The sequence below is a fragment of the Salvelinus sp. IW2-2015 genome, linkage group LG20 (assembly GCF_002910315.2).
Source record: "Salvelinus sp. IW2-2015 linkage group LG20, ASM291031v2, whole genome shotgun sequence".
Taxonomy (NCBI): domain Eukaryota; kingdom Metazoa; phylum Chordata; class Actinopteri; order Salmoniformes; family Salmonidae; genus Salvelinus; species Salvelinus sp. IW2-2015.
The window spans coordinates 33,576,556-33,648,495 of NC_036860.1; the positions used below are offsets into that span (position 1 = coordinate 33,576,556).

At 43.3% G+C, this 71,940-nt stretch overlaps 2 protein-coding genes across 9 annotated transcripts in view; one reads left to right on the forward strand and one right to left on the reverse strand.

Annotated features, from left to right (window-relative positions):
- The first annotated feature begins 1,290 nt into the window (after positions 1–1,290).
- On the forward strand, positions 1,291–31,138 carry LOC111981115 (roundabout homolog 4). 2 transcript variants are annotated; one of them, XM_024012264.3, is made up of 19 exons: positions 1,291–1,728; positions 7,064–7,393; positions 15,311–15,468; positions 16,217–16,337; positions 16,652–16,790; positions 17,042–17,169; positions 18,879–18,994; positions 19,230–19,461; positions 19,681–19,802; positions 20,294–20,465; positions 22,290–22,490; positions 22,892–22,934; positions 23,944–24,059; positions 24,676–24,996; positions 25,103–25,204; positions 25,516–25,657; positions 26,280–26,516; positions 26,832–27,187; positions 29,588–31,138. In XM_024012264.3, the coding sequence occupies exons 1-19, from the start codon at positions 1,533–1,535 to the stop codon at positions 29,875–29,877; spliced, it is 3,522 nt and encodes a 1,173-aa protein (XP_023868032.1). In that variant the 5' UTR covers positions 1,291–1,532; the 3' UTR covers positions 29,878–31,138. The 2 variants fall into 2 exon arrangements, with proteins under 2 accessions (XP_023868032.1, XP_023868033.1); XM_024012265.2 differs by lacking the exon at positions 1,291–1,728 and adding an exon at positions 4,316–4,734.
- Positions 31,139–46,270: 15,132 nt separating this feature from the next.
- Positions 46,271–71,940, reverse strand: part of LOC111982075 (roundabout homolog 3-like) — a 324,508-nt gene continuing 298,838 nt past the window's right edge. For 3 of the 7 annotated variants that reach the window (XM_024013616.2, XM_024013619.2, XM_024013620.1), the window contains 19 exons: positions 71,651–71,853; positions 67,276–67,357; positions 66,442–66,610; positions 61,883–62,049; positions 61,496–61,617; positions 61,059–61,275; positions 60,272–60,396; positions 59,672–59,849; positions 59,009–59,233; positions 58,267–58,306; positions 57,992–58,131; positions 57,127–57,411; positions 55,617–55,767; positions 53,605–53,829; positions 53,076–53,272; positions 52,362–52,478; positions 50,079–50,264; positions 49,526–49,682; positions 46,271–47,047 (listed from right to left, as the gene is read on the reverse strand). In XM_024013616.2, coding sequence (XP_023869384.1) covers positions 47,041–47,047; positions 49,526–49,682; positions 50,079–50,264; positions 52,362–52,478; positions 53,076–53,272; positions 53,605–53,829; positions 55,617–55,767; positions 57,127–57,411; positions 57,992–58,131; positions 58,267–58,306; positions 59,009–59,233; positions 59,672–59,849; positions 60,272–60,396; positions 61,059–61,275; positions 61,496–61,617; positions 61,883–62,049; positions 66,442–66,610; positions 67,276–67,357; positions 71,651–71,853 — 2,993 coding nt within the window. In that variant the 3' untranslated portion in view covers positions 46,271–47,040. Of the gene's footprint in view, positions 47,048–49,515; positions 49,683–50,078; positions 50,265–52,361; positions 52,479–53,075; positions 53,273–53,604; positions 53,830–55,616; positions 55,768–57,126; positions 57,412–57,991; positions 58,132–58,266; positions 58,307–59,008; positions 59,234–59,671; positions 59,850–60,271; positions 60,397–61,058; positions 61,276–61,495; positions 61,618–61,882; positions 62,050–66,441; positions 66,611–67,275; positions 67,358–71,650; positions 71,854–71,940 lie in introns of all 7 variants that reach the window. The other 4 variants (XM_070449356.1, XM_024013617.2, XM_024013621.2 and 1 more) reach the window with 2 other exon arrangements.

The following is a 71,940-nucleotide window of genomic DNA, read 5'->3' on the forward strand; positions in this document are numbered from 1 at the left end:
TGCTGAATAGATGCATACAGCAGAAGTTTTCCCTCTGCTGTATGCATCTCCCTYCCCCATAGTGACTTTTAGTACATCAACGTCAAGTCTGTCATTGTCCATTAGCGGTTGCTGAGCACAAAGAGAAAGTTGTCAAGAGGTTGTTGGGATAAAACCCATGATCAGGTCTGATGTGTTAGCCCAGCATGGTACCTCTATTACCTCTGTTCCCCCAAGTCCTCTAGTCTCCAACCAGCTGGACTGGATAGTGATTGTTGAAACATCGGACCAGAACGTTTCGACAAGGTCGTTGTAAAAAACTTTTGTCAGATTGTGATCGCTGATCTAAGATGATGTACGAGGGCTCCTACTGTGCGAGCAGGCGGCTACAAATTTGCCTTGCTAGTTGCACTAGTGGGGGGTGGGCAATGGGTATTTGAGTTGCCTCGTTAAAGGAAGACCGCGAGTGAAAAAAATAACCCTTTGTGGCCCTTTTTTTTCCCTTTCCCTTCTTATCAAAGGGAACTGSCGTTCTTCTGGCCAGATAATTGATACGTGAGCTCCGAAAATTGAAATTGTCACCAGTGAAAATGAATTATCTACACCTCAACAAATGAGAATGCACCGGCCTTGATGTCTAGCTTTGTTCCATCTTGCATTTGGCTTTTCATGGCATATTGTAATATTCCTTGTTGTAAAAGCATGAATATCCTCCAACAAAGGCTTACCCTTTCTTGCATTGATGCATTTAGAGTTTTCGGAGAGGGTCAGAAACACTCCCTGTCCAATCCTTGGTCTAAAGCGCTATGGGCAGAAAAGGGGGGCACACAGTAACAGATACCGCCTGCCTACTTTAGTCAGTCTCCCTTGAAAAAATTATCTCAGAACACAAACCAATGGATGGGGAGGCGTGATGCATATCCAATCCCTTTGATGTTGCAGAGTGGAGAAAGTGGTATTGTGCTGGACTTGATCAGTCAGCTGGTAGACACTTGATTAATGGAACTGACCTAGCTTTGGTAAAACAGGCTTCTCTGTATCCTCCCCCTGCCCCAAACTCTCTTCCCTTTCTCCTCCCCCTCCAGGCCTTGTTTTCTGTCCCCCTGCTCCGTGCAGAACGAATGACACATATGCTGTTGGAGGAGACAGGACCCCTTGGTCCCCTTCTCTGCGCTCCTCTCCCAGTATGGGGCCTGAACTTGTTTTTCAATCATTGTTTTCCCCCCCAACATATTTTACCCCCCCCCCAAAGAAAAAAGAGGCACAGAGAAAGAGAAGTGAGAGAGCAAGGAGAGAGGCAAAAAAAGAAAGAGGGAGGGAGAGAGGGAGAGAAGGAAGGAGAGCACAAAAGCCAGGGTGCAAGGAATATAAAGAAAAAACATTCTTTATAACAATCTCCAAATAATTTAACGCAGGGAGGTCTAAGAGTTGTCTGGGGAGAGACTAGCTGAGATGTGCCTGTTGGGGCTCTACCAGGGGCAGAGATTGTGCGCTAGGCACGGAGCTTTGGCGTAGAGCTGTCATCCAGATAGGGAAGACGCAGAGGCTAGAAGATGCAGGTTGGAATGTGTCTGCTCTGGGCGACCTGGATCTATACCTGGGCGGAAGGGTCACTTCAATGCCAATGCACATGTCTACCTGAGCCGGGATTGGCCGAGGGGTCAAAGACACAGGTCAAGGAGCATGTCCGTCATCGATTGGAGCACCAGCAGCATCGGCCTCATAGGGACAGGCCACACCGGAGAAAAGGTAAGCACCACCCTTCCTTCCCCCCTGACCTTGCTCAAATGTCTTTTGAGGGAAACCTGTACCATAGTAAAGAAGGATTGATGAGCTCAATAGTGTTGTGGAGTGCTAATGCTATTAGCCCAGTCGGTTCTCCATGTTCCACTATATCCATCTTTGGTGCAGTTCATTGCAGTATAGAAGTTGTGGAGTTAGGCTATATCATGAATTAATAATGCTTTCCTGCAATTAGGCGTCTTATTGATAATGCATTACTGATTAGGTAATGTATATCTGATCGACTGTCGGTGTATCAAAAAATAGTACAGAATGACATCACCAAGTTGGCAATCAAAGTCTAAAGAATGTTGGTCCCATACATATTTTGTATCCAATTAACTACTTATGAAAAGTGAAATACATAAATGATCAGTTCTATATGAATTATGCAAGCTTGTCATTTGCATATGAAGTGCATGATTTCTTTGTAGAGTGAGACYGCTATGCCTGCCCCAAGCTGTTATGAGAAACATTGCACTCATTATGTGTCCCAGTGTGTGGACCAATGCGTGACATCTTGAAGATGGAAAACACAAAAGAAAATGTATTGGACGATTGATAGAAAACCAGTATAAGTAGACTTGGGTCAGATTCATCCGAGTGTACTCTTGTTCCTGTATTGGCATCAAAATTGTTGAAGACCTCATTAACTGCAGCCAATAGGTTTGTTCCATGGCATTCTTCTTTCAACTTGTCTTTAGGAACAATTGTGGCTCAAACAGTTGACTTAGAACTTCTTCATGTTTATAAAATACCTACTGGGTAAATTCTTTAAAGCCATCCTTCAGCACATATTTAACCCAACATCATTTCCATGCCATGTGTTTAGAGCAAGCCATCCTTCTTCAATCTCTAAACCTTTTGAAAATGTCTGGAAGCTGGCCGGGGCCATCTAACCCGAGTTGTTGGATCAATATAAGCTTCCGTCACCTCGACTGGGCCTTTTWAGACCGAAACAATTGCCGGTTCACTAAACAACACTTTATTTATGTGTTTGTTTGGAGGGAATGGACTACCATTGGTAGTTCTCCCTTTCTCTTCTCAACATCTCCCTCCGGGAGCCCTGTTTTTACAGGATTTGGGGTAATTGGGATAAGTAACTATTAGCTCCTAAAGTKGTTTTTCTTTTCTCCTCACGGCTATGCTCTAGCCGTGCCTCCTTGTTTCTGCTGTAATGGATCACTAGGTGATGACATCTGAGTGTCTTTGTAGCAGGGTGTAAAAGAGAGATGTATCCATTTTGGTTCAYTTAAAATGTCTCAATTAAAACTCTAAACGCTAAAAGAAAACATCAGAATGCATCTGTTATTCTTAAGGCCTACGCTGCATGCATCTGTAGGCTAGAGCAAGTCAAACCTCTCCATAAGTCATTTAAATCAGTTGAAAAAGGCTGATAGCAGATGTTATTGTGATTGCTTCTATCTACAAAACAATTCTTAGCATTTCTCATTTTTTGCTCTGCAACTTCTTATTTTTAGATTAAATTCTACCATGATTAACCATGAGATATGATTGCAAGAACTGTAGAATGTCACCAGTTCATGAAATATAAGATTAAGTCATTTCCATGTATTGTTTAGAAGCATGGGAGCCTCCTCATTTCCTGTCTTTCCATGCAGTGTTGACAGAGCTGCTGCTACAAATTGTTTTCAACAAAAAAAGACGACCATTCCACATTTCTGGCTGTATTACACCGAGTGTACAAAACATTAGAAACACCTTCATAATAWTCAGGTGCACCCACTCTTGCTCTCAGAACCTCATGGACTCTACAAGGTGTCGAAAGCGTTCCAAAGGAATGCTGGCCCATGTTGATGCCAATGCTTCCCACAGTTGTGTCAGGTTGGCTGGATGTCCTTTGGGTGGTGGACCATTCTTGATACACATGGAAACTGTTGAGTGTGAAAACCCAGAAACGTTGCAGTTCTTGATACACTCAAACCAGTGTGTCTGGCATCTACCACCATACCCTGTTCAAAGGCACTTCAATATTTTGTCTTGCCCATTCACCCTCTGAAGGCACACATACACAATCCATGTCTCAAGGCTTAAAAATCCTTCTTTAACCTGTCTCCTCCCCTTCATCTACACTGATTTGAAGTAGYTTTAACAGGCGACATCAATAACGGATCATAGCTTTCATCTGGATTCACCTGGTCAGTCTATGCCATGGAAAGAGCAGGTGTTCCTAATGTTTTGTACACTCAGTGCATAATCATTCAAAGGACGCAGGCAACCAAATATAAAGGCAACCAATATACAGTAGCTTATGAGGATCAATATTGCTGTAGGCTACCCGAAGTGAWAACCTCAAATTGGCACTTCAAATGAGGGAACATTGAAATAGATGTAAACAGGCTTCAACGTACCCCAAATGCAAATGATCTTATTATTCTATGAAAAAGTGTTGCATTTGAGGAAACGATGTTCAAATTAACCCACAATAGCCTATATCCTGTGTAGACTGTGTGGCAGCGCTTTTATTCCTCTGCAACTATCCCAATGATGTGTTGGTGATTAGAACGGTGGCTTAAGCCCCTCATGCGACGAAAGACACATTTTCAGCCAGGGAGTTAAAACGGGGGAGTGTCGCATTTTTTAGGCGGCGACCTGTTGCCACTTTGCCTGCCTCTTCTGTTCACATGGCAGTCACTTGGGACTGTTGCTAATTGCATTGGTGCTCTCTTGGATTTAGATAAGGTGGTCATCAATGTGTGATGGAATGGCAAACGAAACACCAATGGAATTATCTGGAAAATCTTAATCAATCTGGAGAAGAAACCTCCTCAAATGGAACTTTGATTTGTGCGTAAAACAGGAAACGCGCCTCCTCAAGTGAAGTAATATGCACCAGATAGGTGAACGATGCAATAACGATTTGTTTACATACTTCGGAGACCTAACATAAAATGACGGAACAGATGTTTATAAGAATGTTGGTAGTTTTCGCCGCTCTTGGAAACCTTGCAGGTGAGGCTGTTATTTGTATATGATACATGTAATGTACRGTAGGCCTATGGTAAACATATCAGCTAATGCATTTATAGTTTATTTAATTATTACTATTGCTAGCAATTTGAGTAAATAAAGTTAATTATAAAAGTTTCCCCTGCCTATATTTCCACCCTTTTTTTTCCAATGGCTCTGTTATTATGGCCTGGTTTGTGAGGCCTATTTGAATGAATTGAGCTCATTCTCAAAATAAGTTTCTAGTGGTATCAGGCACCATTTGTTTATTGATAGGCTAAGCTTTTTAACACCAGGCTTTAGCCATATGTGATACATAGCAAATAGAGTTCTCTCCTGTTGGTGATTTTTGTTTGTTTCCCCTGCTTGCTTCAAATCATCTTCCTACTTTTCAATGGCACTTTGTTGTTCAGTAAATAATTAACAGTTGATGTAGCCTACAGCACCTGCCGAGTCAGCCCATCTGTTTGACACAGTACTAGACTATTGTTATTCCAATCTTTATGGAAGTGACCATTTAGAAAATAATATTAGTCTACTCTATAGGTTTTGTAAATAATATGCATATTATGCAAATATTTAATTGAAACTGCTTTACATTTTTCAAAATCATTTTATGACTTAAGTGTGGGCTCTCCCTCAGGAAATAGCTTTGTCTGAAACAATATAAACTTTGCAAGCCACTGACAAAAATGTCTTACCTCACAATCAGGGGTAGACCTATGGCTAGCCTAGTGTTGCAAATGACATTTGCAAGATTAGCTGATTGTAACACATCTGAAATCCTATCAAAATAATCTTGACAGTCTTTGAAAGCATGTCATCTCGTACATGATGAAAGCATCCATCAGATAGCTGTTCCAGTTGCAATGTTCATTATCAAAATCAACACAACCAAATATAGCCTACCACAGCTCAATGGCCAGAGTCCAATTTTTATCCAATAGTACATAGCGCCAGTGTAAGCCTTAGCATCAATAGTGTTTTGACATTGCCACTCAATAAAGGCATTGTCGCCGGGGCAATAATAGCAGGGGTCCACTGCCACGCACTCAGTGCACAGGTGACAGATTTCCCTTTGAGCCCTCTTGATTGTGTTTGCGTGAAGGAATGTTGTTCTATTGTTTAGTGTGTGGGGGGGGGGGGGGGGCAAACGGCCTTGCGACTGGTTTAGCTTCCTGTCCCATACAGGAAGTACCACAGAATCCCCCCACTTCCTCCAACTTGGAGTCATCCAATACCACGGGCCGAACAATGGAATTCCAATGCTGCTGGCCTAAGAATAGGCATTGTTTGTTGGTAGCCGGTGTCTATGCTTGTTTGTGGTGGATGCTTTTACTTGAGTGTGTGAGCTGACCCTGAACTAGGGGCCACTCTCTGGGTGTGGTGTCTCTACTGTAAAAGCCCACTATTACTGACTCTTAAGTATACCCTTGTTCCACTTTGAAAAGAGGACCACACACTTCAGACTACTTCAGTCAGAGTTTGTTTGAGACCACTTTGGGACAAACATGTTTTCCGCACTACCTCTCCATCTGTCATTAGCCTTTGAGTCATACTGTACTACATTGTTGCTCTCCAACACAGTAAAACTTGTTTTTGAAGGTGGGAGTTGCTTATGGRGTGAAAAGCATTGGCGAGACTCCCAAAGGAGATGCTTGTTGACGTATGTAGCCTAAAACACTGACCCAAGATTAGATTGTACACGGCCTCCCGTTACGTGAGTTAGGAATGGAAGGTCATCCATGACTTGTGTTTGTTTGTGATATTACTAGAATGGGTGTATGAATCAGTACATCCCTTGGGACCTGATAGWAGGAAAGGAATATTAATGTAAAGTTAGTTTTTTGACTGTCCATGAGACTTGAAATAGTCTATCCACCTCTCATTCCATGGCTTACGGCCAGACCAGCCTGAATATGCTCGATCTCGGAAGTTAAGCAGGGTCAGAACTGGTTACTATTTGGTTGGAAGACCGCTTGGGAATATCAGATGCTGTAAGCTTTTTGCTCACTAGAGTATTCTCTTATAAACACAGTAATAATATCAGGGCCATTTTAAAATGGAATGGCTATTCTAGTTCCTCAAAGTTTTTGAGTTACATGAACTTGAAATAGTTTATCCAACTCTTGTTCCATGGCTTACGGCCATACCAGCCTGAATACACCCGATCTCGTCCTCTTCACCCCATTCATTGCTAAATGAATAGTATGCATAGTAATAGTAATAAACTATTGCCAGAGCTTCTGTGAATTAACAGATGCAATAGCCTATTTTGACAGAACCTTAGTTTCTCCATCGTTCCTCCATCCACTGTTTTTGTTCCCTGCAGGTTCCAGGCTGAGGGCGGAGGTAGTGGAGGTAACCCCGCTGATCGTCCACCACCCCTCAGACGTGGTGGTCAAGGTAGGCAGCCCTGCCACCCTCTCCTGCCGTGCCGAAGGCACACCCGAGCCCTCCATCGAGTGGCTCCACAATGGCCAGCCCCTGGAGATGGACAAGCTGGACAGCCAATCGCGGCCCATCGTTCTGTCAGGGGGCAGCCTGTTCTTCCTCAGGGTGGTCCCTGGGAGGCGGAGTCAGACACAGGGTGTGTACGCGTGCGTGGCAAAGAACAGCGCAGGCAAGGCCACCAGCCGCAATGCCTCTCTCTATATCGCAGGTAAGACTGTGGGGAAGTCTTTCAAACTAGATGGACATGCATTTATCTTGTCATACAATGCCTTCAGAAAGTATTCACACCCCTTGCCTTTTCCACATTTTGGTGTGTTACAGCCTGAATTTCAAATGGATTAAATTTAGATTTTGTGTCACTGGCCTACACACAATACCCCATAATGTCAAAGTGGAATTATGTTTTTAGAAATGTTTACAAATTAATAAAACATGAAAAGCTGAAATATCTTGAGTCAATAAGTATTCAACCCCTTTGTTATGGCAAGCCTAAATAAGTTATGGCAAGCCTAAACAATTTGCTTAACAAGTCACATAATAAGTTGCATGGACTCACTCTGTGTGCAATAATAGTGTTTAACATGATTTTTGAACGACTACCTCATCTCTGTATCCCACAGCAGTACATTTCAAACACAGGTTTTCCAGTACCTCGCAAAGAAGGGGGCACCTATTGGTAGATGTGTAAAATAAATAGCAGACATTGAATATCCCTTAGCTTAGAGCAAGGTGAAGTTATTAATTACACTTTGGATGGTGTATCAATACARCCAGTCACTACAAAGATACAGGCATCCTTCCTAACTCAGTTCCCTGGATTTCACCATGAGGGATTTCACCATGAGCCAACGGGGACTTTAATACAGTTACAGAGTTGAATGTCTGTGATAGAAGAAAACTGAGGATGGATCAACAACATTGTAGTTACTCCAGAAATGCTACCCTAAATGAAAGAGTGAAAAGAAGCCTGTACAAAATACAAATATTCCAAACATGCATTCTGTTTGCAATAAGGCACTAGTAAAACTGCAAAAGACATGGCAAATAAATTAACGCTGTTCTGAATTCAAAGCGTTATGTGTTATGTTTGGGGCAAATCCAACACAACACATCACTGAGTACCACTCTTCATATTTTCAAGCAGGTGGTGGTGGCTGCATCATGTTATGGGTAAGCTTGTCATCAGCAAGGACTAGGGAGTTTTTTAGGATAAAAAGAAACAGAATAGAGCTAAGCACAGGCAAAATCCTAGAGTAAAACCTGGTTGTCTGCTTTCCAACAGACACTGGGAGACAAATTCACCTTTCAGCAGGACAATAACCTAAAACACAAGGCCAAATATACACTGGAGTTACTTACCAAGGCAACATTGGATGTTCCTGAGTGGCCTGGTTACATTTTTTTACTTAAATTGGCTTGAAAATCTATGGCAAGACTTGAAAATGGCTGTCTAGCAATGATCAGCAACCAATTTGACAGAGCTTGAAGAATTTAAAAAAGAACAAAGTGCAAATATTGTACAATCCAGGGGCCTCATTTATCAATCATGTGTAGGCACATCTGTGCATAAACCATGCGTGGGATCATTTCCACGCAAAGTGTGAGATTTATCAATATGCACGTTTGCTTGAGAGTGTTAGTAACTTTACGCACAGCCATGACCATGCATAATGCTCAATGCCAAGTGTAAGGGAACTTCCTGTCAAGCGTAGAATGGGGAAAATATATGTTGAACATTAAAACAAATCGAGGGTAATAATAGTTGTATTTCCATTGTGAATTCATTAAACATATCTTGACAGTCATATAACTTGACTACATTAGTGAATTTGTTCCAATAATAATCCTTATAAAATACAGTCATTTGTTAAATTAGAGTTACGTGTGAAAGTGAAACCATTGTTGAAATACTATAAAAGACTGAGATAATGGGAAATGTCACGAGGCTGATCTCGCTCTATTTGAAGATTTGGCACGCTGCATTTCGTAGAAAGCGTGTTTATAGAGACAGGTGGGATTGTTTTTGGCAGAAAGTACATATTGGTTTTGGGAAATTATCTGATGAACCAATTTGCGAGGATTTAAGACCTACTTTAAAAAGACAAACGCATGCCATTCCAGTGCAAATCCAAGTGCTATCCACCCTCGGGTCTTTGGCAAAATGCATTTTTCAGCGGGAGCTTGCCGATCAGTGTCTCACAACCAGTAGCGGATTTCGGTATAGGCGACATGGGCACCGCCCAGGTCACGGGGCGCACTCCCCAAAAAATGTGTAATGGTGACATTTGTGCGATCGGTTTTCCATCGCTCATTTGCACATCACGTCAATGATATCATGTCACCGTGTGGGACTGTGGGTCAATTAACCTTGTCGGAGTGGGCGCCCTGATTCTAGTTTGTGAGCTAGGCAGGCTACTGCCTGGGAAGGTCTCCCACTCAGAAGTACGAGATGGGGAGGTTGACCTCAGGTCTACCCACTGGAAGCCCGAGGTAGGGGACCAGGGGACTCCATCAAATAGTGCACCTCTAACTTTGTACAGTACTAATGRAATTAGTAAAATCAGTCACACCACGAAATGCTACCAAATAAATCACAATTAATTCATAATACTGTGAATATATAGTTTCACAGACATATTGTTGAATTTTGTTCTGGTTTGTGCCTAATCGTTAAGAATAATATAAAACCAGTCCAAATGTATCCAAATTTGTGGACTGCTCTCAGAATTTGTCTTGCTCTTCCAGTGACCGTAGCTCAAGCAGAGAGGCGCTTTTCAAAGCTAAAGTTCATCAAATTCTACCAGAGGTCCACCATGTCACAGGAATGCCTTAGTAGCCTTGCTGTCATCAGTATTAACCATGCAATTGCTGAGCAGATTTCTTATGATGATGTAATTGATGACTTTGCATCAAGGCAAGAAAGATCAGGGTTTAGATGGCAGTTGAGCAATTTCGTTTGTGTTTCTTGTTTGAAGTGCAGTAGTGTAATAATCAGGTTATTCTATTTGTGTGATATAGGATTTGTGCAATTTAGTTTTATTTGTGTTGTTTTTGTTAGCAATAGGGTAATAGTGTAATAATTTGATAATCTTTTTTACTTGTATTTATATACTACAATTCGTTTTTATTTGTCTTTGTTACTTCTTTTTGATATTTTTGAATCTTATTTTTGCGTATATTTTTATATTTATATCATTTTTAATGTTATGATTATTTATTTGTGCTGTTCCAAATGTCTGAATAAAAATTAGTTAGTGCAGAACGGTGCTTTATTTTGTTGGCGGGGGGGGGCGTTCGCTCAGGGAGCCATACAAGCTAGAACCGCCACTGCTCACAACCCTCGATGAGGTAATGTTTTGGATACAATCATCAGCAAAACAAACTGTAACATACAATTTTCATACACCATCGCACTACGGGTTGAAGTCAAGATTTTTTTTTTTGTTGCCAACAATGGATTCACAAATATGAATGGAGGAGTAGAACGCACCCACATCACCATAAAAGCACCATCCTAAAACGATTTCAACTATGTCAACAGAAAAGGCTTCCACTCTTAATGTGCAGGCGATAGGTTATGTGGTGCGCAAAAGATGCTGCTAAATGTGGTGGCCAGGTGGTACGCACAACTCGTTCATTCTGCAGAACAGCAATGTTGGCCTATACGCCTACAGGAAGGAGCTGTTGAGGATGGATGGCTTATTGATGAGTGTTGCCTGCTCATTTGAAGTATATTTGCCATTGCTAATGTAACTAATTGGCTCAATGGTCCTCTCTTTGTAGCTATTTTTACTGGTCAAGCCACAACTGAGCAAGCCAAATATAATATTTTGATTGTACTCAATCTCTGACACTAACACCTGTATTTCATTCTTGGATCATTATTTTTTTCTAAGCTTTTTTTGTTTGCGGCGTTGTATGTCATGGTACGCCATTTTATTTCCCCCACATGCTTTAAAGGAATAATTTGGACCATATATGGTTAATTAGGGACATTTCGAAATGCAAATAGCCAAGGTCGTGTACTGAGGCTGAGAACAATTTGTATTTAGCAATGGTGATCTCCTACCGGTGTGCACTCATAGGATTATTTGATAACTCAAACATTTTCTATGCGTATTAACATTCTAAATTCCTTTCGTAAGTTGTATTTTAGAATAGTTCCTCCCAATATTGTCAAATGAGGCCCGAGGTGTGCAAAGTTCTTAGATTTACCCAGAAAGACTGATCGTAATCACTGCCAAAGGTGATTCTGACATCTCAGGGGTGTGAATACTTATGTAAATGAGCTATTTCTYTATTTTGTTTTTAATAAATTGGCATAAAATGTGTCAAGGGGTACGAATACTTTCTGAAGGCACTGTAAATGCCAAGATACCATGCAAAACTAATTGCACACTAGGATGAAGAGAGGTACCATCACACTGTTATAGATCATGTGAGTGAAGAGACTAAGAGACAGTGTGCGGTAACTAATAAACCACTCAAGATATTGATTAGCTGAATCAGGTGTGCTTATACTGAGATGGAACCAAAACCACACAAGGCTGCTTTCCAGGACCAAGACTATGGAACCCTATGCCAGATGGATGTGAAACTGTGGTCTTAGAATACATTCTATTGTCTTTGTTGTATGGCTCTCTCCTACATCCTGTCCCATTCACTTCCTCTCTACCTCCATGCTGATCTTTAACATTATATCAAGCTGATATATGATCCTTGAGGTCAACGGGAAGCCCCCAGTATCCACAGATCCACAGAATCCTGCTCCAGAGGAAGAGAGAGCGAGATTGTCTTTGTGATTACAGAGAATAAGTAAGGGGGTCCAATGTCAATGAATACCCCCTCTCCAGGACAAACACTGCTAAATGACCCCTGACCCCCAGCCTCTGTTTGCACCCAAAACAGGGTCACCCGGAGACCACTGGATTCCTGAGCTGGATGGTATAATTAGTGGCTGATTGACTTGTTGGGGGAACTTCCTTGGAGCAGTACATTTGGTGGTGGAGCCATTGGGACAATAGACAGTGGTACTTAATTTAGATTCAGTTGGCAGATCGACAGTACTTTAGAGAACAGTAGCAGGAGGATTGTGGTATATCTAGAATTTAACCTTTATTTATCTGTGTTAGTTTCATTAAGATAATCGTGTAATCGTGACCTTTGTCAGTATAGTTGAACTGGTTAGGAAAAGTAGCCTAAACAGCAARAAACCATGCATCACTTTTAATTCAAAAGTTGGGCTAAGTTCATTTCCGGCTAATTATTAAGTTGAAGAATACACGTATCTGCATTTTAGAGAACTCCAGCTTAAGATCATTCCTTAATATTTTGCTGAACAAAAGATTGGAGATATTCTACTTGTACTTTATGGCACTAGACCATTGTGTGTCCAAAAATGTTTTGTCTCATGATTCCATTTGGTGTTGCAATGTAATGGTATCAGTGAGGATTTAAACAGGCATCCTAAGRATGTTGTAATTTATACATTCAAGGTGAAAGGCCATTGTTTCTGTTCTTTTGGATATAATGGGAGGAAGCTCCTTAGACCTTCAACCTAAATGGTTCACAGTTACTCTTAATGATTGAGTAAACATGACTTGTTCCTGTCAAGAGGTCAGGCTTGTCTGTCATGTACTTGTGGTTATGTCACTGTAGACCGGTCAAGTTTGCTCTATGAATTGTTTGAGACCTCTGAGGAACGTACAGTACCAGTCAAAAGTTTGGACACACCTACTCATTCAAGGATTTTTCTTTATTTTTACTATTTTCTACATTGTAGAATAATAGTGAAGACATCAAAACTATGAAATAACACATATGGAATCATGTAGTAACCAAAAAAGTGTTAAACAAATCAAAATATATTTTATATTTGAGATTCTTCAAAGTAGCCAGGCTTTGCCCTGGACAGCTTTGCACACTCTTGGCATTCTCTCAACCAGCTTCATGAGATAGTCACCTGGAATGCATTTCAATTAACAGGTGTGCCGTGTTAAAAGTTGATTTGTTGAATTTCTTTCCTCTTAATGCGTTTGAGTCAATCAGTTGTGTTGTGACAAGGTAGAGATGGAATACAGAAGATATCCCTGTTTGGTAAAAGACCAAGTCCATATTATGGCAAGAACAGCTCAAATAAGCAAAGAGYGAAAATAGTCCATCATTAATTTAAGACATGAAGGTCAGTCAATCCAGAAAATTTCATTAACTTTTGAAGAGTCTTCAAATGTAGTCACAAAAACCATCAAGCGCTATGATGAAACTGGCATCAAGCGCTATGAGGACCGCCACAGGAAAGGAAGACCCAGAGTTTACTGCTGCAGAGGATAAGTTCATTAACATGAGCAATGGACATTAGACAGGTAGAAATATGTCCTTTGGTCTGGCGTCTTTGTGAGATTCAGAGTAGGTGAACGTATGATCTCCGAATGTGTGGTTCCCACCGTGAAGTATGGAGGAGGAGGTGTGACGGTGGGGGGTGCTCTGCTGGTGACACTGTTGGTGACTTATTTAGAATTCAAGGCACACTTAACCAGCTTGGCTAACACAGCATTCTGCAGCGATACGCCATCTCATCTGGTTTGTGCTTAGTAGCGCTATCATTTGTTTTTAATAGGACAATGACCCAACACCTCCAGGCTGTGTAAGGGCTATTTGACCAAGAAGGAGAGTGATGGAGTGCTGCATCAGATGACCTGGCCTCCACAATCACAGTTACTAACCCTAACCCTTCTAAAACTAAAAGCATTGTAATTGGAACAAATCACTCACTAAACCCTAAACCTCAACTAAATCTTGTAATAAATAATGTGGAAATTGGGCAAGTTGACATGACTAAACTGCTTGGAATAACACTAGATTATAATATTKATGTCAATCTCTCCTGGCTGAAAGTGGAGGAGAGATTGACTTCATCACTACTTTTATTTATGAGAGGTATTGACATGTTGAATSCACCGAGCTGTCTGTAAACTACTGGCACACAGCTCGGACACCCATGCATACCACACAAGACATGCCACAAGAGGTCTCTTCACAGTCCCCAAGTCCAGAACAGACTATGGGAGGTGCACAGTACTACATAGAGCCATGACTACATGGAACTCTATTCCACATCAAGTAACTGACGGAAGCAGTAAAATTTGATTTAAAACACAGATTAAAAAAACACCTCATGGAACAGCGGGGACTGTGAAGCAACACAAACATTGGCACAGACACATGCATAAACACACACAGATTTAGTACTGTAGATATACGGTAGTGGTGGAGTAGGGGCCTGAGGGCACACAGTGTGTTGTGAAATCTGTGAATGTATTGTAATGTTTTAAAATTGTATAAACTGCCTTAATTTTGCTGGACCCCAGGAAGAGTAGCTGCTGCTTTGGCAGCAGCTAATGGGGATSCATAATAAATACAAATACAAAAATCACCCAACSTCTACCCAGTTGAGATGGTTTGGGATAAGTTGGACCACAGAGTGAAGGAAAAGCAGCCAACAAGTGCTCAACATATGTGGGAACTCCTTTAAGATTGTTGGAAAAGCATTCCAGGTGAAGCTGGTTGAGAGAATGCCAAGAGTGTGCAAAGCTGCCAAGGCAAAGGGTGGCTTCTTTGAAGAATCTAAAATATATTTGGATTTGTTTAACACTTTTTTTGGTTACTATATGATTCCATATGTTATTTCATAGTTTTGATGTCTTCACTATTATTCTACAATGTAGAAAATAGTAAAAATAAAGAAAAARRRTTGAATGAGTAGGGGTGTCCAAACTTTTGACTGGTACTGTATGTGGTTGTTGGCACTATGTATTCCGTATACAGAATATCTGGATATTTGGAGCTGTGTGATGTATGGTAATGGTTTTGTTTAAAAAAATCATTAGATGAGGTTATTGTAAGCCTTGCTTGTTTTTGGTGGTCAAAACTCTCATTTGCGGGAAGACAATTCAAGCAGGCAGGGATGTGTATTGTGCTCCGCACGTTTCCCTGGAAATGTTTATGAACTACAGGCTTGTAGACTAACTTTGACGTTTTCGTACAATGTACTGTTATGGCAGTGTGCACCAGCTAGTCTCAGACTCACTGGTTATGAATGGACCTCCTCTGTCGTGTCTTCTTCCAGCTCTCCGTGAAGACTTCCGGGTGCAGCCCATTGATGTGGAGGTAGCTGTGGAGGAGGTGGCGGTGATGAACTGCAGCCCGCCGGTGGGACACCCCGAGCCCAACGTTACCTGGAAGAAAGACGGGGTCCCCATCAACAACACTGACCCGCATTACACTGTGAGACCTCCTTAACAATAGCTACATTCTTTTTAGGGGTTTGGAAATTGGAAATTAACATTGGGACAGTTGTCAGTCTGCATTTCATTACAGAAAATGTATTTTCAAAACATGTAGCTTTTTCCATATTTTAATGAATTTTTCTAACTTTAGTTAATTCCCGAGGTGGCAGGAGCTGAAATTTATTCCACACCAACCTGGGGMGTTCATCATACTGTTTTGTTTGATTACTTATTTCTCCAATCCTGATGTGGTATCATCCTTTTACCAATAGAGGGCATTGTTGTACAAAAGTTTGATTAAAACCACAGGCTGCTTCATTCATTTTCCTTCTTCGTTAATAAAAGAGGACCTATCATCTTGGACCAAAAATGATGATAATTTATCCTCTGCAATGGCAAATTCATTGGCCTTCTGGTTAGAGGGTCAGCCCTGAGATTTGACTGTTGAGAGTTCAATCCCTGGCTGAGTCATACCAAAGACAAAAAAATGGGACCCAATGCATCTCTGTTTGGCACTCAGCATTAAGGAGATAGATTGGGGGTAAGGCCCTGTGATAGACTAGCATCCTGTCCAGGGGGTGTACTTGTACATCAAGCTGTTCACTCTACAGAAACAGGAGATAGGCTCCTGCTCCTATGAGCCATTTCGGCTCACACAAGCCAAGGCTCGTACAAGGTTATTTATCCTCTGCAAGAAACCTTTTTTTTTTTTTACTATATGTGATTGCTATCCATGTGACCTATAGGCGCTGAATGGGAAGTTGATCATTGCCCCAGCCCAGAAGAATGACTCTGGCGTGTACATTTGTGTGGCTTCCAACACTGTGGGAGTAAGAGAGAGCAGGGCCGCCCGCCTTTCTGTCCTAGGTAAGATAAACCCTGACCCCATATATAGTACATCAGCATTTTAGCAAGAACCTTTTTGCACTACTGAGCCAAGCTGTACAGCGCTGGCCTGATTATGCATCCACCATAGTGGCTGGAAATGACAATGTGAAAAGAACTGAGTCAGCACAGTACAGTTTGGCTCTGCACAACATTGTGGAAAAGGTATGTCATTCTGCTAAGAATGTTTGCTATTGATAAAAGGGATAGCATGGAATTGAATGCAATAAAATGCATAGAGGTGTGATATGACTAACCATACTTTTCATATTTGTCCGTGCTTTCTCAATCCCCAGCCAAGCCAGTGTTGGTGCTAAAGCCTCAGGATATGTCGGTGGGGATGGGGGAGTCTGCCCAGTTCTACTGCGAGGCTAAAGGAGATCCCATGCCTGCTGTGGAGTGGAGCCGCGAGCAGGGCCCTCTGCCCAATGGCAGGTCTGATTCTTGCATTCAACTACAAAAGCTTTGTCCATTAACTGTACATTAGACTAAAAACTGTCATTGACATGAGGTGTATATGTAACATTAAAAAACAATCTCTCAGCTACTCCACAGCACAGTCAGTACATATGTCATGACAGGCCATACTTAGTATACCGTTCAATAATATGTCATTCTTTGATTTCTAATAATTGCATGCAGTTGCTAGAGTGAATGTTGTACTGATTTCTGTGTCATGTCTGTAGGTATCTAGTGAATCCTGACCAGAGCCTCCAAATCCACTATGTGACGTCACAGGATTCTGGGAGGTACACCTGCACAGCTGTCAACGACGTGGGGGTGGTCACCGCCAGCGCACAGCTAGTGGTGGAGGGTAAGAGCGCTTAGCTTGGGCCTTCAACGCTACGTTCATGTGTTGTGTATCGGTTGAATATGTAATGTACAGTGTTTATGTTGTGTACAGCAGGACTGTGTGTCTAAGCCAGTTTCGCCTCGGTGAAATCAAAGTTTATCCTATCGTACCCTATTTCCTTACAGCCAAATGTAATCAACTCAGCAAGAAAAGAAACTGTCCTTTTTCAGGACCCTGTCTTTCAAAGATAATTCGTAACAATCCAAATAACTTTGCAGATCTTCATTGTAAATGGTTTTAACACTGTTTCCCATGCTTGTTCAATGAAACATAAACAATTAATGAACATGCACTTGTAGAACGGTCGTTAAGACACTAACAGCTTACAGACGGTAGGCAATTAAGGTCACAGTTATGAAAACRTAGGACACTAAAGAGGCCCTTCTACTGCCCAGGGTCCCTGCTTATCTGTGTGAACGTGCCTTAGGCATGCTGTAAGGAGGCATGAGCACTTCAGATGTGGCCAGGGCAATGAATTGCAATGTCCGTACTGTGAGACGCCTAAGGCAGCACTACAGGGAGACAGGACGGACAGCTGATCGTCCTCGCAGTGGCAGACCATGTGTAACAACACCTGCACAGGATCGGTACATCTGAACATCACACCTGTGGGACAGGTACAGGATGACAACAACAACTGCACGAGTTACACCAGGAATGCACAATCCCTCCATCAGTGCTCAGACTGTCCACAATAGGCTGAGAGAGGCTGGACTGAGGGCTTGTATGCCTGTTGTAAGGCAGGTCCTCACCAAATATCACCGGCAACAACATCGCCTGTGGGCACAAACCCACCGTCGCTGGACCAGACAGGACTGGCAAAAAGTGCTCTTCACTGATGAGTTGCGGTTTTGGGAAGACATCCACCTCCCTCATGTGGTACCCTTCCTGCAGGCTCATCCTGACATGACCCTCCAGCATGACGATGCCACCAGCCATACTGCTCGTTCTGTGCGTGATTTCCTGCAAGACAGGAATGTCAGTGTTCTGCCATGGCCAGCAAAGAGCCCTGATCTRAATCCCATTGAGCACGTCTAGGACCTGTTGGATCGGAGGGTGAGTGCTAGGGCCATTCCCCCGCAGAAATGTCCGGGAACTTGCAGGTGCCTTGGTGGAAGAGTGGGGTAACATCTCACAGCAAGAACTAGCAAATCTGGTGCAGTCCATGAGGAGGAGATGCYCTACAGTACTTATTGCAGCTGGTGGCCACACCAGATACTGACTTTTGATTTTGACCCCCCTTTGTTCAGGAACCTTATTCCATTTCTGTTAGTCATGTGTCTGTGGAACTTGTTCAGTTTATGTCTCAGTTGTTGAATCTTGTTATGTTCATACAAATATTTACACACATTATTTACAATATTTACACTGAAAAGAAATGCAGTTGACAGTGAGAGGACATTTCTTTTTTTGCTGAGTCTATATCTATTTCTCCTCAGGGAACACAGCAAACTGGAATGCACAACAAAGACCATATTAGGCACAGACTTTTTTATGATGTCCTTGAATTGGCGGCGGAATTGAGTGTGGATCTAAAGTAAACCGTTTTTAGGATCACTATGGAAATGTATATGGAGTTTAGTTTGTGTCAATTTCAGTGCCAGTAGGGAACTTCCATTTATGAACAGAAAATATTATTTTCTCTGAAGATTCTTCTCCCTCCTTCACAGAAGCCGCAAGTACCAGACAGAGGGACCTTCACAGAGAGTTGTCGGCCCTGCGCGTGGCTCTGGAGAATGTGACGGTGCTGACTCCAAACTCCAACATGTCCCAAGTGCAGTGGAAGGTACGGAGATCAGACGTCACATGAAGGCGCATGTATTATTATGAAAACTGTTAGGTATTAACCTTTTGCTGAACTAAGATTGAGGTCTGTCATTTTTCACGTTTGTTCAGAACATTATTTTCGTGTCACAGAGAACGTTCAAATAATGCGGATTTAAGGTTGTCTTTTTTGGGGTTTCTACTCCAGAAAGGCAAATCTTTTAACTGTGGCTTTCCTTTTGTTTTGTTCCTTACAGCTCCAGTCTTTCCCAACCCAGCCACACTACCTGGATGGTTTCGAGGTCCTCTATCGCTCTCTCCTGCCCGCCAGTTCGGACTGGGCGGCTAAGAGGGTTGTTCTACCAAACTTCCAAACACTGGTCGGCCCGCTCAAGAGGGGCTACAAGTATGAGTTCAAAGTGCGTCCCTACGGCAGCAGCCTGTACGGCCGGGAGAGCAACACCAGGCACCTAGGTGTACCTGAGACAGGTAAGGGTTCAAAACGGTTAGAGTTGGCTGTTATCAACTCTAAAGAAACATTTATGAAAATATAGGTGTTTCTTTGGATACTGTAGCTCAGGAGTAGTCCAACAATACAGTGCTATTTTGTACTATGAAGATTAAAAACGATGTTTTGAATCAAGATGGGTTGTGTGTCTGTGGTTTTTACACGTGTTGTTATTTTCATGACACTCCATCCTCCCACAGTGCCTAGTGCCCCACCTCAGGCCATCTCCATAACGATGACCCCTGACCATAATGACACGGTCCATGTGACCTGGAAGCCTCCCCCCCATGAATCTCACAACGGCATCATCAAGGGATACCAGGTAAGAACAAGATGACTTAAAACCCCTTTTACCTTCTTGTATCTATGCTTGAAGAAGTTGCTCAAGCACACTGGCATTCTTGTATYCTCCACAATGTGTTTTATGAAACGTTTGTGAGAATGCAAGAAATTCCAGTGTGAGTTTTCTTTCCTCTATGTTCAGTACCTGACATAATACATTCACACATTCTAATGAGACATCGTATTGACAGGGTGTCCTATGCAACCCTGGCCTGCAGGCTTTTGTTCAAGTGCGAAATACCTGATTCAACTAATCAGTCTTGATAGAAGTGGTTGAACTTCTGGGAGAAGACCATGATAAGTTTAATCAAAGGTGTGTTGATCTGGTACAAAAGCCAGCTCTCCGGGACCAGAGTTGCCTATTACTCCTGCTGAAGAATCAATCACCTGAAAGCACACACACACACAAACTGTAATGCTTCCCTGGTTCCCTCTTTGATCTCTGGGTGTGTGTCCGTGTGTCCTGTCCAGGTGTGGTGTGTGCAGTCGGAAGAGCAGCAGTACCTGAACTGGACAGTGGACGGTGGGACCTACAGTCTGGAAATAACCCCTCTCTACCCAGGGAAGCAGTACTGGGTCCGGGTGGCAACGGTCAACGGAGCTGGCGTCGGGGTACAGAGTGACCCCCATAGAGTGGTCATAGGTCAGTGACAACATGCAGCGGTTATCTATGGTCAACCGAACGCCAAAAGGTTATGAAACCAAGCCAAGAGGTTGAAGTAATTGTTCGTAGAACTCCGAGACAGGATTGTGTCGGGGCACAGATCTGGGGAAGGGTACCAGAAAATGCCTGCAGCATTGAAGGTCCCCAAGAACACAGTGGCCATCATTCTTAAATGGAAGAAGTTTGGAACCAACAAGACTCTTCCTAGAGCTGGCCTTTAGGCTAAACTGAGCAATCGGGGGAGGAGGGCCTTGGTCAGGGAGGTGACCAAGAACCCAATGGTCACTCTGACAGAGTTCCAGAGTTCCTCTGTGGAGGTGGTTGTCCTTCTGGGATGGTTCTCCCATCTCTGCAGCACTCCACTAATCAGGCCTTTATGGTAGAGTGGCCAGACGGAAGCCACTCCTCAGTAAAAGGCACATGACAGCCCACTTGGAGTTTGAAAAGGCACCTACAGGACTCTCATACCATGAGAAACAAGATTCTCTGGTCTGATGAAACCAAGATTGAACTCTTTGCCCTGAATGCCAAGCGTCACGTCTGAAGGAATCCTGGCAACATCCCTACGGTGAAGCATGGTGGTGGCAGCATCATGCTGTGTGGATGCATTTCAGCAGCAAGGACTGGGGGACTAGTCAGGATCGAGTGAAAGATGAACGGAGCAAAGTACAGAGAGATCCTTGATGAAAACCTGCTCCAGAGCACTCAGGATGTCAGACTGGGGCAAAAGTTRACCTTCCAACAGYACAACGACCCTAAGCACACAGCCAAYACAACMCWGGAGTGGCTTRGAGACAAGTCTCTGAATGTCRTTGAGTGGCCCAGCCAGAGRCKGMACTTGAACCRGATCMAACATCTCTGGAGAGACCTAAAAATAGCTGTGCAGCGACGATCCTCATCCAACCTGACAGAGCTTGAAGGGATCTGAAGAAAAGAATGGGAGACACTCCCCAAATACAGTTGTGCCAAGCTTGTAGCGTCATACCCAAGAAGACTCAAGGCTGTAATTGTTGTAAAGGTGCTTCAACAAAGTACTGAGTAAAGGGTCTGAATACTTATGTAAATGTGATATTTCAGTGTTTTATTTGTTGTTGTTTTTTAGGGAAAAATTTGGACACAGTACCTGTCAAAAGTTTGGACACACCTACTCATTCAAGGGTTTTTCTTTATTTTTACTAGTTTCTACATTGTAGAATAATAGTGAAGACATCAAAACTATGAAATAACACACATGGAATCATGTAGTAACCCCCCCAAAATTATACAAATCAAAATATATGTTCCATTTAAGATTCTTCAAAGTAGCCACCCTTTGCCTTGATGACAGCTTTGCACACTCTTGGCATTCTTTCAACCAGCTTCATGAGGTAGTCACCTGGAATGCATTTCAATTAACAGGTGTGCCTTGTTAAAAGTTAATTTGTGGAATTTCTTTCCTTCTTATTGCTTTTGAGCCAATATTGATTTTGAGACAGTTTTGTTGTGACATGGTAAGGGTGGTATACAGAAGATATCCCTATTTGGTAAAAGACCAAGTCCATATTATGGCAAGAACAGCTCAATTAAGCAAAGAGAGATGACAGTCCATCATTAAGAACTTTGAACGTTTTTTTCATGTTTGAAACACATTCCAGGTGAAGCTGGTTAACAGAATGCCAAGATTGTGCAAAGCTGTCATCAAGGCAAAGGGTCGCTACTTTGAAGAACCTAAAATATTATATAAACCCCCACACAACAGAGCCTGAACTCTCTCTCTCTCATTTTTCTCTTCATTTTTGACTTTCCCGTCCCTCCCTATTCCAGACTCCCAGAGGTCCGGGGCCCCCCAGTTGGACAGCCCCAGTAGGGACCTCACTCAGGTCCTGGCCGTGCTGAGGGGCCCAGTGTTCATTGGGAGTGTTGGCGCCCTCCTGTGGTGCATCCTGGTGATAACGGCCGTCTGCCTGTACCGCCGCCACACCCGGCCTGGCGACCACCTGGGACGAGGCCACATCAAGGCTAAAGGTCTGTATGGGCAGAAATTGGGGGATAGCTTATATGTTGTATCATTAGTATTAGCTTGGCATAGGATATTTGGAGCATGGATATGTCATGGTACGCTAGTCCACTGTGCCATTATGGTTACATAATTAGCGTTAGCAACTATTCAGGTTTTTTATTTAGCTAAAACAAGATGTTCTGGTTATTTGATGTGTAACTGAAGGTTTCACCCCTCACAGGGTTGTATTATAGTGGGCCTGCATTCCATAGGTTGATTTGGACTCATCATTCAAGGTCAAATGCTTATGATAAAATATATCAAGGACGGAATTAACATTACCATCTCCAGTATTCCTGTATAAGGTGTGTACCCTCATTGGGAAATCAACGAGACTATAAAATTACTATGACTCTGGATTTTGCAGGTTTGTACAGGTTGGCCAGTGAGGACCTCATCATAAAACACAGGTAGGTGGAAGACAAACAGTGTGGCTCATTGACAATGTCACTACCTTTTGTTTCGTTAAACACAAAGTGGACAAAACATTAGGAACACTCTTTCCCTGACAGACTGACCAGGTGAATCCAGGTGAAAGCTATATCCCTTATTGATGTCACTTGTTAAATTCACTTCTATCAGTGAAGATGAATGGGAGGAGACAGGTTAAAGAAGGATTTTTAAGCCTTGAAACAATTGAGACGGATTGTGTATGTGTGCCATTCAGAGGGTGAATGGGCAAGACAAAATATTTAAGTGCCTTTGAACGGGGTATGGTAGTAGGTGCCAGGCGCACCGTTTCCCGTGTATCAAGAATGTTCCACCACCCAGAGGACATCCAGACAACTTGACAACTGTAGGAAGCATTGGAGTCAACATGGGCCAGCATGCCTGGGGAATACGTTTGACAGCTTGTAGAGCCCATGCCTCAACAAATTAAATTACATTTATTCATAAAGGCCTTCTTACATCAGCTGATGTCACAAAGTGCTGTACAGAAATCCAGCCTAAAACGCCAAAGAGCGAGCAATGCAGGTGTAGAAACACGGTGGCTAGGAAAAACTCCCTAGAAAGGCCGGAGCCTAGGAAGAAACCTAGAGAGGAACCAACCAGGCTATGAGGGGTGGCCAGTCCTCTTCTGGCTGTGCCAGGTGGAGATTATAACAGAACATGGCCAAGATGTTCAAATGTTCATAGCAGGGTCAGATGATAATAATAATCACAGTGGTTGTAGAGGGTGTAACAGGTCAACACCTCAGGTTTAAATGTCAGTTGGCTTTTCATAGCCGATCAATTGAGGCTGTTCTGAGGGCAAAAGGGGGAAGGTATTCCTAATGTTTTGTACACTCCGTGTATGCTCATGTGTAATATGATCTGATCCACTATATGTGCCTCCTAGTTTTGCCATTTTAACCATACCCATTACATGGGATTGATTGATTTATTGGCTGACTGATTGATTGATCTGTGTCTCTGCAGAATGGCGGCCCCAGACTCTCCGTGGATCTCGGGTGTGTGGAGACCGACCCTGAGTGACGAGAAGTACCAGGGACTGTGGGCTCAGAGCCAGGAGAACCCCGGCTTCAGAAGGACTAGTGAGTTCTGCTTTAAAGCTGGTCTAGAATCAGTTCTACCATGTTTTTGTCATGTTGTGTTGCTACCATGCTGTTTTGTCATGTGTTGCTGCCGTGCTATGTTGTTGTCTTAGGTCTCTCTTTATGTAGTGTTGTGGTGTCGCTCTTGTCGAGATGTGTGTTTTGTCTTATATTTTTATTTTATTCTTAATCCCAGCCCCTGTCCCCTTGGAGGCCTTTTGGTAGGCCGTCATTGTAAATAAGACATTGTTCTTAACTGACTTGCCTAGTTAAATAAAGGTAAAAAAATAAACAAAAAGAAGTTCCTCCTACCGCATTTCTTACTGTTACCAGTATGCGCTGGATAACAAAGACTGGTCCTGGACCAGTTGATTATGCAACTAACTCTGCTATTCATCATGGAAGCTCAGAACCTCTGCTACGTAAGCAATACACTTGATCCATTCTGCCTCAGAATTTCTCCAATCTTAGATCGATAGGTATAATTTATTTGACAACTTAAAAATACAATTCCAGCCACACAAGTGGATGCATAGCATTTCAAATTCACACAAGTGGATGCACAACATTTAACATCATCATGGGGGACAAATAATGGTCCGCTTCTTATTCCCAGCGTTGCCCATCACAGCCAAGAAGGACCCCAGCTCTCTGGACGTGGCTGTCCCCATTGTGCCCGACAGCTGTGGTGTCTACGGGACGTTCTACGTGGACCTGACGGGTAATGGCCTCAAGACCTTCAACAGCCCTGCCCGATGCCCCAAGCGGCCCCACTGCCACACCACCACCTCCTCGCATCACGGCGCAGTGACGGAGCGCATCTCCCAGCCTGCCACAGTTGTCCAGGATGGCCAGGCATTGCCATGGAAACAGGCCTTGCCCTCGCAGCCCAAGATGGGCGTGCTCAAGGAGTCGTGGGAAAATAATTACAAGCAAGGTGATTGTCAATGTGGTGTCTTCCTTGCATGGTTTTGATGTCCTTGCTATTGGTGAACGTTGATCTGTAGTTACTTTTGAGTCACAGACTTTGTCTCCTTTCGCAGATCTCCATGCGGTGAACAGCGCCCCCTTGCTGTCGTCGAGGAGCCAGGCGCTGGCTATGAGGGGAATGCCTTACAAACAGAGGCTCAGCCACCTCCCACCAGGTACTGTACTACTGTACAGTCATCTTATACCACTCATACTCTAAAGGATTTAATGCTCAGGAACAATTAAACAGTGTATTTACTGCCCCCCAGGGTGTTTACCTTTTTGTTCTACCCCAAGCACACCTAATTGATCTTATCAATGGCTTCGTATTTAGTTATCTTAAATCAGGTGTGTTAGTGTTGGGCTAGAACAAATATGTGCACCCCTGGGGGTTCCCCCAGGAATGGATGGTACAGTCAGATCCCCTGTCCTTGACAGTATTGTTTTGTTGTGTTAACCTTGGTGCCTGTGTGTATTTGTCCTCCAGGTGGGCGCTCAGAGTGCTTCAAGCCCCTGGCGTCGCCCCGCTTCCTGCACTACTCTGCCTCACTGCACCTGGAGGACATGCTGCCACCCCCGCTGCCCATGGGCGACACCACTGACACACACAGCCTCACCTCAGAGGAAGGGTGAGGAACTTCCTGTTGACTACTTCCTGACACCAATTTATCCATAACTTCTCCCATTCCCCACTCTCTAATGAGCCACTGCGCTCTGCTTCCCTCCATTTCCTTGGCCATTATAGTAAAACCCTATGGCCTGAAGTGGTTTCCTGTCTACTGCTGGAGAAAATGATTGTACTTCCTCCCTGCTCTTAGCCACGACGACAGGGCCTTGACACGGCTCAGAGAACGGCAACCAACACCCAGCAATCAAATGCCAATTTACTTGCCCATGAATGAAACGTAACCACAGTTTAAATAAAGGAAACTGCTCAATTCTAGTTACAGTATGACTATCCTCTTGCAAGGAATAGCACTTTTGTTAGAAACAAAATTGGAATATCTTGTAACTATAGTACATTTAGGCAACTAAGCGTGACGAACGTACAGACAGACAGATCCACAGTCCCCTCCTCGATTTCATTGTGGGGGACATTAGCTGCTGTAATATCAAGCTAATATTTTGGCTGTGATATAGCCATTTTGTTAATTATTTAATGATATACCTATTGATTCTTGAAGAATATCACTTATGAATGTATTTTTAATTATTGGAAATTACCATCTGACGATTATTCATCACACCTAGGTCCAGCAGGTCCACTAAGCTGACTGTAGATGCCGGGTCTCTTCAGTCTGTGTGTGCTGCGTCTGGTCACCACGGCCCCCCCACCAACACTAACACCAACACCACTGGCTGCCCCTCCTATAGCCGCCTGTCCACTGCCTCCTATTGCATGTCATTGGATGAGGAGCAGGACGCAACGATGACCTCACAGGAAGTCGCCCAGTACCTGGAACTCAGCCCCAGGGCCGAGAAGCACAGGTAGGGTTGCCATGGAAACCTAAGGGTGGCGACTAAGGGAGGGCGAGAGGCTTACTGTCAGAGTCATTGATTGAAAGGCTTTCATGCTATCTATTCCACTACGTCGATTGATAAGGGCTTTTAAACTTAGACAACCAAACATATTGTCAGTAATATTTCATCTGACTTTTCTCCAAAGCCAGTAGCCAGTCTCTTTATCAGTAAAATGTTTGATATTACAAGAATAATTCTGTTATGTTACAACACCTGTAAAGCAATACTGTAGTAAGTTTTTACTTTATTCACCTCTTACCTTACCTCACTTCCTGTTTCCAGCACCACGTTGGAGAATCCTCCCGCCTCCTCCCTGTCTCGCACCTTTTCCCCCACTCCCACCCTGGGCTATATCTATGGGCCCCTCTCCTCCGACCAACTGGAGGACGGGATGACTGACGAACAGGAGCCAATGGGCCCCCGACGGGCCCGGTTTCAGAGCACGCCCTCGTCGCTCTGCAGCGAATGGGAGGGTTCGCTGTGGAACGGCTGGGGCTCGGTGTCAGAGGGAAACATGGCGAACAGCACCCGCAACAGCTTCATCAGCTCGTCGGATGGCTCATTCATGAACGACGCCAACTTTGCCCGCGTGCTCGCCACTGTGGCCGCCGAGTCCATGAGTGAAGCCTCCTTCTCAGGCAAGACTGCTGGATAAACATGATTAAAGCGTTAATGATAGTTAATGCATGTTTTAATATGGTTGCCCGAATGTAGCCAATCATCATACTTTAGACAGGTTGTTCATATATGTTATTCCTTGAGATTGAGTTGTCTTTCCACCAACTGGCACTAGATGGTGCACTATTACAAGACAATCCTAAAATGGTGCCTTGGAGTCAGATTTACATCAGACATTCAATCTGATTCCACTAGCCTCTATAGGTTGGTCATCATATACTTGTGTATGAAGATTTCTGGATGGATGCGTCAGGCTACATCAGGGTTAGGTATTATTCATTAATTTAACGTTGTCCATAGTATTTAACAAATAACAAACATTTTACAACTCATAAATGGAATTAGTGTATTCCAGTAGCTGGTGGAGAAATGGAATTGACCACACATTCAGGTGTCACCAGTTTTCATTTGTGTAGCTTATCGGCATGCTCTGTATCCATTGGGGATGTAGCCTTACCTAGATTTAAGCAGTGGTCTTGTATTCGAGGATGCATAGATGGGCTACATGTGGGAATTAGCAGTGCTTGTGTGGCCCCTGAAGCTGACCTATGGGACAGATAGATGTGATTGAGTTGAGAGTGTATCTCACAGACACACACAATGTAAAGAGAAAGTGTGTGTTTGTGTGTGTGTGTTGGGCAGGGGGTTAGCTCAGGATTCGGGGGATGGCAATAGGTGATTACTTAAGACCTCTCAGCAAATTAAAGGGGCTAGCAAGCCAGCATTCTCAGACTGTTACTTAATCAATAACTCTGTCCTTTTTCCAAATGTGCAGATGTCCGATTCAACTTTACTCGATTTGCCCAATTGTTCTTAAAATATATATATWTTTTTTAAATCGGTCTCATGAAAACGTCCGTTGTGTCCGAAAGGTCTGGGGTACAAACTTTTGACACCACTAAGGAAAGACTCACAAACACGATGGTGTTCTCCGTTTTGCTCTACGACCCCCACAAGTGTCCCAGGACTCATCTGACGGTTACCTGGTACCAGATTAAACAATTAATGGAAATATGGAAGTAGTTTTGTGCCAAAATATGTCAAAACAATATATATTTTCTGAGATTTCTTATCTCCTAGATATAGGACACGCACTTCAAACCTTATTCCTTATGATTTATTTGGTCTGTTTATTTGGTCAGATTTTTTATTTTCAGTATTTGGTCTGTTGACCAATCAGATCAGCGCTGAAAAATGCCAATTAGTGGAAAAAGTTTTGGAATTGGACTGCCTGTGTAAACGCAGCCATATTTCTTTATTCTTCCCCTCTAAATCAGGGACTCATTTAGACCTGGAACACCAGGGCTGTGTTTACACAGGCAGCCCAATTCTGATATTTTTTCCATTTATTGTTCTTTTGACCAATCACATCAGACCTTTTTCAGAGCTGATCTGATTGGTCAAATGACCAATTAGTGATTAAAAAAAAAATCTGAATTGGACTGTCCCAGGTAGAACAGAAAACCAGCAGGCTCCGGACCTCATAGGGCAGGGGTATCCACATATTACCCTATATAGTGCACTACTTTTGACCAGGGCACATACGGCTCCGGTTAAAAGTAGTGTTTTTGTAGGTCAGGGTTCCCCAACTGGCGGCCTATGGGTGGTTTTATTTGGCCCCCCAAGTTTTCTGAGAAAAWWWTTTATAAAATATATTTTTTTCATTTTTGGACAAAAGACTGTAAAAACACCAGGAAATCAGCTCCAAAATTATTTTAATTTTGTAAATCTGTTCCCAAGAATTCCCATGCATAATAGGGAGAAAAATGATCATATACAAATGTAAGCAAGGTTTGAAATTGTTTTAGTCAAATATTATATCTGTTTGGGCTTCTTGTGCTCAATTTGCAGTCTACTAATTATTTGTAAATATATTCTGGGCCCCCCGACCATCCGCATAAGAAAAATTCGGCCCGCGGCTGAATCTGTTGTTGGGAATAGGGTACCATTCACGTCAATGTCATTTTCCTCTTTAAAAGTCATTTTCCTCTTTAATTACTGGCCAAGGGAACACTTCCAATGAAGAAGTTGGCAGGGTGATCGTGCATCTGTTTTTCTTTTACTGTTGATATGGTACAAAGAGACTATCTGACACTGTAAAAATGTGTCCCTTCTGTTACATCTCTTTTATCATGACGTCAGTTGTCGTATCATATCTCTCTTTGTATCACGGTGTCAATTGTGTCATATCTCTCTTTGTATCATGGTGTCAATTGTCATATCTCTCTTTGTATCATCATGTCATATCTCATGTATTTTGTAATATATAGTATCTCTATCGTGATGTCCGATGGTGTGACATGGTGTCATGTATCAGTGTGTGTTTTAACTCTAGTTGTGTTCTACTGTCTCCTCTCCAGACTTCTCTCCCCCGGCGTCGCCCCTCAGTGCCCTGTTCCCTCCAGCTCGAGGGGAAGAAGAGGAGTGTTTCGGGGAGCTGGACCCCATGCCCGTTTGGGACTGGAGCACAGCCTGGGTGGAGGAGATGGAGGCGCAGTACCGTGCACAGTACCCCTCTCAGGCAGCAGCAACCCCCGCTTGCAACACCTGGGGGCGTTGCCGTGACGATCTTCACTATGACAACCGCCGAGCCACAGGAGGGAGTAGGGGCGAAGGACGAGGGGGGGTGAGGACGACCCCACACCGATGATCTGTTTGATGATGATTTTTGGTCAAATCCATTTCAATGCCAAGACTTGAATTGAATTGACTCTTGATTTGTTAAGCATGAGAAAAAACGATTACATTTCGACTTGGGTTTCATTCATTATTTTTTAAGTGGTCTTTTTTTCTCTGTGAGTGCTTTGCAAGTCATCAGTAGAAGTGTAACTGGGGTTGAAATGACCATTCAACGTCTCCCGTCCAGACCACTATTGGTTACCTGAGCTAGGTTTCCCACAATACCTCAGGGCAGTCTCTCCCATGAAAATAGAATTCCTAGAATGGACATCTATGGTGTGTCCTCTGTTTTGTGTTCTCATATGACCTGGGTTGGGCTTTCCAAGAGATGAACCGCAGTGCCAAAACAACTCTAAAAAGTTTCAGTCAAAATTCTGTCATGTCATAGGTTGTTCCAAAACAAATATTTAGAGAGTTATGCTTTTAGCAGCACTGTTACTGTACTACAGCACTATTTTTGTCTTCCAGAATCTTCCAAGCGCTATGATCCTACTAGCCTGGTTAAAACAGACTGAATGCACACTGGTGAGCGCAGCATTCAGTCTGGTTTCATATTAATTACAGCATATTGAAAACTTCAGGAGCGAATTTGTACAGACCATTTACTTGCAATAGAATGTAAATATCTACGACCGATTTAATTTAATGAACCATGAACACTGTGACTTTCCAACCCATTCTCTGCTTCTTTTCATCATACTTTGTTCACACAAGAACGTTTTATTCCGTTTTTTATTATTATTAAATGTGCTTTTGTCTCTATACATTTTTTTTTAATGAGTGCTAACCATTTGTTGTTTGACTAGAATTTGGAAGATGTAGTTATGTTTGTTTAATTTCTCTTCCTTTTAACATGAAACTTAACATCGAGGGCTGAATCATCAACACAACAGATGTGTGTGCAGGACTACACGTTTTCGCAAATCTCCCCTTGACATCAATACATGACTTGTGTAAATATCCTATGTGTCTGAAGTTAGGATTTGGCCCTATGTACCTGCTGAAATGTGCACGTTGAGCAATAAGTAGAATATGTTTTTCACATACTGTAAAGGTCTTCCTTTTATAAGAATAGCTTCAATAGGACTGGACCAGTATGTCTCACCCGAGATGAGGAATAATTCTTCCTTTTATATACATTTTCATGCATTACTTAATATCATTTGAAGCTTAACTAACCCAATATCTTCTACTGTGGCCTTTGATAATGATAATAAAACATATAAGTCTRAGTCTGGTAAGTTCTTAGTTATGAATGCTTATTCTAGGAAGTCTTTCTAAAGTAGCAGTGGACATTAGCCTAGGTACAGTACCTTTCCTGAGAGTTTCATCCTTGCCAAACTTTCCCGTTGTTTGGTAAGACTACCAGCATTTTTCTAAAGCAAAAACAGACCGGCAACCAAGCTAAATTATTGATACTTTGAGACTACTAATCTCATTCTGTGGCTCAGGATGATCTCCTGCAATTATTTTTAAACCAACTGGTATCTAACTCCAACTACATCCCGTTCAATCCAAATGTGACACTAAACCTTTTTAATGAAATGTGTAATCCAGTGGCACTTTCAACAATTCATGTACTTGTAGAGGATGAACAACAGGYCAACCTGTTAGTCTTATATAAATCATAGAAAATCAAACAAAAGGAAAACAATCTCTTGATGTGTCAAGCATTTTGCCCACTCTGGTCTCGTATCACTGTATTGCCTCTCCTCATATTTGGTCAACTGTGTGTGTGTGTGCGTGTGCGTGTGCGTGCGTGCGGATATGTGTCTGTAAATGTTAGTTTGGTCAATGGCTTCCTTGGCCAGAGGTTACTCCATTAGTTTGTATTGAGTTGTTACATCGTGTTATTCGCCACTACCATGAACAAACAGACAGAAATGACATTACACAACAGTGTCCTCATCTTGCCTCGTTTGTGTAGGCTACACATCCAGATGGTTTAGCCCTTATCTCACAGTGTTCACTACCCCACGGCCATATGCTCAACATGAAAAGCCAACACCAGCTCCCACTCCACACACACAAAAGCATGAAAACACTTAATTCATGCACGGTATATATATATATATATATATATACATATACACACACACACACTACATCCCCCTACACACACAAATAGTACTAGAGGGATCTGTTTCACTGCGTTAGACCCGTGCCATGGTGGCAGTTTTTTATAGCCTGTTGGTAATCCACTGACCCACATTGGCCTGGAGAGAGAGCACAGAAACTATATGCCAATATCTGCCAAGTAGACCTGGGTTCAAATACTATTTTAAATCTTTCAAATACTTTATTTGCTTTAGCCTGCCTGGAGTGACAAATGTGAGGTTTACACTTGGGAGTATTCTGTTGCTTCCCTTGCGGCTCAACCAAACACCGCCTGAAATGATTTCAAATACTATTTGAACCCAGGTCTGCTTTGACGCTTGTTTTATTAATTRCCCCCCCCGCTTTAATCCCGTTTTTTTATTTTAAATGTTTMTTMTTTTTTTACGTCATAGCTGCCATTTCACCAGGGGGATTATGCATTTTGGTCGCGGCTATCGCTAGAGAGTAGAACATGCTTTTAATTAGAGAGAAGGAATTCAATGCTTCCTCCTGTATTTGGACTGGGTTGGCCATTTAGATATGCCTGGATTTTTTGACAATAATATTCAGAGGCTCTGCTTTTGCAGAATTTATGGCAAGCCATTTTCTTACATTCCACCTCTCTGGACAGGTAATGCTGCCTAGCTGAATAGATTAACTGAATAGCATTTTTGTGGGATTCCTTGACTTCAAAGTATACCCAGAACCATCTGGGCAGAGGTAAAATTGCAATTAAAAATTGCACACTGAACAGTGACAATTATTTCATTAATTGGACATCAATGTGGCACACATGGGCAATCCATATCCACTCTGCCATGTATGTCAATACGATGTAAGTTACCAGCTTACCCCCTTCATCACACACACTTCCACATTCACGCGCAGACACAGTGAGGGTTCGAGCGGATCATTCAAAGTGTGTCGCATTATTGGGTTAAYAATTGTCTGACTTGCACCTACATGTCCACCAGTGGAGGCTGCTGAGGACAGGACGGCTCATAACAATGGCTGGAACGGAGCATGGAAACCAGCGTTGAGACCATGTGTTTGATACCATTCCACCTATTCCGCTCCAGCCATTACCACAAGCCTGTCCTCCCCAATTAAGGTGCCACCAACCTCCTGCGGTGTCCACTGCATGAACTTCACAAAAATCATGTGATCTAAGGTCATGAAGTTTTGACTGCAGTCAATTGAATGTTTCTGCAGTTGCTCTTCACCGCCATTCATATCGACAGGGCTGTAGGGGAGCGGGTCTAGAGCTTCAAGTTCCTCGACGTCCACATCGCTAAGGATGTATCATGGTCCAAACACACCAACACAATTGTGAAGAGGATACGACAACGAATCTTCCTARTGAGTAGGCTGAAAAGATTTTGCATGGGCCCTCAGATCCTCAAAAGTTCTACAGCTACACSATGTGGAGCGTCTTGACATCACCGCCTGGTATGGCAACTGCTTGGCATCTGACCATAAGCCGCTACAGAGGCTAGTGCGTATGGCCCAGTACATTACTGGGCCTGAGCTCCGTGCCATCCAGGACATCTATATCAGGCGGTGTCAGAAGAAGTCTCCAACCACCCAAGTCCATAGACTGTTCTCTCTGCTACTGCACAGCAAGCAGTGACGGAGCGCACAAGCCATAAGACTGCGGAACAGTTCATCAAAAGGCTGCCCTGACCCCCTTTTTATTTGCACMGACTCTCTTGCACCGGCTCTATGCACACTCACTGGAATCTACCCACACACTCACACACTATACTGACACTCCAACATACACAACACAGGAGGCTGTTTAGGGGAGGACGGCTCWTAATAATGGCTGGAATGGAGTTAAAGGAATGGTATCAAACACATGGAAACCACGTTTGATGAGTTAGATACCATTTCATTTATTCTGTTCCAGCCATTACTATGAGCATGTCCTCCCCAATTAAGGTGCCACTAACCTCCTGTGACACACACACCCACTACATACGCTCACACATACAAAACGTACACACACATGCATATTGATTCCACACACATACACTCAGATATAGACACTCTTTCACATACGCTGCTGCTACTCCGTTTATTATCTATCCTGATTGCCTAGTCACTTTTACCCCTTTACTTTTACATATCTCAATTACCTCAACTACCTCTTACCTCTGTACATTGACTCGGTAGCGGTACTCCTTGTATGTAGTCTCGTTATTGTTATTTTATTGTTACTATTTCCTTTTTTATTTTTGGCAAATTTGTCCTACTTTTTAACTCTGCATTGTTGGGAAAGGGCTTGTAAGTAATCATTTCACAGTAAAGTCTACACTTTAGTAAAGTTTTTGCTTGACAAATGTGACCAAAGACATGACTGAAACAGGAACCAACTTTGCCATGTACACTGTGGATATATACAAATTAATGTGACATTTGAGGCTCTCTCTCACTGATGGATTGTACAATGTACAGGTAATTTCCAAAATAAAGGAAACATCTACATAGGGCTTTGGGCCACCATGAGCCAGAACAGCTTCAATGCACCTTGGCATAGATTCTACAAGTGTCTGGAACTCTATTGGAGGGATGCAACACCATTCTTCCACAAGATATTCTATAATTTGGAGGTTTGTTGATGGTGGAAAACACTTCCTCATGTACCGCTCCAGAATCTCCCATAAGGAGTCAATTGGGTTGAGATCTGGTCACTGATCTCAATGGCATATGGTTTACATCATGCTCATCAAACCATTCAGTTGCCAGTCATGCCCTATGGATGGGGGCATTGTCATCCTATGGGGGATAGCCATGGTAGCCAAAATAATGGCCTGCCCAGCATTTTTATACATGACCCTAACACTATACACGTCGTGTTACCATCAGCGTCACTTCAATGTGATGTTCACCCCTACCTACATGTACAAATTACATCAATTAACATGTACCCGCACACTGACTCGGTACCGGTACCCCCTGTATATAGCCTCATTATTGTTATTTTATTGTGTTACTTTGGTTTATTTGGTAAATATTTTCTTAACTCTATTTGAACTGCACTGTTGGTTAAGGGCTTGTAAGTAAGCATTTCACGGTAAGGTCACACTTGTATTCGGCGCGTGTGACAAATAAAGTTTGATTCGATGTCTACCAGCTACACAGAGCGTGTTGTTTTGAGAGTGYAGAGCAGTAGAGGGGAAGAGCATCTTTATTCAAATGACACAAGTTGCTTTTGTTTACATTGAACATAGTCAATGTAGRTAGCTAGAGTTTCTGCTTCTTGGCTTCATAAATCTTAGTAAGATAACCAGTGGTGTTTAGTCGAGGCCATCTGCAGCCAAAATCAACTTTATTCTCATGATTTCAATTCACAAGATAGAATGAATGCYCGTCAGCCATCAAGAGTTGAACCTTGGCAATCAGTGCTTAATTTGTGACAAACCACAGCGTAGCAGCGCAGCAGACAGAGTAAACAGCCAAGTAGCCTCCTATCTATTGTGGTGAAATGGACAGTACTCTCCAAGGTGCTGATTCATTCAAAGCCTTTTAGATGACACTGCAGAACACCCGTCATATGCACACATACTCAGCTGTGGGGCTTACAAGACCTGCATTTCATGTCATTTTCAAGACCTCAATGTAGCAGTAGAACAAATATCAAAATATAATTTCAAATAAAATTAATCAATGTAGGCTACAGCAGAACACACATATGAGAATATATAGGCCGCCTATTTGATAATATGAAGCACATATTCAGATTAACTTCACAGTACAGAACAAGTTTGTTAAGGAATACACGTACAAGGAATTCCACCTTCGTTTTCAAAACCTCCCACAATGACTCTCCCCYTGTCAAGTCCATTTAACTCCTGACAGCCCATTTCTTGCTCAAAGCCATGAGCGAGCCAGTGGCTGTGACATTTAGCCTCCTAAGGCTGTTCATAAGACTGGCTGTAAAGTAAAAAATTTTTATTGTTAACTATAACCTTGGTGTCTTTAGCCTTGTCTACAATGCTTGCTGCCACCAAATGCGCCTTGGTTCTGGCATGTTCAAAAACCTTTTTTTTCTGAGGGCTTTTTGTTGTTGTTTTTATGTCAGAGGCAGAGGATGTTACTGTACATTCCACCCACTCTTTTGCTAGCTAGTTTAATCCCTCCAGTCATTTCTAGACCCAAGCTCCCTACCTTTTTGCATGCTGTACAGCCCAGCTTTGAATTCTGTATGACAAGCCATTGGTTTATACWTTTGCTTGTTCTTTGAACTGCAAATTGCACCTGCTTGTCGGTGGATGCACTGCCGCTCCCCCCAGCCCCCCGTCTCTCTCTCCCGCTGAGTCTGACTCGCTAGTAGGCCCACTAGCTAGTGGAGGTGCCGGTGGTGATGCTGAACTGGCAGGATTAGCAGCGCTTCTAGTTAAGGCATTGCCTTAGGAACAGTTGCCCCCTCATTCCTCTCCTCCGGCACTGACAGTTCTCTGGCTCATTCTGGGTCCGATTCACCATCTTTCTCTGGATTTTTGGACTGGAAAAATGATCAAACTCAATTGCCTTTTATCCAATTTTTTATTTGGTTTAACCACGTTTCAATTTCAGGCTACGTGGCATGATTACATAGGGACCTCTTCACTAGCTGACCACCACTACCAACACCTGTGTCAAGATCAGTTACTTAACGCACTGGCACTTCCCATAACCTCTATGTACAAATAAGAGAGCAGGTCTGGAATCATTGTGGTAGGATAGGATGATTACACAGATCACCACACTTTTACATGACCTTTCTGGTGAGCGCGAAAAATAACGAGGCAACTTAATTTAAGGCTGATCGCTTTTAGTCTAATGTTTAGTGCGAACAGTGAAACAATAAATCATGCCGCGAAAGGTACCGGATCGGGAAAATAGGTGCTGGAACGAACTAAGTCAAATCTTAGAGGTGCTGGTTCCAGTTCCTGCAGGATCCGGCTCAAATTAAGTACTGTTGGCAATTCTTGCCATTGGACGTGACGCAACGCGAACGCGACACGGGCAGTATAGCAACGTTCACTGATTTCAAAGGAAGCTTTCCCTCAATGGCTGATGGCAATGCCGGACGCCCGATGGGTGTAGTGTAGCAGGGCCGTAAGCATGATGGGATGTTAAATGCTTATTTAACTCAGGAACCACACCTGTGTGGAAGCACCTGCTTTCAAAATATGTTGTATGCCTCATTCACTCAAGTGTTTCCATTATTTTGGCTATTACCTGTACATACAGTGTATTGGGAAAGTATTCAGACCCCATCCCTTTGTCCACATGTTGTTACGTTACAGCCATATTCTAAAATAGTTTCAAATTATATTTTTCCCCTCAATCTACACACAATACCCATAATGACAAAGCGAAAACAGGTAGAGATTTTTACAAAAGTATTAATTAAACTGAAATACCCTATTTACATAAATATTCAGACCCTATGCTATGAGACTAGAAATTGAGCTCAGGTGCATCGTGTTTCCATTGATCATCCTTGAGATGTTTCTACAACTTGATTGGAGTCCACCAGTGGTAAATTCCTCTAACTGCCTGTAGCTCAGGACCTGAAGTAAGGATATGCATATTCTTGATACCATTTGAAAGGAAACACTTTGAAGTTTGTGGAATTGTGAAATGAATATAGGAGAATAACACATTAGATCCGGTAAAAGATAATACAAAAAAAAAACATGCCTTTTCTATTTATTTTTCAATATCTTTGAAATGCCATACATTTAGAGGTTATCCACACGATCACAGCAGTGTCTGTGCAAGGTTTCAGACTGATCCAGTGAAGAATTACATCACTACACAATATTTTGTATCAAGTCTGCCAGGAGTTTGCCCAAATGTGCTGAATTGGTCAATTTATACATTTTCAAGTACATAACTATAGAGAACATACAAAAATGCTATGGTAATAATTTATTTTTACATACATGGATCATTAGCTTCCCTACAGAAAATACACCAACCTTCACACATCTGGATGGCCAGGCGGGGTGGGTGTGGAGCCAGAGACAGCGGTGGGATCAAACTGTAGAACCCAGTTCTGTCACGCCCTGACCTTAGATATCCTTTTTATGTCTCTATTTTGGTTTGGTCAGGGCGTGAGTTGGGCATTCTATGTCGCATCAGGACGATCGTTACAAGTTCCTACATTTGAGTTGAAAAATGGATTTTATCAAACAAAACTATACTACATTTTATCTCTGGGATCCTCAGGATGACAAATCAGAGAAAGATTACTGAATGTACATACATTATTTACCTTCAGAGGTGAATGTATCAAACCAGTTGTAACGATGTACGCTGAGCGTCGGGAAGCAAGTTCAGGGAGTGAATACATTAAATAAATGAACAAAACAAGAAACACAAACAACGCAACATAATGAAACAGCAACAATGACAACTGGGGAAGAAACCAAAAGGAGTGACATACATACAGTATATAGGGCAGGTAATCAAGGAGGTGATGGAGTCCAGGTGAGTGTCATTATGCGCGTAACAGGTGTGCGCCCTAACGAGCAGCCTGGTGACCTAGAGGCCAGAGAGGGAGCACACGTGACACCAGTTGCCATGATGAAAGTGTTTTGTTGTTGTGCACTATCCTCAAACAATAGCATGGTATATATTTTTGCTGTACTAGCTACTGTAAATTGGACAGTGCAGTTAGATTAACAAGAATTTAAGCTTTTTTCCCATATAAGACATGTCTATGTCCCGGAAAGTTGGCTGTTGTTAACAATGTCATTCTAGTCAAATTATCCCATATTGAGCAACAATTGTCCCGTTCAGGTACACCGATCCCATAGAGGTTACATGATTTGGAAAGGCACACACCTGTCTATATAAGCTCCCACAGTTGATAGTGCATGTCAGAGAAAAAACCAAGCTATGAGGTCGAAGGAATTGTCTGTTGAGCTCCAAGACAGGATTGTGTCGAGGCACAGATCTGGGGAAGGGTACCAAAAATGTTCTGCAGCATTGAAGGTCCCCAAGAACACAGTGGCCTCCATCATTCTTAAATGGAAGAAGTTTGGAACCAACACAAGACTTTTCCTGGAGCTGGCTGCCCGGCCAAACTGAGCAATCAGAAGGGCCTTGGTCAGGGAGGGGACCAAGAACCCGATGGTCATTCTGACAGTGCTCCAGAGTTCATCTGTGGAGATGGGAGAACCTTCCAGAAAGACACCAAGTTTGCAGCACTCCACCAATCAGGCCTTTATGGTAGAGTGGCCAGACTGAAGCCACTCCTCAGTAAAAAGCACATGACAGCCCGCTTGGAGTTTGTCAAAAGTCACCTAAAGGACTCTAAGACCATGAGAAACAAGATTCTCTGGTCTGATCAAACCAAGATTGAAATCTTTGGCCTGAATGCCAAGCGTCATGTCTGGAGGAAACCTGGCACCATCCCTACGGGGAAGCATGGTGACAGCTAGGMCTGTGGTGGTCATGAAATTTCATCAGCCAGTGATTGTCAAGCAAATAACTTTCGGACTCACGGTAATTGGGCTCCCGAGTGGCTCGGCGGTCTAAGGCACTGCATTTCAGTCCAAGAGGTGTCACTGCAGTCCCTGGTTTGAATCCAGGATGCATCACATCCGGCTGTGATTGGTAGTCCCATAGTAAATAAATAAATCCATGAACAATTGGCCCAGCATTGCCGGGGTAGGCTGTCATTGTAAATAAGGATTTGTTCTTAATAACTGACTTGCCTTGTTAAATAAAGGTAACATTAAAAAACAAAAACATTTAGCATCTCTTGGCTTCCACACAGGTCACTGATGCTGACCTTTGGAACATCTACATTTTAAAAAGTCTAATAAATCCATGTAATATAGACTACACCTTCACAATAAATCCATGATTTATTTTAGACAGGCCTAAAGACGCATGATATGAAGAAAGAACAGAATAGCATACTCTGAGTTGTCCTTGGCTGTGGACTACACAAGTTCAATTAGCAGAGAATATTTGCTTACAATTCTGTGGCATTGTTTAATATTATTTTACAGTTTGAAGAATACATTTGAACAAAGCTGAATAAAATAGAAAGGATATTTTCTCCAAATGACTTGAGGCGCACATGCAGCTATGTTGAGTGGTTAACAAAGAAATAGGATATTCTATATGCTTAATTTAGAGTTATTCATGTAAATGTAGTTGTTCTACAAACGTTAGGCTATATGTTTAGATTTTTAATACATTGTAAGGCTGCATGATGCAACTCTAATGATGATTTGAGAAAAGCCGCTTGAAAGGCATGAGCTCTGCTTAGTTTTTTTGTGTGCTGCCTGTACACACTTCGTCAGTCTCTCATTCACAATTTGAGAAGCACTTGATAATAAATCTATGCTTTTTTGCAGCCTTTCTCCCTAAATGCTGCCTGCACCTCTCACCTCACTCACACATCTCTCCATCACCTGATCGGGTCTTTCTCACAGGCTACAAGTGAAGACAGACACATCAGGGACGCAACTGTGTGTGTCCTTATCCAATTCTGATGTGCATATTGAACATTTTGGAAGAACTGTCCACATTTACTTTTCGTCAGCCAACAAGATTAGTAGGCCTAACAAACAGCAAAAGCACTAGCTTATGTGAATCTACTATCCCCCATAGTACAAAAGTTTACCTATTCTATTCTGTGCGAGAAATAAATATTCCAAACATAGTCTGGGACAGTTGTGGGATGCGATAGATCCCAAATTAATACAACCATTAGGATCAAAAACATTTTTTACGCAATGAGGCTGAGGCAACAGATCAGACTGTTTAGCTTAAAATGTTGATAAACTATTAGACTATTTCTTCACATTACAAGCACAGCAATGCCCACGCGGCAGTAGGCTATAAGCGCAAATGTTTCATTAGCGGGAAAACACCATTATCAAAAGTGACCACAAAAGCGATTATGCATGTAATGCTTTTATTATAAAGGTACATTTTTATGGTGAAAATGATCTTCCCCAAACTTGAAACTCACATGCTGCTTATGTGTGCCAGTTAGGCTCTACACCCCTTGTAAAGCGGATTCATGTGCATTTGGCCACTTAGTTGTGATACAAACCTTATTAAAACATATAGGCCTATGGGCTAGGCTACATGAGGTGTGCGAATATGATTTGAAAAAGTTGAGAGAAAAAGAGGCATTGTTTCTTATGCTGGGCATCATTCACAAGTGATAATATATAATTCACAAGTAATAGGCTAATATTGTCACCCATCAAACTATACTTGATTTCATCTTGTCTTTACATATACTAAGTAATATATGTGTGAAATTTGTTTTGATTTAGAATGGACCATTATCATGCACCTGTATCGGAACAGGGGCAGCCGGAAAAAATACATGTCATCTATGCACTTAAATAGCAAATGGAGGACGCTTTTCCCCATGTTTTTTTCTCATGCCAGCCAGGTAAGCTATACTCCTGTTGTAAATATAAGCAATGTGCTTAATATTAGGAAAGTTTAAAAATAAATATAGTAGGCCTAGCCTATAGAAAGCTGATCCTCCTCTTTTCAGTAGAGGCCATAACTCTGTTTTCTCGCACAATTGCATAGCCTATTGAAATGTTGAGCAACATGAGCTCATGGGCTCTCATGAAGTGTTTGATTAGGATTAGAGGGACAATAGAGTGTTGAGTACCAGACAGTTAGCAAGTTTGGTAGGCTACTAATGACCATCAGCAGCATCAGAGCTTGYAGAAGCCTAATTACCACGACTAAATGGTGACGTGGAATTTGACTGTCTTCATGACTCATGACCGCCAGTTTGGCGATAATACAGTCACCGTAACAGCCCTAGTGGTAGCAGCATCATGCTGTGGGGATGTTTTTTAGCGGCAGGGACTGGGAGACTAGTCAGGATCGAGGGAAAAATGAACGAAGCAAGGTACAGAGAGATCCTTGATGAAAACCTGCTCCAGAGCACTGCTCCAGAGCACTGAACGGTCGACTGGGTCGACCGTTCACCTTCCAACAGGAAAACAACCCTAAGCACACAGCCAAGACAACACAGGAGTGGCTTCGGGACAAGTCTCTGAATGTCCTTGAGTGACTCAGCCAGAACCAGGCCTTGAACCCGATTGAACATTTCTGTAAAGACCTGAAAATAGCTGTGCAGCGACGCTCCTCATCCAACCTGACAGAGCTTGAGAGGATCTGCAGAGAAAATTGGAGACACTACCCAAATACAGGTGTGCCAAGCATGTAGCATAATACCCAAGAAGACTCAAGGCTGTAATTGCTGCCAATGGTGCTGCAACATAGTACTGAGTAAAGGGTCTGAATAATTATGTAAATGTGATATTTCAGTTTCTAACAATCTGTTTTTGCTTCGTCATTATGGGGTATTGTGTATAGATTGATGAGGGATTWAAAAAAAAATCAATTTTAGAATAAGGCTGTAAGGTAACAAAATGTGGGAAAAGTCAAGGGGTCTGAATACTTTCCGAATGCACTGTACACACATATGATTTCAGTTTGGGCGTGTGATATAACGGTTGGAGCAGTTTATTTCAACAATATAAAGACAAACGTGTATTAACAATGGCAACTGCCATGTTGAGTTGAGCCTTGCTGTTGGGAAACCACCTTAGTGTCTGACTTTCGGCTGTCAAATATGCACATCCCCCGACTTCACTCTTTGACTTTCCTCTACAGTCGGTTGCTTTCCCCTTACTATTCAAACACCCTCAGTCTCTCTCTCACTCTCTCTCATTCACTCACACGTTTTCTCTGTCACTCACATACACTCTCTCGCTCTCTCTATATCTCACTCACATGGTCTCTTTGTTAACATTGCCAAAGCAAGTGAGATAGATAATATACAACTCTCTCTCTTACTCACACACATACTCTCAGTGCTGTGTGCTGGTGTCATATTGGATGTGTTTGGCCTTGGTTGGTAGTGTTTCCTATGCATTGTGTGATCAGAGCCTATAGTGGATTGGTCAGACCCCCCATCAGAGCCTGCCTTCTGTTGGCCCTCTGTGACCCAGATCTGGTCTGGACCAGATTAGACAGAAGGGTCCCTCCACCTTCCTAATTTTCTCTTCTCTTCTCATTTTCTCTTCTCATCTCTTCTCATTTACATTCATACATACGTCCAGTTTGCATATGCTATGTTTTGACTTAACACCTTGCCACATTCTCACAATTTTCAAAGACAGTCAAACCTACCCATCTCTATTAAAGGTCGAGTTTGGGCAAAAACACAAAAATCACGTTATAACTGATCAGTGCACCATCATATCAGGCCATTTAATGCTTAAAAGAAAATGGATGATTACGATATTTGGCTACAAAAGTGCAATTTCTTACCGATCGCTACAGCTTCCGTCCAAAAACAAATCCTGTGAAATTATGTCAACACATACTGGAGGAGTTACTGGCTAGCTATTGTGGCAAGCTTAGGAAATGAACTAGCTTCGTTGGTTGCGGCGCGCATTACCAGAATGGTAAAAATTGAGAAAGAGGCACATTTGGACCGTTTTTCATTCACAAAGTTGACCTTTAACTCTGCTCAAATATCCTCTTGACTGCATACGGCTTTGTTTGCGACCCCTTTTGCATATAAAACGTCTTCCCAAAAGACAAAAGCGTAAATCTCTTCTCGGCTGTGCCATTAACATGGAAATTGGAATGTGACATTTTGGACAGGACAGGGATTTCAATGACCCACTCCACCCCATCCCCAACTCCCCATCCTCCTCCTCATCCCTCCGTCTCCCTCTCTTTCTCAGACTATTCTCCTTCTCATTCTTTAGTGGGCGTTTCTAGCCTGACACTGGCCTAATGAATGAGCAGGATGATTTATGGCAAGAGGGGAGAAGGGGAGCGATGGGGGGAGGACTTGGAAGTTTAAGGGAGTAAAGGGTCTTCCAGGATGCCCATGAGGGTGGGAGGTAAGTGGGGTGAGGTTTGAGGGTGTCGAGAGGGTCTGTGAGTTAGTATGTCAGCATATTTGTCCTCGGAGTGGATGCAGTGTTTAGGTGTACATGAACCTCAGTACACTAGTAAGGTAGAAGTACTTTTATATCAGTCGTACATCACAGTTTTGTGTTGTCTCTGTCGAGCGCAGATATAATATGTATATGATTTGGTCTGAATGTGTTCATTCGGGGCATGTGTATAATGTAGTATTTGTGACGTGACTTAGTAGTGCATCCTGATTAACTACAAAGGAATGCATTGGAGCTCCTCAGGGAGTAGTCCCATCCCCACTTCCTTATGAATTTTCCTTGATCCAGTTAGACCCAAAACACTGTCAACTCTGCAACATGCCTCGTTGTTCAAGGGCACAACAGTAGGCTACAGTACAGTGCAAAGACAACCCATCATGTCCTTTTTCAGTTCACTGCTGGGGCACAATGACAGTAGCACTAGCAGGACACTCTATGGCGTGTGTGTGTGTGTGTGTGTTTGTGTGTGCGCGCACATAAGGCACCTCAGGGTTGTGGGTGATGTCTCAGGTGGACAGAGGAGAGTTTATTTTTTTTCACTCTCTGAACTCTAGGCAAAGGCCTCTCACATTGGCAATGTCATGCTTCTCCGTGCAGAGCCAACCGTGTGGAATGTACTGTGAATAGTCAGAGGCTTCAGGATGAAAATAATGAAAACATGACTTCAGCTTTTACACTTTCACTCCACCTGACAGTTCTCCCCCAAACCAAAAGTTTGTCAGATGTTTCCATAGTTGCCTAAAGCTGAGTGTAAATTCTACATAATCTGTTGTGTAGAGCTAGCTTTCTGCAGTTGGAGAAATTGTTCGGTCTTGGTGCCAAATCTAACTAACTATAAATTTGGATCTGTCTAATTTTGTTTTATTATAGTTGTACACTGTAAACATGTATTAGAAGACATTCTTATGAAACACTTTAAAGTTCAACTGCCCCTTAGAACCAGCATTTCTGGTTTTATACGGCCTATGTGGCATCAATATAAGTCATAAACATAAATTATACTGTCAAAATTGACAACAAAGTGTAAATAGGATAATAAGTCAGTCTCATCCAAAACAGTTTTGTGAGTTRGTCACAATTTACTGGAGGGTTGGGATTACGATCATGCCCACTTGCACAGTGCCCACTAACACAAGAGAAGCAGCTGTGCTGATCAACTGTGCGTGCTCTATTCAATCATAGCAGCAGACAGTGAGACAGACATCCCATTAAGCAGTGCCTCAGACCTCAGATTCCTTATGAAACACTGCCAGACAGACACACTCTGGTAATAGATAGTGAGAAAGTTGTAAACAAATAAATGGCACTGAAGCACACACGTCGCCACTCGCCAATGACTTAATAAGTTTATTGTGGACCAGCTGCTCAATGTGCCTGCTAGCTACCACTTGCTAGCTTCATTGACAAACACAGAGTTAGCTAACTAGAAAGTGATTTCGGGCACTGATGAACAGCATGTAGCTTGTGCTTTACAGTATTTACGATAGTTTGACAGCTTGCAGATGTAGACATGTTATTGTTCCAAGAAATCAGTCCTAAGCGTGCAGCCAGACTTTCCTGACTGGATAGACTGTATGAAGTGCACTGACGAGTTTTTCAGGCAAATATTTTTACTTGAGAAATACTGCACTAAAGACCTTAGCAAGATGTAAAATTGCACGATTTAAACCTCAGCAGAAACGTCTAAATTAATGACAGATTTCCTGATTCATCTTAGATTCATTCTGACTATTTTAATAAAGTGGCTATTTTGTTGTTACAGTGAATCAGAATGGTCAAAGAAAAGTACCTGCCAGGGTACGATATGCAAACATAACCACAGATTATCCATTATACTGACCAAATACTCAAGTGGCTGCTCTAACAATGAAAACAAATGTCTTAAAAAAATGGAAGGCAGTCGGGAGAAAGCAAGATCAGGTGGGACCATTCTAGCCAATGAGAGGGCAGATATGGGTGTGAACAACAGGTACAGCTCCGATATGAAGTGTATTTTCTCAAAGTTGCCGCGATGTCACGTGTCCTACATATATCAGTACTTGTAACAACCTAAGCACTACGAAACTTCCATTCAGTCAAATAAGCCACACATAGCAAATAAGCCATGAATTTTTTTGTTAACCAATCTGTTGGAGAAGACAGATTTTGGGAGCAGGTATCCCACTCGCTTCGCCTCTCTGACATAGCACATCCACGTCAAACCACACCCCCAAAGACAAGACTCATTTGCCTTCAGTCATGGCTGCTAGCAATTCTTAATGCGCAATCTTCAAAACGAGGCCAAATCAGGAAGTGCAGTAAAGTAAAAAAGTGTATTTATTGTTCAACAAATGTATTTTATTGTATTTTTACAAAACAACAAGACTACCAAAAAGTTAGTCGACAGAACAGGTCTTTTTTTAACAGAATACGCAAGTCATCGCACAATTGCAGCAACACTCCTTCAAAAGGGACGGTTACAATCTTTTCACAACAAGCTCTCTCTGTAAAAAAAAAAATCTAACGTAGAAAAGAACAACATTCTCATCGGACGACAGGCGATAGGGATCCAAAGACGACAGAGAAGACAGGCAGAGGCGTCCTGAGAGGAAGACGAACCCTTGCAGTGTTATCTGTCCGGCCGGCTGCCCGACAACACACATTGTGCTCCATATTTTTTGTTGTTTCTCCGCCACAACAAGTGCAATAGCCTTTATGCTTCTCGAAACGGTATGCATTTCTACAAAAAGAGGTTGGCACATTCAAGACATTAACTGTTTATAATAATGGACCTTTTTTTTCATTATAAATACAATATACTTTTTCTATCCCTGTATCCAGAACCCACGTAAAAACAGTACAGAGATGGCTATTTACAAATGAATGCGGGATGAGCCCAAGAGTCATAAATAATCATAATAATAGCAACAAAAAAAAGGATGAAAGTCCGTTCTTCTTCCATTGTTCCTTAGAATTTGATCATATTCTTTATTTTGTAGCTGTTTGTGTCGATGGGAAAAAGGGAAAATGGGAGGCATCAAAGGAACGTGTTTTGTTTCTACGTGAGAATGTTCCTGTCTCCACTTATCTCATTTCCTGAAAAAGACAGACAAACGTGTCAGAAAACATGTGAAAAAAGGAACAAAAAGCAGAAAGCCAAGGCTTGTTTATTATCTGGACATAACAGGTAGGAGCTCTAACAAAGCATGTATTGAGGATGATTCTCATAAATCACAAAGTTCGTCTACATCGCTTGATTTAAATACAACAAAATATATTTGATTTGTCAATTCATTTTCAAAACGGAAACCAGCTATACAACTAAATCAGAGGAGCTTAACAACCGAGGTGGCTAAATTATAAACGATAAAATGTTGGAATAAAACCCAAATTTGGACTAATAACCATAGAATGTTTCTAAAAACCCTCTTCAGCTCTATCTCACTGTAACCCAAAACGCTGGTCAACCGCCCTATGGGAATAGCTCTTGTTCGTCCTTCATAGACTACTTGACTCAGTAATCATTTGAGGGATTGGCTATTAAACAAGGAAGTCAAGATCTGAGGGAGTCACACAAAACACATCCCCCACTGGGGGGTAAAGACCCTCGCCCCTACCCCCCATTCAAACCAAGCCCCCCATTCACCCGCTCTGTCCAAGTGGAAAGATAACGCTCAGCAGCGTGACAGGAGAGGGGTAACACGAAACTGTCTCCCAGTGAAACACACAGCCCATCTATTGTAAGGCCCTGGCTTTAATGTTCCTGGTGGAGCACGAAGGGAAGTGGAGATGAGGGAGGCATCAGAGTGAGTTCCTGGGTAGTCCACATGGAGGGGGGGGGGGGGTACTGTGAGGCTTTTCCCCATGTTAGATCTCTAATGCAGGTCAAAGGGGAACGACCTATCATTGGGTCACCGATCGCCTGAGAACCAGCAGATCTGTAGGACAGTGTCTGGAACGACAGAGCCAATTCTGCACCTAATAAACGAGGTCATCTAGTACAAATTGCCTGAAGCTCTACTGAGCATAGCCTAGCTGAATGAATGACAAAGCTAGACGTGTGATAGGTTGATGGCAAACATTAAGATACTTAATACTCCAATATTACCAATTTTCTGTTTAGATCGAGGTACAATGGTCGCAACAGTGGCAGTTGAAAGCTAGTAGAACAGTGTAAGTTACCACTGGGAATCACCATGGGCACACAGAGCAAATGCAATGTACCAGTAAGTGGTTATACGGTAGTTTGACTACTAAAGTCATTTTTGAAAAGATGTCAAAATGTTGTTGCGGTTGTTTCTTTTCTAGTCTTTTTTACCCCGGGGGACGTACTACACAGCTTGTACCCACTTAAAAGGCCTTCTACCCCCTCACTAGGGTGCCTGCTCAGAGTGCACTTAAAGCAGGGATCCCACAAAGAAGTGTACCCTCAGTGCACTACAGAGGGAGAGTGGGGTGGGGGGGGGCTGAGTTTGACATTATCCCACACTGTGCAGGGGATTTTGTGTTTTGTGTGTGTGCGTGCATGCATATTTTTTTATGGCGAGAGAAATCATTTGTGAGCGTGTGTGTTTTATAGAGAGAAATATAGTATATGTGAGCAATAGTAGATATCTATACGCTTGACAGGGCTTGTCATTTTGCTCAGTTATCCCTCATGTCAGCATTTCCATGCTAGTGAATGATTATTTACACACGTATGACACTAGCACTGAACCATAGACAATTTAACTGTTATATTATCTATGCCCTGAACTGTGTACAGAAACGGAATACATTTACTGGATACTGATCTGTACTTTTATTGACAAAGACCAATGCGTGGTAAAGGGGCACGCTTGAATGAATTGATGTATGTATTTTCATAGTACATGGTCTATGAAAGCTGCAACAGTTTTGGCCTTGTGAGATACAGTGGCTGCAGGGAAAGATCTTGAGCTGACACTCGTTAACTAGTGAACTTTTTAAAAGAGACCAGTGGACAAAGAGTTGCCTATGGTATGTATAAGCTGGAAGTAGAAGCCTAAGTGTTGTTGTCCATTAATTTACTCCAATTAGGTGAGGGATGATAGATAGGGTTAGGGTAAAATAATAAAGGAAAATATATTTTAAAATATATATATATATGGGGGATTGGAAATGATGCGGACAATTACATTGACAGAAACCACAATCTATTTACAATATTAAAGCTAAAAAAAGAAGAAAGAAAAAAGTTGCCTATCCCTGTCTTAGCTAAAACACAAAACATGACATTACCCTAGGTCACCTCATCTGTAGTATATCTCTTCTCAGCCCCCAAATAACCCCTGAACACCAGTAGACATTGTAGCTCCCAAGAACTAGAACCCACCATGGTCCCCTTCTATTACCACTATTACCACAACCGTAGTGTCTCTTCTTGCCCCCCTTCCTGATATGAATAGCTCAACAGCTTCCTGATATGAATAGCTCAACAGCTTCCTGATATGAATAGCTCAACAGCTTCCTGATATGAATAGCTCAACTAAATGCAAGAGAGAAGAGAAAACCAGCAGATATTGTGGCTGCCAAGAACCAGAAACCTTGTATCACCTCCTCTCCTCGTTGCGTTTCCTGCCCAGGCAGTGACCCCCTCGTGACCCTGTGGAGCCCCGCGATGAGGAGCTTCCTGTGATGGAGCAGTTGCTGGACATATGACCCCCCCGCCCCGCCAGGTAGCTGGGTTTGCCATATGAGATCAGGTCCTCATCTGTGGAGGAGATGGGATTGGGTGAGAGGGGAGAGTTAGGGTCAGGGATCAGAGATGTACATGTTGGGAATGGAGAGTAAGAGAAGTGGCTATATTCTACTGATAAGAGGATCTTGTAGGATGGAGGGAGTACTACGTCGTGAGTTTTTAATGGATGGATTTGTGAATTGAAATGTATTCATATGTTAGTGTGTGTGAGAGAACGTGTTCATGAGCTTGATTGATTTATGTATTATTATTTGTGTGAATTAGTATTTTCCCAGTGAATGAGTGACTGTGTTTTGGTGCGAGTGCTAATAGGCTACTGCAAAGGCTCTGGCTGTGCTAGTGTGTGTGTTGTGAATATGAGACTGAGCATGTGTGTGAACACCACACTTCAGTATCTGCACCACTCACCGTCTTGGCGTCGCTGTCCCGATCCCTTCCTGTTGGGAGTGCTCCGCTCTCCTTCTTTCCTCTCCATGGAGGACAAGGTCCCGGGGCCCCCCTCTCTGTCCAGGGACGTGTTGCCACATTCTACAGTCCCTGCTGGGCCCCGAACTGCTCCGTTCTCTGGTGGAGGCTCTGGTGGAGGGGGGAGGTCTGGAGGAGAAGACAGACAAGGACAACAGGGTTAGGGTTACACTGCAATGGAAGAACAGTAAATATAAGCATATAGGCAAACATACATAATGTAGGCTTTACACACACAGAGACATGCTCATGCCCAACACACATTCATTGATTTGTTTGTTAATTCGTCCAAACACGTATGCACACAGACCCCAACCACGAGATGTTCACTCCCTTACCGTGGGGTAGACGGTATCGGAGCATGAGGTCTGATACCAGACAGTTTTTATCTACAAACCATCAGACTGCTGAACACTAAACTGGACTGACCACTGCACCTTAGCAAACATGCACTCACTCACGCACCCACACACCCACACAGACATACACACAAACATATATACAGTACCAGTCAAAAGTTTGGACACACCTACTCATTCAAGGGTTTTTCTTTATTTTGACTATTTTCTAATAATAGTGATAATAGTGAAGACATCAAAACTATGAAATAACACATATGGAATCATGTAGCAACCAAAAAAGTGTTAAACAAATCAAAATATATTTTAGATTCTTCAAAGTAGCCACCTTTTGCCTTGATGACAGCTTTGCACACTCTTGGCATTCTCTCAACCAGCTTCATGAAGAATGCTTTTCTAACAGTCTTGAAGGAGTTCCCACATATGCTGAGCACTTYTTGGCTGCTTTTCCTTTACTCTGCGGTCCAACTCATCACAAACCATCTTAATTGGGTTGAGGTCGGGTGATTGTGGAGGCAAGGTCATCTGATGCAGCCCTCCATCACTCTCCTTGGTCAAATAGCCTTTACACAGCCTGYAGGTGTGTTTTGGGCCATTATGCTGTTGAAAAACAAATGATAGTCCCACTAAGCGCAAACGAGATGGGATGGCGTATCGCTGCAGAATGCTGTGTTAGCCAAGCTGGTTAAGTGCGCCTTGAATTCTAAATAAARCACAGACAGTGTCACCAGCAAAGCACCCCCACACCTCCTCCATGCTTCACGGTGGGAACCACACACGTGGAGATAATCCGTTCACCTATTCTGTGTCTCACAAAGACACAATGGCTGGAACCAAAAATCTCAAATTTGGACTCATCAGACCAAAAGTCAGATTTCCACCGGTCTAATGTCCATTGCTTGTGTTTCTTGGCCCAAACAAGTCTCTTCTTCTTATTGATGTCCTTTAGCAGTGGTTTCTTTGCAGCAATTGAACCATAAAGGCCTGATTCACGCAGGCTCCTCTGAACAGTTGTTGTTGAGATGTGTCTGTTATGTGGCTGCAATCTGAGGTGCAGATAACTCTAATGAACTTATCCTCTGCAGCGGTCTTCATGAGAGCCAGTTTCATCATTGCGCTTGATGATTTTTGCAACTGCACTTGAAACGCTCAAAGTGTTTGAAATTTTCCYCATTGACTGACCTTCATGTCTTAAAGTAATGATGGACTGTTTTTTCTTTTTGCTTATTTGTGTTGTTCTTGTCATAATATGGACTTGGTCTTTACCAAATATGGCTATCTTCTGTATACCACCCCTACCTTGTCACAACACAACTGATTGGCTCAAACGCATTAAGAAGGAAATAAATTGACTTTTTGCAAGGCACAGTTGTTAATTTAAATGCATTCCAGGTGACTACCTCATATTGCTGGTTGAGAGAATGCCAAGAGTGTGCAAAGCTGTCATCAAGGCAAAGGGTGGATAATTTGAAGAATCTAAAATCTAAAATCTATTTTGATTTGTTTAACACTTTTTTGGTTACTACATGATTCCATATGTGTTATTTCATAGTTTTGATGTCTTCACTATTATTCTACAAAGTAGAAAATAGTACAAATAAAGAAAAACCCATGAATGAGTATGAGTCCAAACTTTTGACCGGTAGTGTACATTCATGCTACACACACATCACAACTGCTGCTACCAGACTCTTATTTTGATTGTTAAACACTCTACAATTTAAACACTTGCCTGCCAATCACCCCTTCCCCAATACATGTGTAAATATTGGACTATAAATTGTGTCTTCCTGTGTTATACTTCTATTCTACTGAGCCATTTATCTTTTATTATTTCTGCATTGTTAATTACACTTGAAACACTAACCTCCTTGATTCAGCACCTCTCTTCTGTAAGCTCCGCCCTTGGAGGTCTTCTTTTTCACTCGCGACTTCTGGCCAGGGGGAGTCTGTGTGTTGTCTGCTGGGGATGGCAGAGCTCTTACTGTAGGTCAGCCAGAGAGAAATAAAAAATTACTATAAGGTAATGGGGTTATGGGTCCTTTGAAGCACTGTACATGGACAACATTGCAAATAACAACATTGCAATGTCTTATGTAATTCCAGCTCTTTGTTTAGGTATTACGACTTACATACCGGACATAAATTTTAATAATTTTCTGTTAATGTTGTGTGTGCGTGCGTGCATGTGTGTGTGCGTGCATGTAAGTACAGATACTGTATCTTAATATGACCCAGTGTCTCACGCAGGTAAATAATCCTGRAGCAACAGGAAATGTGAATTATTATGTGGATTATAGCATTTTTTTGTACGGGTTGATACATTTTTCGTTGTGACAAATCAAGTCTGACATTTTAAAGTGGAAATTGCTCAGTTTAGAAGCCTTTTTAAACCTCGAATACACTACAAGTTTGCATTTCCTGCTGTGAAGGAACATTTCTGCAACAACAGATGATTAAATTAGGATACAGCATCTGTATGGGTTTGTTTGCCCACTGTTCCCTTTCCATGTGTATGAGCACATCTGTGTGTGGTGCATTCACTCGTGTGAGTTTGTGCAGAGCGGTAAGCATCACTGACCAGGTGTGGTGGAGCTGACATTGTCGGCACTCAGCGTTTCCCCCTCGCTGAAGTCACGGCGATGATTCGAGCCATTGCGGAGCGGTGTGCCCCCCTCGGAGTCRTCACTGTGCTGCTGGGCTGAGAGGTTAGGGTTGGACTGGGTGAGGGGAGGGCTGGGCGCCCGGGGCACTGAGACGGGACCACAAGGTAACCTACTGTATAATGGCAAAGAAKGAGAGGGTGCTTAGCAATAGCWATTACTTACTTTTATTATGTTACACAATTGAACTATTGTTTTGTTCATTTGAGGGAGAGATTCTACTGCAAATATGAGTATTGTGCTATCTGTTGTTAATGACATTGGGCAATTACCATACCAAAGCATTCATTACTTTATTAATCTGTGTTATTAGCATCTCATTCATCTGAACAAGAGASTATTCAATGCTATCACCATTAGTATGGCTACAGTGTCTACCTGTACATACATGATGTGACTTTTAGAATTTGACTATGTTTGGCTTTGTTAGGCTGTGTCATGTCATACCGTGCTAGCTGCTGCCCGTCATGGTGGTGAAGTTGTGCTGTGTCGTGTGGTGGATGGTGGCTCTCCTCTCGGGGCGATGGCGTGAGAGTAGCAGTGGACTGGTGACTGTAGGAAGTGGTGGGGGACGAGGCGCCACCCCTGAGGGGAGGGGCGGGACCATCCTCACAACCCTCGGTCAGATAGGTCCTGTCTGGAAGGGGCGGGCACCACTCTTCCTCATCAGACCTGGGAAGGAGGAGAGGGTCACTTTTTCCATGAGTTCACWTTAGACAGAGTAGGATGCCGTGGCCCCTAGGAACACTGATCTATTATCCGTTTTTGCATTATCCCTTTTAATGGATTGGGGAGGATAAACTGTTCCTAGATCTGTGCCTAAGGGRAACTTCTACCTATAAAACAGTCACCGCTTGTGCAGTTGGTGCTATGGAGCAGTAGGTAGCTCGATCACAACACATTCACAATGGTGGCCCTCCCTCTTTAGCTCATAATGCTTACAGCATTGGTCTGTAGCGTATCGATTTCCACTGCTCTACAGCGCCGTTAGACAGCCTTCCCTGTGGGTCTGCTGAGCGCCATGTCTTGCAAGGAGATCAGGGTGTGCATAGAATCACTTAAAGGGTGTTTTCATACATTTGTGTTTGGTAGAGAGGTATGTGTGGAGAGAGGGCTGTGTGCCTGTGCCTGTGTGCCATGTGTGTGTGTCATGTGTGTGTAATGTGTGTGTATGTGTGCATACATGRGTATGTGTACACCATGGAGGAAATGGGCAAGGCCAGGGAGTTAGCTAGCTGTTATAAGGCCAACGTTCCTCTCAGCTAGCCACAGGGGCTAACTCAAAGGTTAACGACATTAACTGAGGTTCATCACCAATCTCTGCTAACGGCTAACAGCTGCAGGGGGCTAGGTGGAGTGGTGCATGAGAAAGCTGCTGAATGATTATTTTGTTCTGTTGACCCGGAGAGTAGAACATGAGAATGGGAACGGGCTAAAGTAGGCTAATGTTATTAGCTAGTGTTATTAGTTGAGACTTGGGAATAGTGGCTAAATTGCTAACTGCCGGCTAGCGTCTTGGCTAGAGCCAATACAACCTACAGTAGCTGTCAGAAATGGTTAGAGGTAGAAGTTCGTAAGCCTCATGCCTGCTTCAGTTGAGCTGCTAGCCTAGCCTATTCGGGGGGAGTGAATGGCAGGAGCGATAACTGAATGGTCCCCTTGCCAAACCTCCATGAATACTGACAATATTATCGTTTACAAAGTGTGTGTGTGTGTATTCATTTTGCAGTGCGACAGTAATGTGGTTCAGCAGGGAACTGGAAGAAAAGGTGCATTGAGGTCCAGAGCTAGCAGGGTTAACAGAGAGAGAGACCAAAGGGAAGTCTGTCCTGTCAGGCAGAGAGGCAACGTTAGGCTAACATAAAAAATCTTCACACAAAACCCTGGCCTAGAACTATGTGTTAGTGGGGACTGAGAGTGCAGAGACAAGGGCCAGGAGAAAAAGAGGAAGTCAGAGGCTCATACGTCTGTAGGACAGTATAGTAAGTAGCCTTGCACGAGCCTTAATGGCTCATAGGAGCACGAGCTCCAGCTTCTGTAGCATGAGGCAGCTTGATGTACAAGTACACCCTCTGGACAGGAAACTAGTCTATCGCAGGGCCTTACCCCTAATCTATCTCCTTAATACTGAGTGCCAAGCAGAGACGCATCAGATCCTATAAAGAGTGTCCAGAGGTTATTTAAGAGATCTACCATACCTTAATAAATGAATATTACCTTCATGTTAGCAAGAAGATGGTGTAATCATCGGTGTGTGTTGTGCCAGGGAGCAGCATAAGTGTGTGTGTGTGTGCATGTGTACACGGTTATGTATATTTGTGTGTGTGTGTGTGTGTGTGTGTGTGTGGTGTGTGTGTGTGTGTGTGTGTGTGTGTGTGTGGTGTGTGTTGTGTGTGTGTGTGTGTGTGTGTGTGTGTGTGTGTTGTGTTGTGTGTGTGTGTGTGTGTGTGCGTGCTTACCCTAGCTCCATGTCCTCATGGTCATCTAGGGGCAAATCCTCCACCACACACTGCTCCAGCTCCCCAAAGGAGGGGGGCGCGGGCAGGACTTCAGTCCAGTTCATAGAGGGGGTCTTCACCGCTTTGCCCATGGACTTCTGCTTGGGTTTACCTGCACATAGACACACAAAGAGTTGTTTTAGTTCTGTAAGGTGGGAAGACTTTGTCCTAAGGTCTCTAAATACATGTTAATACACTTGGAAAGGGTATACATGTATGTCACAAACATAACTCGAGGTCCCTCGTAATTTTCGGAGGCATGAATCAGTGTTCTTGAAAAAGAAAAGGAGAGCCACACACTCAAGGAGTTCAGATGCAATAATTTAATAACAACGTTTCGACAGCCAAGCAGTCTTCATCAGGGTATAATGACAAACACTGCGGGTCACTCATTTATATAGAGTTTGAAAGGACACACACAGGTGTCTGTAATCATGGCCAGCTGTGGCTTTATTTCATTGGTTGATTTACAGATATAAATAGAACATATAAAAAAGCATGAATTGATTACATGCAATCATAGATACAATTTGGCTACATAGGCATACTAACATTATATACAATGGATAGCAAAAACATGTGCTCCACTAAGGAAGTTATTTATATTATAACTTGTCCTTGTGGTAAAATAACTATGTGGGCAAAACGAAGCGCAAACTAAAAGTAAGAATCTCTGCGCATCGTAGCACCATTAGGTGCAAAAACTTTATGTACCCAGTTGCGGCCCACTTTTTGGAAGCAAACCCCTATTTCGTCCCTTCGCTATATCGGCGTGGAACACGTCACCCTCCTTAGAAGATGGGGTGACCTTGAAAATGTATTGTGAAAACGAGAGGCTGTCTGGATCTTTAATTTAAAGACCCTTGCTCCCTTTGGTCTCAATGTAAAGTCTGATATGAAGCCATTCTTGTGATTATTGTTTTTGATATCCATTGTACATCATTTGTAAATCAACCAAAGAAATAAAGCCACAGCCGGCCATGATTACAGACACCTGTGTGTGTCCCTTCAAACTCTATATAAACTAGTGACCCGCAGTGTTTGTCATTATACCCTCGCCTTGTTGGTTAAGGCCTTGTAAGTAAGCATTTCACTGTAAGGTCTACACCTATTGTATTCGGCGCATGTGATAAATACAATTTGATTTGAAGACAGCTCGGCTGTCGAAACGTTGTATCTGAGATCCTATAGTGTGCTTTTCCTTTTCAAGTGTTCTACTCCGCTAACCAGGTGTGCGTTTCTTCCGCCTCCAGATGAATCAGTGTTACACCAATTTCCAGTAGGTTAGCTACCGCTACGTCTCTTGTTGCTATCTAGTAGGTACCATAATGCTGTTCTATGGCTCCAAAAATGTCAAAGTGACTCCAGTTATTATATTTAACTTAGTCTTTTTTTGTGAATGTAGCTTGGGGTTCTTGGTGCCCCAACTTGAATCATACCATGGGAAACGCAATCTTAAACGTAGTCTTACCGCTGTCCGTCCTGCAGCGGTCGGGCTGGGCGTACTGGGAGGAGGGTCCGGGCTGGGTGATCCAGTGGCCGCCATCTTGCTCTGTGGGGCTGTGAGACCCCTGGAGTGCCTGGTTGGTGAAGGGCATGATGGGAGTGCTGGCGTATGGTGTAGTGGAGGAGTAGGGGCTGTTAAAGCTGCGGCGGTCCTCGGCAGTGGGGTCGATGGTGCTGTAGATAGGGCCTTCGGTGGAATCGCCCGTGCTGTACTTCTCTGTCTGGTTCAGGTAGTTGGATATGCCCGCTTCTGGTGCCGAGGGGGGTCAGAGGTGAGAGGTCAGATTCTAGTGAGAGGTCATCTTTTATCATTTGATTTATGGTTATAAGAGGATTTCTAGATATTTAACTGCAGAGTTAGTGTCAAAGTTGTTATGTGAGCTACAGTTACCATGACATATGCAGGTTACACTATTTGGCAAGGTAAAATATATTTTATTTAACAATAATTCAACCTGTTGGATTTTCCAGAAGTGCTTCAATTCAGCCCCAAGTCTGCCGTACAAGTTGATTTCACATGAGATGATGGAAACTATACTTTGAGACTTCTTCAAAGACTGAAGGAAGATCTCAATTGCATACTCCTCATGTCCTCTCTCCTCTCGCATTGTTTTCTCAAAACCCATTGGATGAGAAAGCCAGAGGTCCCTCCCCTCTGACCTTCTTCTCCAATGGGTTTTCACAAGGAGGCAAGGAGAGAGAAGAGAGGACGCGAGGAGTATGCAATTGAAATTCTCCCTGAGACTACAAAAAAGGCATTGAAGAGATAATCCCTGGTTGTGTACAAAACAAACTGACCGCTGTGAGCAGGATCATGCTGTGTCTCATACCATTGTAGTATCTCTCTGCAGTGTCATGTTTGGAGGTGCAGCAGTTGACGACCTCTTTGCCACTATGGACCAGGTTGGTGGTGGGCCATGAGTCTGCCAGCCACGGGTAATTGCCCATGTTGCCACCCAGCATGCCAGGCCTAAAACATAATAAAACACACACTATGATCATATCTGATGCCAATCCACAGCTTTGTTCTCATCAATTTACTAAAAGAAGACTAGTAATAAGAATGGGAAAGTCTCCTTGAAATAACATAAACAGGGATCCTTACCTTCCATTGAGTCCAGATGCCTCTCCATGTGGAAAGCCAACTGCAGAAAAACAGAAATATGCATTCAGGTGTGAATGGAAAGGTAAAATACAGTAAAGCATYAGTGGTGGCCATAATGTCATACGGTACAGTTGCACTCTAATATATTGGCACCCTTGCACGTTACTATTTTTTCATTAACAGAGCTTTTGGTGTTCACACGTGTATTGATTTATAACTGCACAGGACCAAGAAACTTCACTTCAAAGTAAAAAAACAAAATGGCCCAGACTAAATTATTCTGAATTCAGAAGAATTCTAATGAAWTTGGTTGGAGGCAGGTGATTCTCATTCACTGTGTGTAATCTATCTCACCTGTAGTAGGTAGCAGGTGCCTACAGGGTAAACATAGCCATTCAACCAGTTTTTAAAAGAGAAAAGAGAACATTCTGCTCCATTGCACTGATACCCATAGAATTCCAGTCATTGGCATTGGCTCGGGAAACTACCTCTAACTTCCTTCATACTGGACACAGAGACATAGAAATGGTATCCAAAAGTTCATCTGACTCTGGGGAAGTAGATAAAGGGCCTCATTGCCAACATCCTGAAGTATTTTAAGTTAAAATAGCAGCCTATTGTAAAGTGCAGTAGAATACTTGATATGGTAAGGTTGGTTATATTACAACATGCTTCTTTGACAAGTGGTAAAGTAACATTAAGTGTTGTATAAAGAGTGCATAAAATAAAGCGTGTTAAGTACCTGCAGGCGTGTAGTTGAACGATGCGGTATAGTGACTCAGCTCCTTCCTCTTCTTGCGGCGGCAGTAGATCCACATGCTGAAACTCATGAGGATGACCCAGCAGGCCCCGCCGATCCCAGCGATGAATGCCGGCTGCTTCACCACGTCAGTGATCTGCTCGGCCAGGCTCACGCTGCCTTCATCACTGTCCTCGCTGGGCACCGAAGGTGCCTCCGCTGGCAGCTCTGAGGGAGAGCGGCAAGGAAGTAAGGAGATTGGTTGATATTTCGATTTTCAGACAACTTTTGCCATGTAAGTACTGTATTATAACCATAATTTTCCAAGTAATACTGCATGGTTTGAGTACTGTGTATGACAAAATGGTATATGTTATAAACCAAATGACGAATGGCAAAACATTTAATCTTCCACACCTCAGAACTGTATGTAAAGTTAGAATCATGCTTGTTGGCCTCATGGCAACAATACAACATTTGATTCTAAGTTGTACACAGACTCTAAGCATGCTTACCACATGAATATGACGCGGCTGTAACACTTAACGATCATTTCAGTCATTTTTGCTTCCCTTATTACAGTTCCGCTCAATCTTATACTATATCCTTGATATGCCGGAACTGAAATGTCTAATTCTGCTAGCTTGTGGTTCTGCGGGGACTCACTAATGAGGATGGACACAGGCTGGCTGTGGGTGCCCACTCCGGCGCTGGTCACTGCTGCCACCTCCACCTGGTACAGAATGCCTGGCAGCAGCCCCTTGAGCACAGTGGAGAGGAAGGTGCCATCTACGGTGGTGTTGATGTGGTAGCGGGTCTGGGTGTCGTTGCCTACACACCACACCTGTTATTGTTGGTTGGAGGATGGTGAGTTGGTTTAAGAGATGGAAGATGTCAAATTTACAGTGTCCATATTAGCACTGCCTGTTGTGACTTTGAGGCAGTCCTAATATGGACACGATTTATTTTCCAGTCCTGTTTGAGCTGGTGTTTACATGGTATTTAGTTATTTAGTAAATAAAWACGTATTTGGTAACTATGGGTGCGTTCTGGTACTTGCTTTAAAAAATGTAAAACAATTCATAGCTACTCCTTATTTCCAATGACTTGTTTTAATGAATCCCAAAGAAATCATTMTAATTATGTAACTATTATTATTTCATTTTTTATTTTACCATGTTATTTCTAAGTAAATACCACCCATATGGATGGTTGTCATTGGATTGTTCCAATCATGATATGTCGTCTCTGGTTCAGTCAGCCTACCTTGTACTCCTGGATGATTCCATTCTGCATATCGGCAGGGGGAGGCTCCCAGGAGACGCTAATGCTGGAGCTGTTGCTCAGCTTCACTGTAACCACGGTGACTGCTTTGGGAGGGGCACTCGGGACTGCAGGGAAAGAGGGAAGATCAAGTTGTGAAAAAACCCAACTCCATGTTGACATAGAAAATATTAAATAGGGCCATTTGGTAAGATAGCGAAAATATGATTAGATTTTGATGAAAATGGCAGACTCCATGAAATGCCATCAAATGCCATGAAGTGGTTATTGGACTAAACAGTTCTTTGCCTTCATAACAGGATGTGAAGGTCACACAGGTGTTGGGAATTGCAATCCAATTGAGACTGAATTGGTTTTGACTTCTCAGAGATGTGACTGCTAGAGGGTCCTTAACAGCTAGCTATTTTTAAAAAGTCAGACCTCAAACTGTTTCTGCTTTGTGCCCTCCAAGATAAATACTAAAAAGGTTAAATTGACCACTTTTCATTTCACCCTTACTTTGCTGGGTAAATTGACTGAGGGCACATTCTCTTTAAAAGCAACGACTGTGTATGACCAATCAATCGCCACTTTCAAAACCTTTATTTAAACCTGGAACTCCCATCGTAAAAAAAACTATTTTAAAACCTTGTTACTCACCATTCCCTCCATTATGGACATAGGCTATCTTAAGTATACGCTGTCCATATTAGGACAGCCTCTGTCTCAGCAAGGCTTGTGTCAGTCTCATCTGAAGTGGTCAGTATCAGTAGCTTCTAGCCAGTCTTACCTTCCTCTGGTGTTCTGACCAGAAGCAGCCGGCTGTCCATGCCCTGGAACTCGTCGAAATAGGGCCGGATCTTGATCTCGTACTCAGTGCCTTTGAGCAGATCAGCGACCACGGCCAGGCGCTCCGACGGGGCCTTGACATCCTGCAGCTGCCAGGTGCCACCCCTGGGCCGGTAGAGAATCCGGTAGCCCTGGATGTACTGGGACTGACGGTCCACCTGGGGAGGGGAGGAAAAACGTGGGAACGTGGGGAAATAGAGAGAAAGAATGAGGGACAATTAGAGAAAAGGGAGAGATACAAATAGAAAGAAAAGAGATACAGTTCTACTACCCTTGAATATGGGTATACAGTAAAACATCCAATAAAACATTCATAGAGTGTGAGTCCAACCTTTCTCCTGTGAAAGGTGATGTAAACACTCAGGTCAGGGTACTCACCATCCATGATACTTGAACACTGGAGGCAGTGAGTGTGACAGGCTCCTGAAGCTGAACGGCCACCTCTCCCAGCTCTTTCTGGACCTGCCTGTGGTCCACTCCCTGACCGGTGGGACTCACATCTGCAAACACATCATGAACAAACTTCAAGACACAAAATACACAGTAAAACGATAGTGGATGCTTAACTCACGTACACACTTGATTGACATACCCTAAATTGTTTTATATGAAGCGTGAAGCCTTCAGACCTTCATGCTTTCATGAAGCAAGTTTTCAAAATGAGAGAAACATTTAATTTTGACTTCCCACACTTGTTTTACACTAACTACCACTCTGTACTTATTTAATTTTTAAAATTATGTTGTGTCCCTCCTAGGTACTGACCTTGTGTGCGGACGGGCTCAGAGATGGGGCTGGGGTCACTCAGGCCATAAGCGTTGACCGCTCGGACGATGAATAGGTAGATGGTGTTGGGGAAGAGACCACTGACCGTGTGTTTCTCCAACTTGACCAGGTCAGCCACCGTTTGCCACGTACTGCCTGCTGATTGGCTAAAGTAAGAGACCACAGACAATGATGTCATGTTATTTGTAATTTCCAATTACCTTAGTAAAGTTACTGTGCAAGGCTATTGTTTAATGTTATACTTTACAGAGTATGTTATATTGACAGCTGTTCCTATATTACTCAATAGTGACTATCACTATCTTTTCACAGAGAATCAAACTCAGCGGCAAGTAGCCTAGCGGTTAAGAGCGTTGGTCCAGTAACCGAAAGGTCAGAGGCGTGTGTGAAACAATTGTGGAGGCATGCAGTAGCATTGACATGATATCTCTGCATTGGCATGATTGGTTGACAATAGGTGGCGGCGGTACGTCCGGTAATAAACACAAACTTGACAACTTCCTTTACAATAGCTCTGCTCCGCCAAGGGCAAGAAATATGAAAGCCCTGATGTCTGCGGAGGCTGCTTCACAGTAAATGCTGTACGCCACTTCAGACACAGATTGACCTTTAGGCAGCCCGCAGCAACTCTCTGATTCGGAGGGGTTGGGTTAAATGCGGAAGACACATTTTGGTTGTGCAACTGACTAGGTATACCCCTTCGTCAGGTTATTGGCAAAGCATTCCACTAAACATTGTCATGACTCAATAGTGACTACAAACTGTTCCTCAGTCTTTTTACAGAGAATCAGATAGGAGCCACTAGAATAGCAGAGCCCAGGCTGAAGCTGTTTGCTTCGTCATTAAGTGCTGTGTTCAGCGATGCTTCGCTATCCCCCATGCTCATTTGACGCACTGCGTTCCCGAGCCCAGTGACAGATCCAGGAAATGATGACGGAGCTATTTTTAGCCCACTCAGGTTTTTAGCCACGACGCACCATCAGACCATGCCAGAGCATCTGGTAAATAACAACGCCAGCTGTGTGTTTATGACAAGTTTCTTTGTTCGTTTTTTAAAAATGTTTGTCATCTTAAATATTCGTGTTTTGCATTCTAATAAATAATGTGATAAATCTTGTGAACAATGCATCTAATAAAGGCAGTTCCGTTTGCATTGTCCTCTCCTGCCTGGTCTTCTTTAGATTTGCTSTCACACCTTGTTTATTGTTTACTGGCATAGTTACATGACACCCTCCTCCACCCCTCATCACTCGCTTTTTCTTATCTTTTCCTCAACCCGTTCCTTTTTCATTTCCCCCTCGGGACCAGTGACTGCTGTAGCAGACGAGTGACTTTATAGCCGACCTGCGCAATTAGGCGACAGCGATAAAAGCTGTGTGAACCGTAAATATTCCTCCAGCGGACCGCCCAATAGTGATAAATCCAAGGTCACTTTGTCCGAGGAGAGGCTGAAACTTGGGACACACACAGGAAACACACAAATACACGTAAATATACACTCTCGCCCCACAAACATGGCAATGGGGGAAAAAACGAGTGTTCCTCACCTCCGTGTCCTATAGAATGGAGAGAGGACAATGGTAAATCAGGCCCATCTTCATACAGTAACAACATGTCAGGATTCTATCTCCACCTTGTCCTGCACGCACACACACACACACTCATCCCCTCTCCCGCTGGCCACACCTACCCTTCAACCCCCAAATGACCCCCAGCACCTCAGACAAGGAAATGTGATTCTAAACTAACCTATTCAGCCCCCACAGCAACTCTATAAACAATCAATTTGGGCCACTCGGCACGGTGCTAACTACTGCCCAGGGGGCAAGGTGAGAGAAGAGTGATGAGGGGGCTAGTGAGTCAGGATGAGATAGTCCCCACCTAAATGAACAAGGAAGGGGAGGGGGGCATTTCCTCGTAACACAGTCCGTCCACGTCTGGACCTGCTTTCTCATCCCTTCCTCCCTCCATCCCTCTGCGTCCTATCAGCTCATTAGACCCTACGGAGCCTTTGTCGTTTACTCGTAACACTGTCTATCTGTGTCTGACCTGCTTCCCCCATTCATTTATTCCTCCATCCCTCTATATTCATCTTTCCATCCCTCCATCCCTCTGCGTCCTATCAGCCCACTGTGAGACCCATAGGAACCTCTCTCTCAGTAAATAGAGCTAGCCCGGCTCCGCTCAGCGTACAATAGCCCAAGGACTCTGTCTATCTGTCTGTGCCGGCCACATTTGAACACATTACCATTTTAGCGCCACAGAGGTGCACTAAGCTGTGTGTGTGTGTTCGTGTGACGTTTGATGGGGGCTAAAGTCAAAGTGGGGGGCAGCTGGGAGGTTTGGGGAGTGGGTTAGCATGGGCCAGCCTTCAACCTAGCTGAGGTTGATTAGAATGTGAAATGTGTCAGGGTCAGGGTGTCCACAGGGGTGTGTGTGTGTGTGTGTGTGTGTGTGTGTGTGTGTGTGTGTGTGTGTGTGTGTGTGTGTGTACTGACACCATTAATAAAGGGTGAGGGATGGATGCCCACAGCAACCTCTGACTAGAAATGGTCCACCCAAACAGACAGTGTGGTGAAGAAGGCGCAATAGTGCCTCTTCAACCTCAGGAGGCTAAAGAAATTTGTTTTGGCCCCTAAGACCCTCACAAACTTTTACAGACACACAATTAAGAGCAGTATCATCGCCTGGTATGGCAACTGCACCGTCCGCAACCGCAGGGCTCTCCAAAGGGTGGTGCGGTCTGCCCAACGCATCACCGGGGGCACACTGGCTGCCCTCCAGGACACGTACCGCACCCGATGTCACAGGAAGGCCAAAAAGATCATCAAGGACATCAACCACCTGAACCAGAAGGCGAGGTCAGTACAGGTGCATCAAGAGACTGAAAAACAGCTTCTATCTCAAGGCCATCAGACTGTTAAATAGCCATCAATAGCCGGCTACCACCTGGTTACTCAACCCTACACCTCAGAGGCTGCTGCCCCATATACATTGACATGGAACACTAGTCACTTTAATAATGTTTACATACTGCTTTACTCATTTCATATGTATATGCTGTATTCTATTCTACTGTATTTTAGTCAATCGCACTCTGACATTACTCGTCCTAATATTTCTATATTTCTTAATTCCATTCTTTTACTTTTAGAGTTGTGTGTATTGTTGTGAATTGTTAGATACTACTGCACTGTTGGAGCTAGGAACACAAGCATTTCGCTACACTGCTAAATATGTGTATGTGACCAATACAATTTGATTTAATTTGATTTGAGAGAGCTGGGGGCTGGAGGGTAGAACACTGTGTGTCTGCCAGTGGAGGCTCCTCAGAGGAGGAAGGGGAGGACCATCCTACTCGGTGAATTTCATACAAATAAAAAAGAGTTAAGATAAACCTATACTAAATATATTCACATCACCCAATACCTGATTAAAACACACAGTTTTGCAATGAAGGTATACAGTAGTCTCAACAGCACCCTCTAGGGTAGCACCATGGTGTAGCCAGAGGACAGTCATTTTCCGTCCTTCTCTGGCTACATTGACTTCAATACAAAACCTAGAAGGCTTATGCGCCTCACTCCCTTTCATAGACCTACATGGTAATTAAGACAACCTCCGGTGGAGTCTTTCAACCAGTGAAAGCTTTGACAGTATGAACATGTTGTCAGACAATGATCCTAGTACTTGTGTGATTTTGCATGTGTGATTTTGAAGCTTGGTGAGTTGGTGACATTTTCGGATAGATTGAGATAGTGAATAGTTGAGCATTTTTAGGATATTATTCAATTCAAATTAGTTTCTTCAAACTACAGGAGATGGAGGAGGTAGATTATATAGTTCTTTCTTGGTTTTAAAACTTTCTTTTTGTGTCAAGTTAGTGACATTTATTTGACATTTTCCTGCTAACTTTAGTTGCAAGTAGCTAGCTAGCTACCAGAGTGCAGTCGTCTCCGCCAGAATGACTAGCTAACACTAATGACAATGTAGTGGATTTTTTGTTGAAGAACCCCTTTCATTGCCCACATCAGATTGAAGCCTCTGAACGCCTCTGAACACCTCAACTCATGCCTCATACCCTCATTCAATCGCAGCTGTGATTCCTTCCCAACCCTAGACTTCTCATTGCCCATAATATTTTACTGTAAATATATTTCTTAAATGTTTTAGGTTGAAATAATTTGTCTTTGACGACTTTTGAAACACGCTTTGTTGTCTCTGTGCGGCCCGCGCCTATACCGTGGGTCTCCTATCCTTCTATACCGTGGGTCTCCTATCCTTCTATACCGTGGGTCTCCTATCCTTCTATACCGTGGGTCTCCTATCCTTCTATACCGTGGGTCTCCTATCCTTCTAAAATGTTCAAGTCACCAGTATGTGCAAGTGTATCTTTAGATGTTACGTGTTACTTTAACCCCCCCAAAATGTAGCATGAATAGAGCTGACATATCTGTCTTTCTCTCTGTTCTACAGAATGCACCACGAGGTTGAGCCCTATTGAACGTGGTCTAAGTCCTACTGTCCACTCCACTCACCTGAAGGCCTCGATGATGTATGAGGTGACGGCGGCGCCTCCCTCGTGGGCGTTGGGCTGCCAGGTGAGGGTGACACTGTTGCGGGTCACGTCGGTCACCACAGGCTTCTGGGGCGGTCCTGGCAGCTGGAAAGGTTCTGATGCCTGGGGGACAGACGAACCTCCACTCTCTGAAAATCACAATCAAATCAAACTTGGTATGAAGTGCATTTAAAAAGAAACAGACAGAGGATGAGAGGTTAGCTGGATGGTAGTGGATCTCCTATGTATAGTGGTAGTGCAACCATTCTCGATCTAACTGTTGTTGGAAGACTAGCACTAGTCCTTTTGTGAGTTACCAACAAATAATTCATGTTATACGATCAATCACGAATTGAAAAGTGACATTTGTCTTCAATAAGGAATGAACTGGAACCGAGCCCAGCCCTGATCACAGTAACTGACTGACAATTCACATCTAAAAATAAGAGTTCAGTTGTGAATTTCTGCTTGGTTGTTTTTAAGATGCATTTGTAGGCACTAAATACCATCGTATCAAGCTTCATCAAACAGCAGCATTTCATAACAGGCATTACTTCTTCCAACTCATCATCCTTCCGCTTCGCCTTGGGCCAAACAACACCCCTCGGTACGATTACATCCACAATTTCACAAGACCTCTGCCTTATTTCTCCTTTCACTGCCACACCTAAGGCTGATAATGATCTTATATGGACATGTAATGTCATAGAGGTAATCTAATAGCCTGTAGGGAGGTGTTTACTACAGTACATTTACCTTTCACCGTGTGTGCGTGCGTGTGTGTACACGTGTGTGTGCATGCGTGTGCATTTACCTTTCACTGTGAGTACTCCGCTCCATGTCGTCTCTCCGCTCGAGCTGGAAGCCACGCAGGTGTAGGCCCCTGAGTCCGTTTCCTGGCAACAAGAGAGAGGGCTCAGTTAACATGGTGTACATGCACCAAAGCACAATGCCTTTGCCTCTTCATATTCGGTGTTCCAAAGCAAATCTTTCCAGGTAAGTCAACATGAACATCTGCCTAGAACATCTGCCATGTTGACTCCAATGCTTCCCACAGTTCTGTCAAGTTGGCTTGATGTCCTTTGGGTGTTGGACCTTTCTTGTTACACACAGGAAACTGTTAAGAATGAAAAACCCAGCAGTGTTGCCTGTTCTTGACACAAATCGGTGCGCCTGGCACCAAATACCATAATGATTGAAGTGGATTTAGCAAGTGACATCAATAAGGGATCATAGCGTTCACCTGGATTCACCTGGTCAGTCTAAGTCATGGAAAAAGCAGGTGTTCTTAATGTTTTGTATACTTAGTGTATATATGGCTTTAGATTATATGTTCTCAGAGCATGCACAGAACAGCTGGCAGGCATATTCACTGTAATTTTTAACCTCTCCTGGTCCCAGTCTGTAATCTCCACATGTTTTAAGATGACCACAATCATTGCTGTTCCTAAAAACTCTAAAGCTTCATGCCACAATGACTACCYCCCTGTAGCTCTCAGTTCTGTAATCATGAAGTGCTTTGAGAGACTGGTTATGGAACACATTAACTCCTCCATCCCAGCCACCCTAGACCCACTCCAATTTGCATACCGCCCCAACAGATCCATAGATGACGCAATCTCAATTGCTCTCACCCACCTAGATAAGAGGAATACCTATGAGAGAATGCTGTAAATTGAATACAGCTCAGCGTTCAACAGCATTGTTCTCTCCAAGCTCGTCACCAAGCTTAGGACTCTGGGTCTGAACACCTCCCTCTGCAACTGGATCCTGGACTTCCTGACGGGCCGACCCAAGGTGGTGAGGGTAGGCAACATCATCTCCGCCACGCTGACCCTTAACACAGGGGCCCCACATGGGTGTGTGCTTAGTCCCCTCCTGTACTCCTTGTACACCCACGACTGTGTGGCCACGCACGACTCCAACACAATTATCAAGTTCGCTGACAACGCGATGGTGGTAGGCCTGATCACCGGCAACGATGAGTCAGTCTACAGAGAGGAGGTCAGTGACCTGGCAGTGTGGTGCCGGAGCAACAACCTCTCCATCAACGTCAGCAAGAACAAGGAGCTGATCGTGGACACAGTAGAGCAGGTAGACAGCTTCAAGTTCAGGGTAGGAGTCCCCACTATCCATTTAATCGMATTCATGATCTAAAAGGCAAAACTGATCATAGATCAGCACTCCTATCTGAAACCCTTGATAAATATGGGCCCTGATCCTTTTGAACCAGTGTGGGAGTTTAGAGGAGGATAAAGGAGAGACCTTTAGTAACCAGAGCGGGTCTGCAAACTTCTGTGGCTCTTACTTTGGTTTATACTGAGCACTCAACAGTAACCAGCAATCTGGGCTGACACTAGCAAGTGTGTGTGTGTGTGTGTGTGCGAGCGTGTGTGCATGCGTGTGTATACTCACACGTGCATGTGTATCTGTGTGTGTGTGTGTGATTGCGTACGTGCCTACTGGTAATTGTGTGTGAGTGTGTAGGTAGTGCACACGTGTGTGTGTTTAAGATGATAAGTGTGGGTCAGGGAGAACATTGCCTATTAAAATTTCATTGGGAGGCTGAGAGCGAGACAAGGGCTAGAAATTGCTTACAACAGTGGAAGATGTACAAATGTAGGATCTCAATTTGATCACCCTGTTGTTGCAGGAAATGCACTAATGTAGTCAAGTTAAAATGCTTCTAAATTCAGATTTGCCCCTAAACATTTTTTTATCAATAATTCACATTTCCTGTTGCTGCAGGATTATCTTCCTGCTGTGAGAAACTGGTCAAATTAAGATCCTACACCTGTAGGGACTTTAACTCGCAGACAATGATCTAATAGTGTTGACAGCTCACCCCCAACCGCCTGCAGGTTAGTGTGCCACACACACACACACACACACACACACACCACCACACAACACACACACCACACACACACACACACACACACACAACACAACACACACACACACCACACACACAACACCACACACACACACACAACATTTCAAACTAACGACTAGGCATTCAGCCCTCATGGTTAGTGTAAGACTAATCTTATTCAAAACTAAAGCTAATGAATATACAAAGCACACTACAAAAAACACACAGCGAGCCAACACAATGCAATCAAATAATAGCACTGTTGTTTTGTGCTTGGTTGCCATCCACTTCTCTATACCCTTGTGTGTGGTCGTGCGTGCGTGCGTGTGTGGCCAGTTGCGTGGCGTTGGTATAACTCAAGTCTAAGTTCCCTGTCTAAAGCCCCAAGAGGGACAGGAGAGGTGACTCCAAGTCCAATAGCACATCACTCTTCCTTCTCTCTTCCTATAGGCCAGCTGACCTTGAAAGGACCTGTATGGCAGCCAAGAAAGCCAATGATGTGGATGTTTGGGGCAACAGGTCCCGGGTGGTGACTGGTGATTGGAGGAGAGGATAGGGAAGGGTTAAACGGATGGGCACATAACCATTAATCATGGTTGGCAGCTTTAGGCGCTGCGCTAAACAGATAGTTAAAAATGGTTGAAGGATGAAGGTGGGGAGAGTCAACCGGGAGCCAAATGTCTAAGCTCGTTCCTGGTTGTGGAATGCGTTCCTTATTTTCTCCCCTTCCTCAATGTTCTGATATTATCTCAAGTGCACTCTCTCTGTGTTGTAGCATCTTCCTTGACTTCTATTTCTCTCCATCTCATATTTTCATCTCAATATCCTGTCCRTTTCTCTATCGCTTTCTTTCTCCCTCCCCCCCCATTTCTCTCTGTCCTGTTAGAGGGAGGCTTGGCACTGTGCTGTAGTTGTAGTGTGTGTCTGGCTCTGGTCCCGAGGTAATGGGCATTGCTTCAGTCCCAGAGAGGAACAAACGGACCATCTGTCGGGTGGCCGGCCCTCTCTCCTCCACCCCATCCTCCCCTTCTTCCTGTGCCCCTCTCTGACTTAGTTAAAAGAGGAGCAACCTGATAAAAGTGGGAGAGAGCGATAAAAACAAGGAGGAAGAGTGTCCAAGATTCAAAATMACAGAAATTGACATAAGTACAGTCCATCTAGTCGAGATATGAGAAATTCACAAATACATTGGGCAGAGGAAGTACTAAAGATTGTTTGCTATATTTTGAGTGCATGCGGTTGAAGTTTTAGCTGAACATTTTTGATGTTGGTGCATTGAGATTCTTAACTTAATCTCTCTCCCTCCCTCTCTCTTTACCTATCCCCCCTCCCTCTCTCTCTCCCCCTCTCTCAATTCCCCAACAAGGATTTAATTAAAGTCACAGCAATCGTTAATCACTGTGGGCCCGACAATCAATTAATTAACACGTCAGCCGGCCTGAAGCTCGCCACACACTACGGTGACCCGCAGGTGCAGCCCGCAACCCCAGAGGGCTCTGGGTAGAATGGATTTCATTAGCCGTGCGTACGCCACCACTAACGACTGCTAACGATTGCACCCGCTCATTGCCTTGGCGATTATGCACCACAGACACTCGACAGCCAATTACTAAGTCAATGAGTCACCCATAAACCATAAAAAAGTCACTCCTGCGGTCCAATATTCCAATATTAATATCTTGCTCTTAATTTGATTGAATTACATTGCCGAGATGTGTGTCAGAGAGGARAGCTTGTATGGCCTGTATGCCGCTCACTGTGGCCATATCAATATATCAAGAGGACAGGTTGCCGTGGCATCTGAAAACTGCTATGGCTTTCTATTGCTCTAAATGGCAGTCACTCATAGTAATACAGTGAATTAAACTAAGCTAATTACCATTAAGYATGAGTAGTTACTCATTGTGTATTTATTCCTTGTGTTATTATTTTTAAATTATTTCTCTTTTTGTCTCTRTGCATTGTTGYGAAGGGCCCATAAGTAAACATTTCACTGTTAGTCTCCACTTGGATTTGATTTAGTTGATTGCATTGCTTTGGAAATAACACTCGGGTGTTATTGCATGCGGTTGCTTAGTGTCACTTAGGAGAGTTACCTCAGACGATTGATATGATGAGACTTGGAGTGCGTTGAGATGCAATGTGAGGTGTTTAATTTCATATGCTATTATGCAGGGCGTGAAGGCATTTACAGAGGAGGAGGGAAAGAGAATTGTTTGGAGCATTCTTTCTACATTTATGAGAATCATTGAGAACATTATTTTACGTTCTTAAGAATTATTGGGAACGTTCTTTGTACGTTCCTTTCAGGTACCTGCAGGTTTGTGATCTGGAACGTTCCCTTCTCCATCAGGCTGACACGCTCGTCGCCCAGTATCCTTTGGCCGTCCTTCTCCCATTGGATGCTGGGCAGAGGGTTACCCATCACGTGGCACTGCAATTGAGCGGTGGAGCCTGGGGCCAACGTTTGATTGGCTGGCCCTTGGCGGATGATGGGCGGGACTCGGTCGGAGGGTGCTGTGTGGGGGAGGGAAGGAGGGAGAGACAGAGAGAGGGAGAGAGAGGGAGAGAGTGTGCATTAAGAGAGTGTGTACCACTGGGCAA

What these genes read in the sequence shown, in the direction of transcription:
- LOC111981115 (XM_024012264.3), top strand. Translation starts at nt 1,533, where the DNA reads ATGCAGGTTGGAATGTGTCTGCTCTGGGCGACCTGGATCTATACCTGG. An exon ending in CCTAGGTGTACCTGAGACAG is followed by an intron (nt 19,462 to 19,680) that starts GTAAGGGTTCAA and finishes ATCCTCCCACAG; the next exon opens with TGCCTAGTGCCCCACCTCAG. An exon ending in CCCCCATAGAGTGGTCATAG is followed by an intron (nt 20,466 to 22,289) that starts GTCAGTGACAAC and finishes TCCCTATTCCAG; the next exon opens with ACTCCCAGAGGTCCGGGGCC.